This window comes from Cavia porcellus, unplaced genomic scaffold, assembly GCF_034190915.1.
Source record: "Cavia porcellus strain 051 isolate PalLab524CR breed Dunkin Hartley unplaced genomic scaffold, mCavPor4.1 scaffold_13, whole genome shotgun sequence".
Lineage (NCBI taxonomy): Eukaryota > Metazoa > Chordata > Mammalia > Rodentia > Caviidae > Cavia > Cavia porcellus.
The window spans coordinates 4,715,930-4,785,156 of record NW_026947496.1 but is presented as its reverse complement, the minus strand read 5'-3'; the positions used below and the strand labels follow the sequence as shown (position 1 = coordinate 4,785,156).

The window sequence follows — 69,227 nt, the reverse complement described above, 5'->3', positions numbered from 1 at the left end:
ATCTAAAATCCTTAAAACGATTAAGAGCGAGTTGCAAGGGTGACAAAGGGGAAGACGCTGTTTGGCCCATAACAGTAGACGCTTGAAACAAGGGGTGCAGAGGAGCGAACAAGGACAAGATGGCGAGGCCTGCCACACAGACAAAGAGTCACCCAGAGGGCTGAGACTGGAGCAGGTCCTCGATTTTGCAATTAGGAGCTGGTAAAATTATCAGAGGGCTAATCTGCTGTTTGTTGATCGCAGACCTACCCCAGGGATTTTAAAATAACCGACTTTAGCTAGCTGCAGTCTAGCCTAGGGAAGAGCCTGCTTTTCAACTGAGAAACCCAAATAGCCCCACAAAAAATCATCTAATTTAGTTAACTCAAGTTAATCAGCTGATATAAAAAAACGGCTTACATGTGAGGTCCAGCTTAATTGCAAGGATTCTCAGTAATGGATGAATCAGGGAGGAACAAGAAGATGAAGGTATGGGAGAGCTAAGACAAGATCTCCGCGATGTCTTGCCTCAGATGGGAGCAAGCCTGGAAACGTGACTCCCCAAATGGGGTACACCCAGCGGAGGCAATTCCTCCCTCAAAGGGCAGTAAGCTGCCCTAATTTGGTGATGTATCGCCCACTTGGGAGTAAGCCTGAAAACTTGATTCCCCAAGTCATAGTAAGGAGGAAGATCCTGGAGCAAAAACTAATAGGGACTTGCCGGTAGAAGGAAGCCCGTTCACAAAGATCCTGAGGTCATCTGAAGAGTAGGAGCCCGGGGTGGGGGGTAAAACCCCATAAAAGGTAGAATCCTGGATGGAGGAGCCCCCAAATGATATGGGCAGGAAAATGATGGACTCCAAAAAATTTTTAAAAAGCACTTTATTAGTTGAGCTCAGCGGCAGCACTGTCCCCGAAAAGCAGCCAAGGACGTTTGTGCCTGAGCCAGGAGCTGCAGGGAGTTATAAAGTAGCAAGCCGCAAGGGGACGGTCTGGGTCCCAGGAGCAGTTTATCCCCATACAAGGAACCCGGGAGGGGGGAGGGGGTTACATGGTGGGTATGGTACAAGGTTGCAACTTAACTGGAAATTGCCCAAGTTTTACAGGAAGAGAACAAGTTATAGTAAGTACAGCACATTTGGGGTTTTTGAGCTTATAACAGAAAACAGAACTTTGTGATCCTTTACACTTTATCTTATTTACTTATAATATTTATTCAGCCAGGTGGTGGTTTAGGGCTGTAATTCCAGAACTCTGGAGCCTGAGGCAGGAAGATCATCAAAGAGTTGGATGGCAGCCTGGGCTGCATAGTGAGACCTGATTTAAAAAATTTTTTTTATTCAGTACTATTCAAAATATATAGTCTCAAGCCATTTGTACTACATAGAATGTGAACCACTCTGCATTTTCTTCAGTGACATGTTACAAAAAAACAAAACCAAAAACAACCCAGAAGATGGCTGAAGTAAACTCTTCAGCGATGGGTGACCACTGCAAGCCTGTCCTGGGCAGGCTGCCTGTCAGTATTTAAGGTGGAAGATGTGACCTGTGAGTAGTGAGGAGAGAAACTCCAGCACAAGCGTTACTGCTCATGCCACTGCTGTGTCGAAAGGTCTTTGTCATGTTTGTGCCTTTCCTGCTGTCTTGGAACAGGAAATGCTTTTTATTGATAGAAACAGCGGAAAGTACATAACAGCTGACGGTATCCCCTCCTACTGGTGAGCTGGTGTCAGCACCACCCACACCAAGGTGATGAGGCCAGTAGGGGGCTCAGGTAGATGAGGGTGCTAGTATCCTCGTAGGGACACCAGAGGCACCCTGAGTCCCATCTCACGGGTGAAGTGGGGGCAGCCCAGGCTCACGGTGCCTTTAAGGACCTCAGCAAGTCTTGACTTGGTTGGTGCCCTCAACCTGAAGTTCACATTAAGGGTACAATTTTAAAGTTCTGATTTCTCTTGCCTTTCTTATATTATTTTTCCTGTGCTGCCTCAAAGTCATGGCATGGTTGATTGGTACCCAGGCTGGTTCTGTAAGGTGCCCCAGGAGGGCTCAGCGACTGCTCTGCGGAGCCCTGGTTCTGTTGTGTCTGGTTGGGATGTGGCGAGAGAGCCATCTTTACCTGGGTTGCCAGTATGGTTCTGCTTTCCCTGGATCCAAGCTGATCACGGGTTTGTGCAGTAGTGCAAATATTAGGGCATCTCTCTGGGGGGCTGGAGCTGGCTGCGGTCCTGAGAAGCCTTTGGTTACCCTTATGGTTGATACATTGTGTCAACTTGAGATAGGAAGTGTGACAGAGAGACTCAGCAGGGAGCCAAGATCTTTACTGTGTAAACATCCTCAGCTTGTGCAAGAGGAGGGCAACTGCGACACCACCCTAGGCAGGATGGCCTGTGTACCCCATCGGGGAGGAAAAGAGGCTTGCTCTGCCCTCTTTCGCTCTGGCTGTTGTCTTGAAGTGTTGCCCCAGTGCCATGCCATGCTGCCTTGGAGCCAGCTGATTGTGGACTGAAACCTTCACAAACAGTAAGCTAAATAAACCTTTCCTTCCTTCATTTTGTTCATTCAGCAACAAGAAAAAAATTAACCAAGACAGGATTTGGTACTAGAGGAGTGAGGCGGTTGCTGTGACTGTACCTGACAATGTGGATCAACAGCCCTTGGGAATGGCCTGTGGGAGGAGTTTAGAAAGGTTGAGAGATGTCCCCTGAAAGAGTGGTGCTGCAAAGGCTTAGGCTGTTCTGTAACTGAGATTCTGGTCAGAGCTCAGAAGACCAGAAGGCTGATAGAAATCCTGTTGGTAAAGATCAGGCTGGAGTTTTCTGCTAGAAAGGACTGCATTGGTTGTTGGACACCAGCTGATGTGTGTTATAACTTGGCAGAAAGTTTGTCTTCATTTTGTTCATGTCTAGAGAATTTGCCTGAGACTAAGATTAAGGATGGTGGACTAATTAATCTGGCAGAAGGAATTTCAAGGCAGTCAAGTGTTGATGTAGTGGCATGGCTATTGCTGGGGGCTTTTAGGCAGATTTATGTTGTGAATAAAAAGCAAAGAGCCCAGCAGAGTGATTTAAAATATTGTGAATTTGGCCAGAATGGAAGCTCCAGTAAGCAAAGACAGAGCTGATATCTCCATCGCTGAGATGAAACAGAATAGAAAAAGATGGCCTGAAGGCATCACAGAAGGGGGCAAGACTTGAACCTCTGCAGCCTCAAAACTACAAAAATGAGACTTTGCTTTGAGGTGAACGTCAAAGGGCACCATGTTCCAGAATGGCAGTGTGTAGACCTTGGTATCATCCAAGTGGTTCTGGTTTTAGGTGCATACAAAACGCAAGCGTTCTGAGGTTAAGGCAGCTTCCTTCTCAATTTCAAAAGGCCTTGGAGGCCAGGCAGTGTGCCCCTGAGAGGACAATGTGTGTGAAGCTGTGAGTGTGAAGCCAGCGATGCACTGGAGACCCCAGAAGTTTGGAAAATCCAGGAGTGTGGATCGTCTAAGGAAAACTGCAAGGAGGTAGCAAAGCAGGCCTAAGAGAAAAGCCGTGGGAGTTACAATCACTAGAAGTACCACAGGTGTGAAACCACACAGGCCTTTAAAGCTTGCTGCATGTGCAGCTATAGGACTCACATCTGCCCTGTTGGGTTTTGGACTTGCTTTGGTTCCAATGTTTGCAACTTTTGGAATCCGAATGTTTATCTTGTGTCATTGCATGTTGGAAGTGTTTAACTTTGTTTTCATTTGTATAGGAGCTTGCAGTTAAGATTTGCCTTCTATCTCAGAGGAGATTTGGGACTTGAACTTTTCAGCAATGATGAAACTGTTAGGACTTTAGCTCTTACAGATGCACTAAATGCTTTTGGCATAAAAGATGTGTGTGAGCCTTTGGGGGGGTCAAAGAACAAAATGTTATGTTTCTAATGTAATACAATGTTGATAGACTTAATGCTGGTTCTCAAGGATTGTTAAGATGTGTTATATTCAAGTTGCAAAATATTAAGAATAAACATGCCTTTGTATCTGCAGGCTGGTTTAAAGAATTATGTCTTGCTGCATGTGGTGGTGCACTCCTGTAAATCCCAGCACTTGGGAGGCTGAGGTAGGGAGGATCTTTGCAAGTTTAAGACCAGCCTGGGTAAAAGTGAAACGTGAGCCCAAGGCCAGCCTGAACTGCTTAGTGAGACCCTGTCTCAAAAAAAAAAAAAAAAAAAAAAAAGGGAAGAAAAGAAAAGAAAAAGAAAAAGTGGTGTGGTTGATACATTGTTGTCAACTTGAGAAGTTTTAACTGAGAGGCTCAGCAGGGGGCCAGGATTCTTTGTAAATACCCTCATCCTGAGCAAGAAGGAAAGGAGATTTTTTGAGTGCTACACCAGTCCGGACCGGAGGGAGGAGGAGGGTGTTGACGGCCTGAGCACAATATAAGGAAGGAGAAGAGGCTTGTTCCCCCTTTTTGCTCTGGCTGCTGCTTTGCAGCCAGGTGATTATGGACTGAAACTTCCAAAAAACAGTAAGCTAAATAAACCTTTCCTTCCTTCATTTTGGGTGTCAGGTATTTTGTCTCAGCAGTGAAAGAAAGTCACCAAGCCAGTTACCCTTATGTTGGTGTCCTCCTACTTAAGGAGACAGAGTAAGTCTAGTGGCTGACGTTCCTCTGTGCAGAGCCAAGCAGAAATCTGCCCCAGGTTTTGAGCTGATAAATGACACGTAAGAGGAAGGCAGATGGGACTCGCCCCTTTGTTAGCTACCCTTTGGGCTGTGCAGGTCCAGCTTGAGTCTGCGCCCAGTAGTGTGTCACACTGTGGGGGCGTCTGGGGTCCCCTGCGGGAGTTCAGGCCAAAATGATTATCTCTATATGTCTATTAACTTCTACTCAACATCAACCATAGAACCCAAACATCCGCCAGATAGTGGAGTCTTGTTCAGTTTTGAAGTTCAGAGTCACCTCCATCTAAAATTCCATCCGGAAAAATTCTAAGTCTTTAACAGCAACAACAACAACAACAACAAAGAGGTTGCCTTGTGGGAGTGGCTGTCCTTTACTGTACTGTTTTCCGACCAGGGACTGAATCGCACCTACTCACCCGCCCAGCCCCGGGACACAGCTCTAGAGCACTGAGACCCGCTCGCCGGGCCCGAGGTTGGCTTCGATCCCGGGCCTCCCGCCTCGGCCTCCCGCGTCGCCGCCCGTCAGCCTCTGCCGCCACCGTACAGTGACACAGCCGGAGGCCCGGAAGATGCAGGCGGAGGCGGGGAGCCGGCGCAGCGCTGGGCCCCGGGGGCTCGTCTCAGAGCCACAGGCCCCCGCGGGAAGGCAGCCCACGCGCCGTGACGGCGCCCCGCGGGAAGGCAGCCCTCGAGCAGCGCCGGCCACTCCGCGGCTGCCGAGCTCTGCCCAAATTCTCGCGGCTCTTAACGGCATCGCTACGCTTCTGCTTCCGTCTTTTCATGTGGCGGTTCTTAGGACAAAAGTGTGAAAGTTAGTATTTGGGGGTCGGCTTGCTGGCTGCAGGAAGGCTGTTCCCTTTCCTTTGTGTTCCAAAAGTGGGAAGAAAAAGGGATGTGTCAGAAGTGGGATTCGAACCCACGCCTCCATGCGGAGACCAGAACCCCCACGTACGGGAAGCAGAGCTTGAGTCTGGCGCCTTAGACCACTCGGCCATCCTGACACCCTATAGGGGAAGCCCAATCTTACACTAAAAAGGGTTCTCAGAGAGCGTCTGCGCGGCGCACGACGATGACGTCAGAGCAGCTCGGCAACAGCAAGCCCGCGGCGCGCCGCAAGCTGCCGGGAATTTACGGGCGCCGCGAGGGCTTCGCCGGGGGCGGTGCGGCCGGATCGGCGGCGCGCGGGCGGGAGAAGAGCGCCGGGCGGACTCTGCCCCGCGGTGGGGTTTGGGTTTGGGGCTAGGGGAAAGACGAGCACCTTTTTGTTCCTGGCCGCCTTTTACTACCTATCCTGATTCTTTCCTCCTCTCGGTACTGTTGTCCCAGACGTCTCCTTTCTGGAACTGGGCGAGCTGCGGCCGCGGTGGCGGCGTCGGCACCGCGGGCCTGCGGGCTTCACCATGTGCTGGGCCCGGCCCTGGCCGTCAGGAGCCTGAGGAAAACCGCCGCCGCCCGAAGGGCCGGAAGGCCTGGAGTCACAGAGACCCGGGCCCGCATCTGACTGCGAGCTCAGAGACTGCTTTGAATAAATTTATTTTTATTTACAAGTTCATTTAACCCCATTCAAAATGGGTTTGTTTTAGGACTTCACAATTGCCAGGCAGGCTCTGCGCCACTGAGCTAAATCCCCAGCTCCAAAATTGGCTTCTTAAAAGACTTTTAAAAAAGCAACAGCAAAATTTATTTTTAAAAAAGCAGAGAACGAGAGGAAAAAACTACCTCTGCAGAGCGAGTTAGGGCTGAGTAAAAGAGAAAAAAGCAAGTTAAAAGTGCACTCTGAAGGACACAGGCTGGACTACGGTGAGGAAAGGTACACTAGTCTTACTTAGATAACCTGTGAATCCCCCACCCCACCCGGAAGTAATCACTAAAGCACATCGACTTCTCTCCTCCCTCTTCTGCTGCACACCCCATAGAGAACCGTGGTCCTGTTCATATGATCATGCGGGTATCATTAAGAATGGTCTGGGACGTTTTCTGTTGAGCACTATTAATCAGATTTACCCTCATTCACATGGAAAGCAGCATAGCTAGGTGTGACAAGCTTGCTTATCTCTGCTGCAACTGCTTTGAGCCTTAACAGGGAACAGAACAAACAGCGGGTGTGAGATGGCCTGTGGGCATCTAGGGTGTCGACCAAGGTCTCTTCTGTGGATGCACCTCCAGGATCAGCCACACAGATGGTGTCCTCTCCTGGACCTTCACTCTCCTTCCTGCAAGGTGGACTTAAGTGACAATGGGATGTGGTTCTGACATGCTCCCTTTGCCATCCTGCAGGGGCTGTGGACAGGGACCAAAGGCCAGTAGGCTGCTGTGTGTTCTGCCCCTGGCCACACAAAGCAGAGCAGAGGCCACACAGCCACAGGCAGAACTAGAGATGTTATGTCCAGCGCAGTCTGAGTCCTGGCCATGCTGCTCCCTAGCTGGGCACCTGAGAGGTCTCCCACACACTATGTTTCAGTGTCTGTATCTATACAATCAAGGAATAGTGTTTCATAAGGTAGTTACGTGCCTTCAACAATGACAGTGAGTAGAGTCCTTGCTGCTGTGCCAAACGCTGCTTCCCCTTGGCACTTTATGGCACGTATGCATTAGTTTACACATTCGTGTACCGCAATATTCAAAACAAGGTAACTAGTGTTATGGATCCCCCACTGACAGCCTTGGTTGTATTATTTCTATTAAAGGCTGCTGAATAAATTAGGACACTATCCTCAACTCATGGGCCTTGGCCATGGAACCCCAATGTGTAGACCAGGAAAAGTCCAGAGCCATGGACTCTTACCGAACAGCAGCAAAGATCCCAATTCCTGGGAACAGGGCTGTCTCAGCTTGATCATTCCTCCTTAGCACATGACTGCTCCCCCAAGGGCTTAAGATTCTGGTTCTGCACTGGGGAGCATTTTGGACTCTCTGACCTCTTATAAGTGGGTCCATTATCCCACCACCAGTTTAAGAAAACATAGACGTTGACACCACACTTTCCCAGTTAAATCATGGGCTTAAGCAATAGGAGAGTTATTGTGCAGAGCTATCTATTTTTTTTTTTTTTTTGTCTTTTTCGTTTTTACCGGTACCAGGGATCGAACTCACGACTGCCTGCTTGCAAGGCAGGCGCTTATGCCGCTGAGCTAAATCCCCAGCCCCAGAGCTATCTATTACCTTCTCAGGACTCTTAGCAAATGAGCTTTACCACCTAGATGGAAGAAGATACCAGAATGAAACCCAGGATACACACTGGAAATCACAGGATTCCACCCACTCTCAGTCTGCGACCCGAATCTCACCAGGATCTGGGAAATGATGGAAACAAACATCCATCATCCGATTTGTTTCTCATCAAGGGCAGGTCCTCGGGGAGAGCCAGAACTAAGGGCATCCTGGGGACAAGCTGCCCTTGGAGCACACATATCAGGAAGGCCAAGCCCTGTCCCCAATAGGAAGTGGACAAAAATGAGAGGGCTGCAACAGATGCCTGGACACTGGCCGGGACTCTGCAGGGATGGTGTGTGGCTGACCAGGGCACTAGCACCCAACGCCCATTAGCACAAGGGGAGCAGGCAAAGCCCTCTGGGACCACAGAGAGGGACACTGGTGAGAACACCCACTCATGGTGGAGATGCTGTCGTTCTCACCGTTTCCATGAAACAACCGTAACACCAACACATCAGCCTCATTAATGTATCAATGAAACTTTGCAGACAGAAAGTACAGGGTAGAGGTAGTGAGGCACAGGGAGCCATGCTGAAAGGCCTCAAAGCTTCTCAGGAAGGAGCCCTGGCCTGGAATTGACAAGTAGCCTCCAGGACCCAGGCTGAGCCGGGGGAGCAGCCTCAGAGCCCGCTGCACTCTGCACCTGCTCCAGATGTGTGTAAAACCCCAAGCGTGAAAGACAGCGGGTGTCCAGTTTTATTTGTAGGCAACACTGATACTTCTCATTACAGCTCACAACCTGCACAGGAAGAGGACAGGCCCCAGGGAGCATGGACATCCTCTGTGGTGTGGTGAGGGCAAGGACACGTGGACATCCAGTCCTGATGGGCCGAGGTGATACTCAGCAGCCGGCCAGCCTGCGTGCCTGAGTTCTGCCCCTCACGGGGAAGTCTCCATGGAGCGGCCACGACTTCCAACATGGCCCGAAAAACCGTCGATGCCGCTCATGGGACAGATGACGAGAGGTGCCGCGCTCTTTCCACCTGAGTAGCTCAGGCTGAAGTAAGGCCGCACCGGCCCGCAGAAGGTGGCATGGGAGAAGGTGAAGGTGTGGCACCGCTCAGTCACGTTGTAGAAAGACACCTCCCCGGCGTCGTAGTCCAGGAAGATGCCCACACGCTGCAATGGGCTCCGCAGCGGCAGCGCCGTCATCGGGGAGGTGAGTGCCCAGTACTCCTTCCCATACCATAGCGACACAGCCCAGAACCCATTCTGCGGGGCTGAGGTCACGCCGCCCTTCCGGCACACTGAGTCTTCGCAGACGCCGATGGTCCACTTGGCCTTGTCTCCCACCTCGACCTCCCAGTAGTGGCGCCCAGCGATGAAGCAGGGGGAGCCCAGGACACAGGGGAATAGGTTGAAGCGCTCGGGGTTGTCGGGCAGGTCCTGCTGCAGGTAACTGTACCGCACCTGTCGCAGGTTGTCTGACAGGATCAGGCTGGGGTAGGCAGTGTCCGGGTCCAGGGTCACGTCCACTGCAGGACAAAGCAAGATCAGCCAAGATACAGGGATGCCGAGGACACTGCCCCAGCCTAGGGCCAGGGGCCCAGCTGGGATATGCACTGCATTTGGGTCAAAGGGCTCACTCCCAAAGTTATTGCGGCGACTAACAACGTAGGAGAGCACGGAAACCTTACCTTGTTCCCTTCCCTCTGCCTCCTGAGCCACAGTAGCCATTGTATGCTGAGGTGCTTTCCTTGCCTGCCCTCGATCCCTTAATATGAAAGCTTCCGAGGTCCCAGTGAGATTCTGCCTCGCACCCTGTGATCAGCATTAGCAGATCTGCATGCAATGCTTAACGCTCACATCCTGCAGGGTGAAGCTACAACAGCCCTGCATGCAATGTTGCTGCCGTAATTAACCTGCTGTGGAATAATGGAAACAACTCTGCTCTCAGAAACCCAGGAATCTGGACCTCTGGGTGAGGGACTTATATCTGCACTGGTCTGTCCAGCCTTCAAATCACTGTTGGCTTATTCAACGCGACCTACACTCTCTATGTCCAGTGCTATCGCTCTTCTAAGGCCCTGGTTTCCACGTGGTTTTGCTTAACCAGCCCACATTTTTTCTATTGGAGATTAAATCTAGAGCATTGGCCCTGAGCTACATCCCTAGACATTTATCTTTTTAAGAGATGATCTCAAGTTTCCCATTCTGCCTTGGCCTCTCATAGAGTGGGGATGACAGGCATGTGCCACCACAACAGCTTCCACTCTTCTTGGTGTTAAATCCAAAGCTGTATCCCTGCGTCACCTCCCCTGGTGCTCAGACACTACCTCCACAGTCAGTGGTGCCTTTCTGTGCCGGAGCCCTCACCTTCACATGTGCTCAGGAGGGTGAGTCAGGATAAGGAGTCCCCAAATGGCCTAGCCCCACTCCTAGGAGTGCATAAGGATGACCAAGAATCCCAGGATCTTTGGTTTCTGTCTCACAGTCTATCCACAAGAGGCATTGAACCCGGGGCCCTGGACACAAGCTGAGCTCCCAAGCTGTCGGCTCCGCTCCTCTCCCATGCTGTGTGCTCACACAAGTAACCCATCGTCCATGGCAACCACTAGGGCAAGACTCTGTCCCCTGTGGCGCTGGGGCTCAAACCTCGGTCTCGAGCATAGGGCAGTGCTCTTCGACCAGGCCATACCTGTCGGCTTGCACAGTTAGTGCAGGATGCAAGCACAATGCACAATTCCTCTCACTGAGGGGACGAAACACAGGTGGTGGCCAGTGGGGACCGGAGTGACCTCAGTGTGCAGTGGTATCCCCTCATGAAGGGGCTGCATGCAGCACTGGTGGCTGTGGTGCCAGGGTTCACACCACAGGGGCATCTCATGGGGACTCTCAGGTGCTCCCTGCCCTTGGGGTGATCTCGGGGGCAGGCAGGGCCTAGTCCTCCACCTAGGAAGAAGCAGTGTCCTCTCCATGTGCTGTAAGCCCCAACATGTCTTCCCTCATCTGTGCCACCCTGGCACAGGTGACCTGCAGGTCACACAGAGGCAGGGCCCCCAGTCCGTTACTGTGGCGGCGAAGTTCACAAGGCTTTTACTCCTTTCCCCATCACCTACCTGAGTATAACTGCGCTTCTCTCAACTCTGAAAAAAGAGACAAGGTGTTATGAAGGCCACAGATGTTTCTCAAAGTCTGTGACCAAAGGGGCACTTGCTGGCCACTGAAAGCTGGAGTCCCTCCCAGAGACCCTGCCTCCACAGCGCTGACCCTGGCACCGCCCCAAGCCCCAGGTAACAGGATGACAGCCAACCAGCAGGGCCCCATTAGAACTCGACATGCATGTCCATGCCACCCAGAGGATGGGCATCCCCAGAGGCACTGCCCAGGGACCAGGCAGGCGCCGAACCCAGGCAGGCCCAGGGACACAACCAGCTCCTGAGTGGCAGTGGCCTTGGAGCAGGGAATCGGGACTGTGAAAGCCTCCCCCAGATGCCTGGGAGACACTGGTATATCTGGCTTCATCCTGAGATGAACCTCACGACCTCTGTGTGCTAAGAATCATGGTTTCCCTCTCCCTGCACAGATGCAGCAGGACAATGCTGACCCTGCACTGAGGCGCGAGGCTTCCACCTGTGCCTCAGGTGACACACAGTCCATGCTGCACACACACAGACGCCAGCACACGTAGCCAAGCACTGTCTGTTCTGTGCCCTGGGTCAGTCTTTTCACGGCCTCTTGCCCTCCCTCCATTGGGAGCCAGAGGGTAGATGAACTCTTATGGGCTTCTCGAGGGAACAGGGCTGATTGCTGGGAAGTGTATGGGGCCCAGTGGGACAGGACACAGATCTCTGTCCTCCCCAGAAAACCCAATGGTGAAGTGCAGGCGGGAAGGCATTTTACCTTGAATTTTCTCCATATCCGACTGCATTTTTTCTAAGGAGAGAAAAGAAGATACTCAGCTATACCGCACATCTGCATACCAGTACTGGACAATATACACCCCTCAGGCGATCCACAGACATGGAAAGTAAAAGATCTATTGTCCCTCATGACCCCGATTCTCAGAGTTATTACCTGTGAACTGCTTCAGACTCTCTGTCAGGAACAGGCATTTTTGGGCAAAAATATGGATTTTCTCTTGCAGATCTGGAGGCGTGATCCAAGGGTCAGGGATCCTGATTCTTTCAGCCCTAAATTTAAAGAAATCAGATGAATCCTTCCCCAAATTCCAGCATCTTCTGTGGGCCAGAACAGTCCTGGGCTAAGTTCCCCGAAGCTACTGGATATTCTTGGGACCAACTACTGTTAACTGGCAGTTTCTCCTCCTAGATGTCAGCCTCTAACCAGAACAAGGGAGTGTCCTTACACATTTTCATTTCCCCCAAGGCACTACCAGCTCACGGGTTCTCAAACAAGATTTCAAAAAGGTCTGCCGCACTCTGGGACGCTGAATCTGGAGGATTTTACAAGTTCAAGTCCTGCGTGCGCAGTTCAGTGCAACCCTGACTTAAAAAGTACTGGGAACACAATCCAGTGTGGGCTTGCAGGGTAGGAATGGGGGGACTTATTGCACTGAATTATGAGGCTGACCCTGCCAGAGATCACCAGGTTCTAAGATGCAGCCCTTGCTATTTACAATGGGCAACTGCCCATTGTTCAGATTCCCCACAGGGAGAACGATACTTTCAGACAGACAGACAGGCAGGCCGGCCCTCTGTGAGTTCAGCACCAATGCCCTTACCAATCTAAGCGTTTACGCAAAGTTTGTTTCCTGCCCGTCTGGTGTCCTCCCAGCTCTGTGGCTCAGGGGGCCAAGTCCTGTGGGTCTAGATGTGACCACATTTCAGCCCATGAGAGGGCAAGTGCTCCCAAGCAGTCTGCTGGGATTAAGTTCCTTTCTCCTGAGTGGATCCAGCAGCGGTCCAGTGTGGGCCAGACCTCAGGGAGGGTGGAACAGGCCAAGAAACGGAGCCAGGGCCTTCATGAATGATGTCCCTCACCTCTGTTTTATTTTGACACAGAGTCTCACTTACTAAGGCACTACTAAGCTACTCAGGCTGAGCCACCAACCTGAAACCCTCCTGCCTCAGCCTCTCAGAGTGATGGACTTACAGACATGTACCGCTGTGCCTCTAGAAACCAGTCTTTAGGCTGACTAGAGCCACCAGCCCTGCACTAGGGCTGCCTACCTGCACACTTCTTTGATGGTGATCACTTTCTGTTCTGCTCAAGCCCCAAGCCAGTGACAGTTTGGGCCCTGTCTCAGTCACACATTGCTAGGGTCTGCAGCGTCTGCCCCACTATCAGAAATTGCCTGACAATAGGGCAGCAGAACAGTTGTTTCCGTGGAATCATCTGGATGAAACTGGCAAGAATTCCAACTTATCTCCACCCCTGGAATCCTCAAAGCCGCCGTCCCCTCAGCAGATTGCCCACGCAGCCTCCCACCCAGGCCTCCCAGCCCCGAGGCGGCTTCTCTTTCTCACTGATTTTCCCTGCACCTGCGCTGTTCCCCACGGCTGGCTGTGCCCCTGCCTGCTCTCTGCCCTTCAAGCTGTCCCAGCTCCCCTTCCTCGGCACTGAGGACAGAACCCGGGTCTTACCTGGGCCTTGCTTTGCTGTGTGCTGAAGTGCCCCCAACCCTGGCTTTCTGGCTGATGGCAGAGCGGGGAACGGGGTAGGCCCTGGAGCCCATGGCTCTCCTGTAACTGCTAGGCCTCGCTGCCCCTTGGGTAAAGTACATTCTACAGGAAGTGGGGGCCCCCTCTGTCTTCAATGTCTCTACATAAGTGTCCCCACCCTTGGCCACTAGCACCAAACCTGCGGTGAACCACCCCACTGCCACCTGTCCCAAATCCCATGGCCTCCTGGGTGAAGCCCTGTACCCCGGGGCTCCTCGTCAGCAGTGGGGGGGGGGGGAGGGTGACAAAGTTGAGCCAGGTGATGCTCATGTGCCTGATTTTAACACTGGGGAGAGGGGTGGGGATGGGCTCCGCAGTAGGGCTCTTACCTTCTATACACAAGGCCCTGGGTTTGATCCCCAGCACCACACACAAAATAACTAAACACACAAACACACCCAAGGGAGAACCCCTACCTGCTCAGCGTGTCCCCGATGTCCTAGGAGAGAAAGGATGCCGTGAGAAGTCATAAATAACTCCAGCTCCCCCCAGAGAGACAAGAACCAGGGAAATGAAGCAGTCTCCAGGAGTGGGAGACAGACTGGAGGAGCCAGGACTTCCTCACCAACTGCCCATCTGCTTGGCTTTCGATTTTCTTTCTTTTTCTTGCCTGGCTTTCACTGTGAAATACATTCAGACTGCAGGTCAGCTATGCACACGAACAGCTACAACTCTGTGTTACTCTCTCCTGGCCTATCAGCCTTTAATCACTCAGCTGACTTATCACATCTTTAGAACCACAAGAGCCCTGTTCCACGCTGCCCCTCCGTGCTTCCCTGCACTGCTGCCTAGCACAGTGCTCTTCTCAGGCAGGCACAGCTCAGGGATCCAGTCCTGGACACTGAGCAGCTGCACACGTGTGCACCCCACCGCTAGGTCTCGGCTGCTGCTTGAGGATAATTGGTCCTCTCGGCCACCACATCCTGTCCACATGGCAGCCAGGGCCACACATGGGCTCGGTTACCACCAGAACCATTCTTTTGCCTCTACCTCAGTCCCTGTCATGCAGCACTGCTGAGGAGACCTGCACGCCGATCTGGTCACCTTCTGCTCTCAGTGCTGATGCATAAAGAGCACACATCTGGGCCCAGGTTCCCAGCAGCTTAGAAACCCGCTCAACTAGGTCCTCGACATGAGGCCCAGGAACCAGACGCAGCCAGCTCCAAACAACTCACAGGAAGCCTGGTCCCCCTCCCTAACACTGGGCTTGCCCAATCCCCACGGCAGCCTCTCCCCAGGCCACCACCCTGTGAGCCCTGCTGTCCCTTCCTGAACTCTTCCCTCTGGGTCACTGCCTCCCAGGGCAACTCCACACTGGTGTGTGCTGCACTCAGCTCTCCTGTTCTACGAGGGGTCTACACACAACTGCATAGCCAGGCGGCCAGAGTGCAGGCTCCACAACCAGTGGTCACAACACTTGAGACTCACTGCTGTGGGAGAGGTCATGACAGACGTCATGTCCTAACTCAGGCACAATGGGGCCAGTGAGAACCAGACACTGTGTTTGGAGTTTCCAGAATTTCACCCATCATCAAACATTCTGGTTCTCCTCACCTGAGGACCTGCAGAAAGGCTAGTTGGGCTATCCTGGGGTCTGTCCCTTCCTCCGATGTCTGTCACCAGCTGGCTGGGTCTGCTTACTGCCTGCAGCCTCCTGTGAGTCTCCATACCACCCCAGACCAAAGATGTCAAGTGATCACGGGCTCCATGTTCCGAGTGAGCAGAGGACTCAGAGTTGGCCGGCTATTCTGGCCCTAGGGCCCTGTGGTTGGCTGGAGCCCAGCGCAGCACAGGTGGCCACTCCTGCCACGTGAGATTGTGCTATGGTACCGAGACGCAGTAAAGTTATGGGAGACAGAGTCTGGGGGTGTGAGGGGCACAAGGGTAAAGCCGTGCGGTCCTCCCGGCTGCCAGGGCCATTGGAGGTCAAGGCGGCACCTGGGCACAGTCTGCTTACGCAGGCTTCCTCTGGCCTCTCCATGAACCATGCTCGATGGTCCACAGCGTCGGCCTCAACTTCCAGAGCTTCTGTCCAATACACCTGGTGCCGAGTGTGGCCACCCACATCCATGGAGGCCTGGGGACGTCCGTCTCACCTGCAGCAGCTCCCTGGTGGGCTGGCGCTGCTTCTCCTCCAGTTGCGAGATCAGGCCGCTGAGGTGCGAGATGTTGCAGGAGAACTGGGTGATGGCACCATTGATGCTGTTGTAGATGGCCAGGTCTAGCTCCTCGAGCCGCGCCAGGAGCCGGTACTCCTGCTCCTTCAGGGAGTGGTACAGCTGCTCAAACTCCCAAACAATCTTCTCCCGCTCCATCTGCGTGAGGCTCTGCAGGTAGGAGCCCCGGGGGAAGAGGATGGTGTCACCTGGGGGGCCTCGAGGTCCTCCCTGGGAACTAGACACATGTGCACTGCACCCTATGCCAGCCCTCCCCGGGTAAGAATGTTGGGGCCGAGTTCTCCTAGCAGAAGAGCACTGACTGGGGAGTCTGGTGCATGTACCAGCCACTTGTCAGTACTGGGGATGCCCAGCATTCTACACCACAAACAGGATGAATTGGACACTAGGCTCACGCCAATCACGAGTTCAGGGCCAGCTTGGGCAAATGGCGAGACCTGGCTCAGAGTGAGTGGTACATAAGGGCCAAGGTGTGGGCAGGGTCCAGTCTCCCGGGTTGGGGGCAAAGAGACCCCTAAAGGCAAAGATAAGATCATGCCTCCTGACAGGCCACAGGGAAGGATTTTCTGCAACTGAGTTATGCAAGATGGTTGCACTGGAAGCTGTCACACTGAGATGACAGGCCAGGCTGTCCCGTGGACACGGGGACAGCATGGCCCCCACAGCTCTCTGCTGGGCTGTTGGCTGCGGTCCGTCTGTCCTTCCTTCTCACCTCATCCCACTGTCGGACACCAGTAAGTCACATTCTACGTGAGGGATCAGCAAACAGGGAAGGGAAGACTGCGTTGCTGGACTCAGCTGCTTCTGAGACCCAAGACAGTCTGCCACACAGCCCCCAAAGCCTCCCCAGCCCTCGAAGGAAGGTTCGGTGTCCACTGCTCTGAGCCCCTCCGCTGCCCCCTCCCCACCTGCTGAGCACAGGCTCGGTTCAGTCTGCGCCAGTCGGCCTCACAAGCAACCTCAGACATAGAAAGTAAAACTCACAGGGCCCTTAAAGAGAAAGGGTTTCTCCAGAGGAGCGCTGTGCGGACCCGAGTCCAGCCAACCCCACTGCACAGATGAGGAAACCGAGGTGCAGCAGTGACTTCACCTCCTCCACCTGAATGACTGGCAGGTGTGGCCTGTTAGGGACAGCCGAGGGTCCCTCTGGAGTCCTCCAGGCCACTGTGTGGCGGTACTCAGGAGTACTTGGGACAGTGCCCATCAGAGGCTGTTTTTTCTGCCTCAGACGGAAAGCTCTGTACCGTTTCACTATCCAAAATGTTTTAAGGACTTAGGCAGAGAGCATGCAAATACATAACGGTCTCTATTTAAAAACTAAAGCACCAAACTCCTCCCCTAGGCTTGGCACCTCGGGCACCGGAAGAGAGTAGGCGTTGCAGCCTGGAGTAAGACCAGGAGCATGGAGAGGGGCCCAGGGAAAGTCCTCACCAGCAGCTCGGCCCGCGCCTGCTCGCCCTGAGCCCGGCGCCTCTTTTTCAGGTCTTTCACTCTTCTCAGGTGGTCCAGCTGGCTCTGGATTTGCTCCTGGGAAAGCAGAACATGAGAACATGTGTGTAGCCCGAGGCGGGCCCAGGGGCATCCTTATCACAGGACTGCCTGCCCGGAGTCCGGGATCCGAGCCCAGCTTCGGCCCATGGTTGCTCGCGCACCGGGGCCCTCCTCCGGCAGAAGTCACCCTCCAGCTCGCGAAGGGTAACAGAACTGACCTAACTCCTCACTGTGCTCCCGGGGGCACGGGTGGGCGCCCCTTCTAGCCTCCCCCAGGGTAGTTGGGGAGAGGGGCGGGGGAGCCCCCCCCGATCGCGCATGCGCACCTTCGCCCTGCCCCAGGACCAGCGCGGATCTTCTGCGCCCGGGGCCTCGGGCTCGAGCCCGCGTCGCGTACAGCACGCGTGAAGCTCCGTGGCGGCCCTGCCCGGCCTCACCTTGAAGCCGTCCACTGCCTCCTCCAGCGGTAGCACGCTGTGGCCGCGGTGTTCGCGCGAGCGGTCGCACACCACGCAGATGGGCGTGCGGTCCTCCTCGCAGTACAGCTTCAGCGGCTCGCGGTGCTTCTCGCACGCGCCCATCTCGCCGCCCGGGCCCGGCGCGCGCTCGGCGCGCAGCTGCTTCACCAGGCGCGTCACGTTGGCCAGGGGCCGGTTGGGCCGCAAGTGGCGCTGCGGGAAGGCCTCGCGGCACTGCGGGCAGCTCACGTCGGTCTCGGCCGCGCCCCAGCAGCGCGCCAGGCAGGCACCGCACACGTTGTGGCCGCAGTCAAGCATCATTGGCTCCACAAAGTACTGCAGGCACACGGGGCAGGTGGTCTCCTGCTGCAGGCACTCGGCCACGCTGGCCGCCGCCATGGTGCCGCCGGCCCACGCGGGCTCGCGGCGCACAGGACGACGACGTGGCCGGTCTCGCGGGTCCGGCGGGCGTGCAGACCCCGCCCCACAGCGAGCGGAAGAGGCGGCCGGGGGCGGGGCCTGCGGGGCTGCGGGCGGGGTTCGGGGTTCGGAGCTCCGGGCTAGGAGCGCCGACCTTCCTAGCCGGGGCTCGCGTGGACCCTTCTCCCCTCCGCAGGCGCGCGCTCCAGCCTTCGCGCCTGACGTGGGGCTGGTTATGCCCACGCGCGGAGGTGACGTGCGAGGATGTGAACCAGTAGCGCAATAAAACCGGGCCAGAGCGCCGGCACGCTGGGCAGAACTAGGGACCTGCGCCGCCCTCGGCGGTGCAGACCCAGGCCACAGGCTCCACGCGCGCCTCGGCCTACGCGTCCGCCCGGGGGCGGGACTTCCGCCACGCAGGGGGCCGGGACCCGAACCCCGCAGCGCTCCAGGAGGACGCGCGCCGCCTGGGCCAGGAGCTGGAGCGCGGAGGGGTGGCGTGGGGTTAGTGGCACTGCAGGCGAGGCGGTGCCGGGGTGAAGGGTGAAGGCCGCGGTTCCCACCTGGTCTGTCTTTTTCAGACGTTTACATGTCGCTGAGGAAGGACGGGAGAAAGCAGGTAGGAAGCTGTGGGTCTAAGGGAACTGTGGCTTGTTCCTCAATAACAGTACGGAGGGCTCCACCTAGAGCCCTGACATGAACTACGTCCCCAACCCCTTTGACTTTTTGTTTTCTGGCAGAATCTTGCTAAATTGCAGGGTCCACAGTGCTGGGATTCCTAGTCCTAGCCGGGCTAGGATGTTTTAGTTTTGTGGCATAATCAGTCTCCTAAATTACCTATAACTTTCCTTTGTAGGCTTATACTTATCTGGTTAGTAGGGACTCATAACTGGCAAATTCTTCAGAATCTTTTTTGTTTGTTTTTGAGACATGTCTTGCTATGTAGTTCAGGCCGGCCTCGAACTCATGGTGATCCTCCTACCTCATCCGGTACGCAGCGATTAGAGGTCAGTGCTGCCACACCTGCCTTCTCAGAATCTTAAGGCTACTATAGCTCTATACAATCCAAAAATTGGCCCAGTGCAGTGGCCTAGGTTTGTATTCCCAACACCTGATAGGCTGGAGCAGAATTACAAGTTCCAGGCCAGGCTGGACTAGACAGATCTGGTCTCAAAAAATCAAAACAAAAACGAACAAAAATCCCAAAGTTTCACCAAGGCTTCAGTTTTCTAAGGAAACAGTACTCATGCGTCAGGCGCACCGCCTGACAGCAAGCAGTGGGGAACTTCGAGTTTTATGATGTGGTTTTAGCTGTGTTTTCACGACTCCTCTGGAGGACGATCCCCGTGGTGCTGATGTGGAAATTGTGTGGCGGAGTTACAGGTGCATATGCAACTTGGCCAGTGAAACTCAGCACTCCCCAGTGATGTTCAGCTGCCCATATGCATGCGCCTGGGAAAACAGGCTCCGTCACTGAGCAAATAGGTAAGTGTTAATTATTAATACGGGTTTGTGCTGTTTCATAAAATTACTTAGTACCTTAAAGTAGCTTTTTGGCAGCCGAGGCATAGGAAATGCAATGATGTAACAAATCTTTGATAGCCGGGCACAGTGGTGCATGCATGTTATCCCAGCACTTGGGAGACAGGCAGGAGGATCTCTGAATTCGAGACCAGCCGGGGTTACAAAGTGAGCTCAAAGCCAGCCTGAATTGCATAGTGAGACTCTTGTCTCCTAATGACAAAACCAAACAAAAAAACTTTGATATTGTTATATTAAAGATATAAGTAATGTTATATTGTTATAGTTACATATACAGTATTTCATAAAAGACTGCTAATGCATTCATTTTTATGTTCCAGCCAGGAAATTTTGTTACTTAGTATACGAATAACCATTTCATATGCATGAAGCCGGAGACAACTCTTCACTCAGTGCAGTGCAGGGAAGATGTCCTAGTTACTTAGCTGTCCTCCTTACTTTTCTCCTTGCTGAGACAAAATACCTGCTATCCAAAGATAAAAGGGGAAAGTTTGTTTTGCTGACAGCTTTAGAAGGTGTCAGTCCATAGTCTGCTGGCTCCAAGGTAGGTTGGTAGAGAGCAAAGTAGTTCATGGTGGGCAGATGTAGCAAAGCAACAAGGGACCTTACTAGGGTCTCTCTTTTTATCATATCCAGACTACTTATCATTCACACCCTTAATCCTTGAGCCTATCATTGCACCATGAATCAATTCTGGTGCCATACAGTCTATCTAGATCCAGTGTTGTGGTCATGGATTGCAAGGAAAACAATTACATAGTGGACACATAATTTATAGTAGTATTTTTTTTTTTTTTTTTTTACCAAATCCATGTTACTTCAAGGATAAAAAAATTTATAGTATTTATTTATTTGTTGTCTTTTTCCTTTTTATTGGTACCGGGGATCGAACTCACGACTGCCTGCTTGCAAATCAGGCGCTTATGCCACTGAACTAAACCTCCAGCCCCCAAATTTATAGTATTTATAATGTTCACCCAAGGAGTCAAAAGAAAGAAATCTGTCTATATAAAGACCTAGAGAAACCAACCAAGGACCCAAATCTCTTGGCAGTGTTCTACATGAATCCAGTTGGAGACCTAGAGCCCATGGCAATGTCTCATGCAAGTCTGTTTCACAGATCTGCACTGGGAAGACCCCAGTGTCAGTGGTGGAAGCTGGAAAGTCTATGCCAGTGGGATGAAGAATCTGTGTCAGCAGGCTGAAGGTTCTGGTTCTGTACTGGAGCCAGGAAGAGACACCCAGGGTTCCCCCAAAAAGTATCACAGCTACTCAGTGACAAGGTTCCTAGCTTCTCTGATGATAACAGCCAAGTTCATATCAGGGAAGAGAGCATGACAAGTTCCTCCAGGAGAACCAACAGCTCTAAAAGAACTAACAACCTCTGCTCTTTCTCTCTAGGAACCTCTACCCTTTTATGTTGGCAACAACCCTCAGGTGGGCCTTCCACAATCAGCACCATGCTGATGCGGGTCAGCTGGTATTAGAACCTGACCTTGGATTATCAATCCACCACACCCAGCCACCTTTGAAAAGCTCCACCTCTGACTGAATGAGGCTTTGTGGGGACATCTGGACCCAAGCCATAACACAAGCTAAAACCTTGGACACTTGCACCCTGCACAGTCAGTCATTGGGTTGATTCCATACCACTGAACTTCAAACACATGAATTGCTTGTATTTTAAGCCAGTTGAAGTCCGTCTTAGTTTTAATTCATTAAAGAGCAACAATCTGACTTTAAGTGAAAGAGACAGCACATGATTCCAAGACTAGCTTTAGGCAAAGCCTCCCAGATGGTTTGTCTTGAGAACACCCCAGGACCACACAGATCAAGCCCAGCCATGCACCAGTGCTGGTGCCCACACTCGTTGCTCTGAGTGTGCCCTGCCTTTGATCCTAGGGCTGAGCAAGTCCCCCTCCCTCCCCAGCAGCACCCTGATCCCTTCTGGTGACATTTCCTCAGGGAGGTAATGATCTGTTATTCCTCCCTCCTTTTCATTCTGCCCCTTCTTATTCGGAAATCTCGGTTCCTTTTATCTCCAGGACATTGTCTAAACCCTTTAATACACAGGCCTGACAAAAGCATGATACAAATTTTATTGATAAAATGTTTTTGTTTTAAAATAAATTCCTGGCCAAGCATGATGTGCATACCTGTAATTCCAGGCTGAGCTAGGAGGATTGCCATGTTTAGGGCCAACAAGGGTTATATAGTGAGCTTGAGGACAGCCTGGACTACATGGTGAGTCCCTGGTGTCAATAAATAAAATTAAAACAAAATAAATTCCTAACTGGACATAGTGGCACACACCGATAAGTAACCCCAGCACTGGAGACAGACACTGGTCCATCAAGGGATCCTTGGGGTGATAAGCTTTACATGCTCAGGGCAGTGTTGGTTGCATGGGATTTACACTCACAGTGAAACTGCACACAACTGAACGTGCACACACGCGCAGGGAGACACTGCTGCAAATAAAAATGGTAAAATTGAAGTCTGTAGCGTCACCGTCAGTCTCCTGGTTGTGAAGTATGTTTACACCAGATGTTAACGCCAGGAGCTATCCAAGGTCGCTGAGGCAGAGTTATCCCCTGAGTGTACCAGTTCAGCAGCCAACCCGGGCGACACGGTGAGATGGGTCTTACAAAAGCTTTGGGAGCGGCTGGGTCAGAGAAGCATTATGTTTTTATAAAGACGGTCTTTCTGATTCCGATGCTCCGAGCCCGCCGCCTTCCGCCCTCCTCTTCGCAGTCTCGCCGCGGTCGCCCCGCGTGCAGTCCTCGAGGCTCGCTCTCCAGCGCCTCCCCCCTGCCCCGACAGCTGCTGCCCCGTCAGAAAAGATTCTGCCATCAAACACGGCTTCTGGGGCTCCCTGCGCCTGTTTCACGCGGGCGATGTAGTCGCTTCTCGCCCCGGGGCTGAGGTTTCCAGATTCACGCACGGGCTCCGGTCGCGTCCAACCCGATCCCTGCCGGGTCGGCCCGGTCTCCCGCTCTTCCTCCCCCGTCGCGTGCTGCGTCGTCTGCTCTACGGAGGCCGCGCCGGGTCTTCTAGCCCTGAACCCGCCCCCTGTGCTGCTCGTCCCCAAACAGTACAGCGTCTTCTGAGTATTAAGGACAAAACTAGCAGCTTGCCTCCGGGTGTCAGGATGGCCGAGTGGTCTAAGGCGCCAGACTCAAGCTTGGCTTCCCGCATTGGGGGTTTCTGGTCTCCGCATGGAGGCGTGGGTTCGAATCCCACTTCTGACACACTGGTTTTGTAAACACTTATTTTTTTGTGTTCTCTTTTTCCACACTACTCTCTCCTGTTCAGTCGGTCGCCGTGTGCTGCGCCCTCGGCTCGCTTTCTTCCTCAAAGTCGCGGCGCCGCCTGTGGGCTACCCGGGGTAGGAACCAAGGGAGGGGCGGGCCAAAGGATACTTGAGACCCTTGCCCAGGCCAGCACTCTGTCCTCGCTGCCACAATTACTAGAAAAGTGGAAGCCAGGTCTCGCGGTGGCGCAGTTATCCTTGTTCGGGGATGCAAAAAAACGAGGAACAGCACAGGTTCCACCGAGATTTGAACTCGGATCGCTGGATTCAGAGTCCAGAGTGCTAACCATTACACCATGGAACCTCGCTGGCTAAGTCTCTCGTCCACCGGCCCTCGGCCTTAGAGTTGTCGCAGCCCTCCGGGCCGCAGGGCGCAGGCGCAAGCCGGCCTCTCAGGTCCCGGCGCCCTGCGCTCCGGACAGTGCCGGGCGGCTGTGATCCGACGGTTTGGACACGTCGGGACCTTCCCCACGCTTCCTCCGCCACACTCCTCCCTCCTTCCCCTGCACCCTCCAGGGTCTCCCGGTCCCCGCTGTGCGTGTGGAGGGCACACGAGCGCGTTACCAGGCCGGGACGTCGCGGAGCCAGCCTGGGGTCTCCACGGCCGGGTCTTGGTCTTGCGAGGACCGAGGAGGAGGACCATGGAGGATCATGGAGGATCATGGAGGAGGCCGTGGCGTAGGCGGTGGGGGGCGCCCGTGCTGCGCGGGCGCGGGCTCCCGTAGTTCTCTCCCCGCGTGGGTCTTTTGTGACACTGTCACCTGAGCCAGGTGCTGCACCAGACAGCTGCCCCGCGCACAGTGGGCGGCAGGGCCCGGAGGGAGGCTCCTGGCCTGGCAATCGCCGCCGGGCGCCCCGCTCACGCCGCTCTCTTCCCGCCTGGGCCACGCAGACCCCTGCGCGGCTCCCAGGGCCTGAGCCGGGGGCGGCGCCCTCGGTACTTTCCGTGCCGCTGTCTTACTAGGAGAGAAGGAAGGGGGCTGATAGGCGGGCCGAGGCGTGGAGCCGGTCCTGGGGCACTCGGGGCCCTGGAGGCCGCGTCCGCGCCCCACCTTGCGAGGACCATTCCTGCAGCCCGGCTGCTCGGCGTGCCGCGTGCGGGGCAGGACCACTGAAGAAGGCGCACGGACGTGTCCCAGTCGGCGCCCGCGGGGGCTCGCTCGCTCGTCATCTCCGCAAACCAGTTAGACGTTCCTGGTGGAGTTGTGGAGAAAGGCAGAAATGGAGAATTTCCGCAGGCCGGCGGTGCTTGGTGAAGGAGACCTAGCAAGACAGCCAGGGGCTGCGCGCTGTAGGCTGTGATTTCACACTCTCTCACGGGCTGATTAAATCACTTGAGTTGTGATGTAAACATCTTCTCCTGCCAATAGTTCCACCCTCACTGTTTAGTGTGCCTGTGGCCTCCCCTGAAGAGGCTCGCGTGGCGCAGGGCCTCGCTTTTTGCACACGTTCAGGCAGGCGACGATTTGGGTTTCAGTGGCGAGGCATTGCCGAGTTGGGGCCCCAACCCCCGACACCCACGGATAAAGTGATAAAGAGGCTCTGTGGAGCCTGCCTGGGTGATGAAATGTTGCGGAGAGACCTGGGCCAAAAGAACGCTGCGAACCCCTGCATTCGTGGGCTGTTTGCGGGTCCTCGAATTTGGGCCTGGCACGTGTCCTGTGCCGCTCTGGAGGTCGCGCGTGGGAGGAGGAGGGAAGAACACTGTTGGATCACGGGACTTGTGCAAACAGGACATCTACGTTTAGAAGAAAATGATCAGATGGAGGAGGAAAAGCCACTGGCAGCGGTGGGATTCGAACCCACGCCTCCGAAGAGACTGGAGCCTTAATCCAGCGCCTTAGACCGCTCGGCCACACTACCGTCCACGAGAACCCTCATGGCCAATACTTCCTCGGAGTCTCCTGCCCAGCGAGCCGCGGCCTGGCGGTTGTGGCGGGGCAGGATGAGGTGGTGCAGATCGAGCTCCAGGCTGAGGCTGGGGCTCCGGAGGTCCGGAGCTCCGCGTGGGCTTCCGGCGCCCATGCCGACCGGGTCCCGACTCATTGGAAAACTTGTGAGTGGCCCAGCGTGCAGACAATCGCCGCCTCCTTAGCGCAGTAGGCAGCGCGTCAGTCTCATAATCTGAAGGTCCTGAGTTCGAGCCTCAGAGGGGGCAGTGCGCCAGGCTTTTTTGTCTTTTCTATAAGACCAAACGGGTCTTAGCAGGGTACTGACCTGTGATTTTCCACCAACTACTTAGCGAATTTCGCTTTTTAAAAATACCAGCTGGAAACAGCCTGGAGCGCTTCCTTGTGCCTGCCTCTTGCCACCAAACACCGCGGTGCAGAATGAGGGTTTGGGGTGAGGGAGGGCGCAGGGGCAGCGAGGCGTGAGCCGCTTCCGAATCTAGGACTTGGGGGTCGCTGCCCTTCCCCCGGGCTGCCTGCATGGCGAGGGACATCAAGCCTCCCCTGGCGTCGCAGGACGCAGGGAAGGGTGGAGAATCGCGGCAGCAAGGAGAGACCCGGGCTGCGGTCCGCCTGCGTCCCGGCGGCAGGGCGCACGGCAGCTCCCCAACCGGTGCTCCGGCTCATCCTGGGATCGAGGCTGGGGCCTCCAGTCACAATGCTGAGACTTCGTGGTTCGCTGGCTTTCTCTTAAGAGGGACCCCAGAGCCCCCCAGCCGAGGGCCGGGCGCCTAGCTTCCCACGCAGCCCGGGACCTCCAGGCTGGCGGCGTGGCTGCGCGCAGGTCGCCAGCCTCCTCCTCTGGCCCCGGGCCTGAGAGCAGGGCCGGTGCCTGTGCCTGTGCCTGTGGCTGTCACCTCGGGGGCCTGACAGCGCGCCCCATTGGAGCGCTGGTTGCTTCGGGCCCCGCCGGCCCGCAGGGTGGAGGCGGGGAGCTCAGCACAGAAAGGAGGCCGAACAAAGGAGGCGTCGTGTCGGGTTCGGGGTGACGGGGGCCCCTCGGACGCGCAGGCCTCGGAGCACGACCGGTGTGTGTGCGCCGCGCCCCACAGCCGGGACCCGGCGCGTCCACGGTGGTGACGAGTCGGAACTTATAGGACACAAAGTTAGAGGGAATCAGAGAAGGCCTTCACGGATAGTGGGAAGAGCAGCTGCAGGGAATTAAATTAGGACGTTCAGGAGCACGTGTGGAGACTCCAAACCCAAAGGTCCCTCAGCTGTCGCGAGGCTGCGGCTTGTGCCTCCTCGGCGGGCCCGGACTCTTTCGGTGCCTCCTCTAGGAAGCTAAAGGTGTAGCCCAGAGAGGTCTTCTTCTCCCTCTGGTGGTCTCTACTCCCGAATCTTCCTGGAGCGCTGGAGCCAAATTTTTGCCCAGCCAATTTCCGCTAACCCTTCAGCCCCCTATTGAACAGCACTTCCGGCGGGAGCTGCTCTCGTCCCGTGAGAAAGGCCGTCTCCCCAGCGATGCTGCTCCTGAAGACCTGGCCGGTGCCTGATGTGTGGCGTGTGTGTGTAAAGTCTGTGTCTCTTTAGTAGTCTGCCTCTTATGCCCCTTATTCTGACTTGTCTGTTAACAGGTTCCATGTTATTTTGCAACAAGAGTGATAGTGCCCAGACCTACCTAATTGTTCCCCTGTCCCGACGCTGTCCTAAGAGTGTGCTGTCCCAACATTACCCGGTTTAATCTAGAAATCAGGTCCTGAGACTCGTCCTCGTAGCTTCTAGTTTAGCGACTGTGTTTTCCTTCTTCCCGAGCGCAGGGCCCCGCAGAAGCCTGTGTGCTGTGCCATTTGTGAAGGTTTGGGGGCCCGGTACCGTTTTGTGCTGGAGCCCGGGCCAGAGATAGTTGTTTGGGAGGGATGAAATTGGCAAGAAAGAAGAACAGGGACAAGATAAAAGAGCAGCAACATTGGACCTGGGCCCGTGCGACTTCATCTACAATAAGGTAAACAAGGAGCTCTAGGGTAGAAGCCCGGATAGCTCAGTCGGTAGAGCATCAGACTTTTAATCTGAGGGTCCAGGGTTCAAGTCCCTGTTCGGGCGTTAGCTTTTTACTTTTAACTTTTTTTTGGGTAAATGTCCATTTCAGACTCGACATTTGAAAATCGGAAACTTCTGTCATTGTATACTGAACACTGGAAACCTAAGCGCTTCAGGGCCACGTGTGCAAATAACTCACTAGGGAAGTTAGAGGAAATAGGTGCACAGTTGAGACGTCGGCTGGAGGTCGCCTAAACTGAGAAAAATGAACCTTCCAGGAGCACTAGGGGGCGCGGCTGATGTCACGGGGCTGGACTGCGGTGATGGATCTACGCCGTCTTGAGGGCGAGTGCAGCCCAGGGCAGTGTCCGGAAGCGAAGCGGGGACCCGCCCAGGCAGCCCGCACCAGCGAGAGGGGCGCCCCCGGACGAGCGCACGCAGACGCGGGCTGTGACTGAGCGCGCCGGTGACCAAGGCCTGCGGCCCACGCCCCGCGGGCTCCGAGCCGAGAAACCTGCGGTCAGGTGCTGCGCCCAGCGGGCGGATTCAGCGTGACCGTGGGTGCACAGTCGCGGAAGTGCGGGAAGAACGACAGAGGTGTTACACGGAGGCAAAATTCACCAGAGAGGGCAGGCGGACAAAAAGCGAACTGCCCCCTCTGAGGTTCGAACTCAGGACCTTCAGATTATGAGACTGACGCGCTGCCTACTGCGCTAAGGAGGCAGATGTCAGCACTTACTTCCTATAGTCCTTCAGCCTCTGGCCCGGCCTTACCTCTGATCGCCTTTCTTGTAAAATTCTGAAACCTCAAAACCGAGAGCTTCTCTGCAGCTTGGCCGAAGCAGCGATCTCCCGGGCCTCGCTCACGCCCCTGCCGGCAACCGCGGCTACCCCTGGGAGGGACAGGTCCCGCCCTGGGGCGGGGCTGGGCTAGCCCTGGGTTTGGGTTTAGGTTTTGGGGGTGTTAGGATGATTAGGGGTACGAGTGGGATTAGGGTTAGAGGTAGTTATTGTGGTGGCGGTTAGTGTTCAAGTTAGGGTAGGGGCTGGGTTTGGGTTAGAGTTCTGCTTAGCGTTAGCTGGTGCCAGGTTGGTGTGGGCGGGGTTGAGTTAGCTTAGGGTGCAGTGAAGCTTGGCCTGGGATTCGGGGAGCTGGCCCTAGACCCGAGGCTCTGTGCGGGCATCGCAGGCCTCGGTTGAGGGCACTGCAGCGGCGGCGCAGCCGGCGTATTCACCTCTGTCGGGTTCCTGCGAGCGCCATCACCCCTCCGCCTTGGAGGCCTCGCCCGGAGGGCACCGAAGGCAGCTGCTGCTCCCTCCTCCCCGCCTCGGCCCCAGGAAGGCCAGCGGTTTTGGGTGAGAGTGGCAAAGGTGCAGGCCGTCCGACCCCTGCTGGTTTCTGTCTTTTGTCCCTGTTTCCCTGGCCAGGGGCGTGGTCCCGGTGGCTCTAAGCACGGAAAAGGAAGAAAGGAAATTCCAGCCTATGCTCTGGCTTTTTGCTGCCTACAGTGTATCAAGCCAGTAGTGTAGGCAATGAGGCTGACAGCAACAGCAACACCTCCCTCAGTTCTTCCATGCTTCAAGTTGGGACAGGGCCTTGAACGCTGTCTTCCTGATCCACACGAACGTTTGATGAAAGAATCGGAAGTTGAAAATGATTATTGACATGTTGCTTACATTTAATACAGACCTAGATCATTGTGCATTTCGCAGACAGTGCAAATATAAGTTTTGGCAAAGTTTGTGCAAACTGAAAACTTCTTACCACAGAAAATGAAAAGATAACACACGCTGAGTTGTAACAGGTACGTAAAAGTTGCTTGTGCCGAGAGCAGCGGTATCAGGGACCTGGCCAAGGACCCCAACGGCCTGTATGAGGGGAACGGGAAAGGATGAAATAAGGAACAAATTTAATAATACAAAATGGGGGGTGGGTGGGAGGTCAGTGCCTCGGGATGGGATGGGCAGAGACAAAGACTTCCGATCCAGCCACTGCTTATCAGCCAGTGTAGGGAAGAGGGTTGGGCGCTTTTCTTGGAACAGCGCAGGGCAAGGAGAGGATGGGCGAGTTTAGCACTATAAGGGAACAAGCCAAGACCCAACCTTCCCCTGGGTGCTCATCTCACTGACCGAGAGAGGAAGGTGATTTCTAAAAAGCCAGCTCACAAGGAGAGCTAAGACAAACGATGTCAGTTTACAAATCATTGTCCCCAATATGCTGGCCCCTCACCTGCGCCTGTAGACATCCAGTGGGTCACAAACCACAGGCCCAAACCTGGGCCTCTGACTTCATGTCTCCTTTTCTACCTAAACTTTGGGTCTGACTCCCACTCTGTTGGGGCACAATTATAGCGCAGGAACACACTTATAAGATAGCAAACTTACAGATATTTCATGATAAATCCTGTTCTGATGTTTCTGCTGAAATGAATTGACCTTGCTGGTGTCTGCAGCCCAGCTGAGCGCTGAGTCAGAGTAATTCTCTGCACCCTAAGGCGCCCTGGACTAATTCCAGGGCCCCCTCCCTTATGCTAATGCCCTTAACTCTGCTCACTCTGTCAGGGCCCCTGCCCTTGTTCCCAGCCTGTTTCTATATTATGATAAACAATCCCTTGGTTTCAAGACCAGCCTGCCTGTCAGTATAGGACTCAATATGTGTAACTAATTATGTAACATTTAGTCACTTGCTTTGTACCTCCCACTTGTAAATTCTATATGAACTAAACTCTTCCTAAAATCAGAGTTGTCCTCTTTGGAGAATTCTGCGACAGTCCACTGGTGTGAACAGCCAACAGTCCGACTGCTGGTGAAAAGATTTAATGCTGCCTTCTTATCTCCTTGGTGCAGTCTTTCAGTTTGATATGGCTGGAGAATTTTCTGCAACAACTCAGCTCTGCACATAGACGTGGTAATTATCTGAGGAGTGCTCCATTCACCCTAAATTTGCCTAATCTCTGGATTGCCCTTTTGAGGTTGAAGGCACCAAGGTAAGGGCAACAAAGATGTTTTCGAGATACACAGGGACATCATAAGCAATAGATTTTCACCAGCTTTTGCTACTTCCTGTTCCAGATCACATTAACAGCACCTAGAAGTCTCCAGTTTTAGGTAGATAGTTAAAAACCAACAGGCCTGAGAACAGAGGGTCAAAGCAACATGGAGTACTAGACACAGGTAAACTAGGACCTCGGGGTATAATATATTTGAAATTAACTATTAGTCTCAGATTATAAAAAGGGGGAACATACACTATTTCTTTCAGTGTCTACTTTTTAAATCCTGCACAATCAATCGCTGTGTGCCTCTTCTGCATGTGCCTGGAAGTGCTCTGTGATGGAAGCCAGCAAGCCTTGTGCCTATCCCACAGGTGGGGGATTGTTATGGATTAAAACCTGTTGGTCAACTTAGTGCCAGCTGGATTACATCAGCATGGCCCTGAGAGTAGATGTCCCACCTGAGGAAAGTTGCCAGCATAAATAGAGACTGTGGAGAAGGACAAGCTATTGCATTGAAGTGTTGAGGCATTGTGAGTTTTCCTACAAATTGCTGTTTGAGCCATTGCTTCCCCTAGAGGAACTCTGGTCCTCACACGGAGCATTGCTTCCTGGCTCGGAAGGTAAGACATGTGCCTCCAGGATGAACTCCTCATGCTGGCTTCCTGGCTTTTACTCTGAAAGGATTTTGCCCTAAATGTGATGCTCTAGTGGTAGGAGGCGCTGGGAGGTCACCTTCCCCGCCGCTAAGCAATTTACCTGTGGCACAAAATGAATTCCAATGGGCTACCTGTACATCAGTAATGCCCCTTAGGTTCTACTCCAAACTTAAACTACATGTGTGCCTCCACACCACGTGTCGGGCAGAGAGAAAGCCAAACCCCAGAGGTCATGGAGTTTCTCTCTGAATTCTTAAAATAAAGGCCACTTTTATCTCATATTTCTATCTTTTTAGCCATGCCCAAAACTCTTTCATTTAGTTTCCTGCCTGGGAACGGCAGACAAGTGACTCCTGGGACCCTCCCAGTCTGAGTCCCCTGCCGGTTCACAGACTGGACTGCATCCTGGATTAATTTCTCACTTCTCAACATGCAGGAGCTGCTAAACTTGTCGCTGCTGGCTTGCAAACAATACCAGTCTAATTAATTTACCGCAGGTGAGTCAATTCTGTCCAAAGATTACTCTGTAGTGGGCTGGGCCCCATGCCAGATTTTCCTTCCATTCCCTGGACTTGGGTAATGCTCTCATGTCCCTTGGGCAGCCCCAAGGCAGAGCCATTACTAATCTGCGGAAAATCGACTTGTGCCTTTTGGTGATGATCAAAAACATGAGTTTTGGGACCGATTACTGTAGGTCTAAGAGGCCAGGTGACCACCTGACCTGGTTAGATCACGGTCTGTTGGCTCACCTGACTGTGATTGGATCATGGGGATCACTTCCTGTCCCCCAAAAAACATACCTATGGGGTGCCTAGTTCAAAAGGGACCAAAAACCAAAAAGCTGATGTTTTATTTATAGTTTATCACACTGATGACAAGTTTGCAGAAACTCTCCATTTGTTTTAAGAATGTGTCCTTCTCTCCCTCTGCTCCTCCAGGATCCCTCCCACATACACTTAGGAGGTGGCTTCTTCCTTTACAGCTTCACCCCTATATCTCATACACCAAATCTTGCAGCTGTCTCAGCATCCTCCTTTCCTCCCTGCTTCACCCATTTCTCAGTCCCTCCCCACCCCACCTGCCTTTTCCCGTGAGCACCGGGATGAGGGCTGTGTGCCCAGGCAGCATTGGGCTGTGCACAGGTGGGGCAGGCCAGGCCTGCGCACACCAACCGGGCTGTGCAGGCTGCTCTGGGCTCTCATGCCACACCCCCTGCCCCCTGCCCCGTGCTCCCTCTCCTGCCCCCCACCAAGAGTCTCTGGAGCAGTCCCAGCCCCCACCCCGCCCCTGAATGTGAGCTCTGAGCGGCAGCCTGGAGGAGGAGACAATGGGTTGTGGCAGGAGGAAAAGTGGCCAATTCTTATTTCAAGAGATCTCTATTAATCTACAAAAGGGTCCACACCAGCCTTATTTAATATAGTTCAAATTGGCCAAGTATATTTGAGTGCACTCTGATTTTATAACATCTATCTGTTGTTCCTTCAGTCCGTTTACAGATCTTCAGTCCATGTTTGTTCATTTGCCTGCTCTGTGAACAGCTATTCCTTTTTGTTTGAGCTCAGCAATTTTTTTCCTTTTTCATATTCTCAAACCATTTAATCAAGTTTTATTTGTGTTATAGATTTAAAAAAATGTTTCCACCTAATTTGCCAGCTGGTCAAAATGGTGGTAAAACTGGTTAAATAAAATCTCTTGGGGTGAGGAGACATTGGACAAGACTTCAATTAATGAAGAATGGGAAAGTGGCCACCTGGTAATTTTACCAGCCTTGTTTATTGATCAAAGCCTGCAATAATCTCCATAGCCTATGGGTGACACCTCAACTAAAGTTCGTATGAGTAAGACAATTCATTGTTGCTGATCTGATGGTATATTCAACCCTTCAAATATATTGTTTCTGCTGTCTTTTTCTTGTGTTCCAGCCAAAAGATACAAATCAGACCTGTTGGGTCTGATTAGGTCACCAGTCAAATAATAATTTTTAAACAAAAATTTATATAATGTATGATGACAAGTGTTTTCTTTCAGATCCAGACATACACTTAGAGATGCTTCACAAACTTATTCAGTGTTCAAATGTTAAAACACTCATGGTTAATAGCCATTTAATGTTCTATGTTAAGCTTACTGCCTATGCTGTACTGTACTGCTATCAATCTTCTGGATGTTCAGCAACTGAAATTAAGAGATAATTATAAATTCCTTTTGGATTCCTTTTGCTGGGATCCATCAGATATTTTCCAGAAAAAGATTATATGACACATGCAAAACTACAAGACCAGCACTGGGGCAGAGGCCAGATTTGAGCCTTTCCCAGCCTGTCTGCCTGCCCTGGCTCAGCCCTCCACCGAGCCATAATTAACTATACTCAACTGGTGTTAAATGACACCGTAGCTGATCTCTCTCCTAAATAAAAAGGTAAAGTTGACAAAACAGGCCATCCTCCAAAAATCAGATAGCATTAGACATTCTAACAACATAAAGAGATACTTACATATGACAAATAAATGACATGTCAGTTCCTAAAATTCCCTGAACCTTATCCTCCTTATGGGAAGCCATTACTAAAGTTATGATCATAAATACCCTGTTGATTGTATTATTTGACTCCTGCATACTTAATTGACTCTACAGATACCTTCCATTGTGGGCCAGATTCCAAGACAAAAGGCTAAACTTGGCCCTCAAACCCCACAGGGAGATCTTAATATGGCTTTTCACATTTTCAACAATAGAGTTAAAAAAATAACAGTGTGATCTTTTAGCAGTGACACTTGGAGCTCTGAGACAGGTAAACTGACACAAGGTGGAGCTGCCTGCGCCTCTCCTGGACCATGCCTCAAATGCAGCAGAAGGACATTGGGCAAGAGAGTGCCCCATCCTGGTGTTCCTTTGGGGCCTTACCCCAGGGCTACTGGACTGTCCAAGCCTCCAGAGTGGGTAAGGCATCCTAATTTCTAGCCCTCACTGGAAATGCCAACACTGCCAGTTTCATCACTGACAGATCTGCTTGGACTTGCTGCTGAAGACTGACGGGGCTCAGGGTCCACAGCCCCTATTAAGGTGTCCTTCTCGGAGTCCCAAGTCCCACTAGAGGTCTCAGGTAAGACTATACTTTGGGACATAGAGGCCATGTATAGGGTTCTTCCTGAGTTTTCAAGGTGCTATATTAAGTCCTCAGTCTCTATAGGGGGTGTTGATGGCCAACCTATGTGCCTTTACAGACAGGGCCTATTTCATGCAGGTTCCAGACTCGCTTCTTCTCTGGTCAATCCCATAGTTTGAGGTACCTCCAATCCCACCTGTACTTCCCATGCCATGCCTATTTTAATTCATCTCAGAGATCCTTCAATTCTTTCTTGTGTTCCCCAATATCCCGTAGCTTCCAAACATTTACAGGGACTTAAATCTATAATTAAGTACCTTTTAGACAATGGTTTTCTTGAATCTACACATTCACCGTATAATACTCCCATTCTCCTGGTACTCAAGACTGATGCATCTTACCTTCAAATACAAGACCTTAAGATACTCAATAATGCTGTTACCCCAACCCACCCAGGGGTGCCAAACCCTTATACCATGCTCTCTCATTTCCCTCCCTCCACCACTCACTTTAAAGTCCTAGATCTAAAAATGCCTTTTTATTCCTTTGTGTTTATGCAGATGACCCAGACACTCTGAAGTCTCAACAGCTCACACCTGTTATCTCTAGTAAACCCTCTCCTCAGGGACACATAGCACCCCCTTCCTTTCCTATTCACCAATTTCTCAGACACAAACCTGGTCAAGACTGACAGATAAATTTTATACACATGCCCTGCCACAAAACTCTCAAATATGTTCTTAACTTTGTTTGTACTTTTTCAGGATAAATAAAAGCCTTTTCCACAACAGGGAGACTGCTGATATACTTACTAACGTCCTGTTACATAAAATCATTCCAAGGACTACAACCAAGGTGGAGCAGCCCATACTTGGTTTCTCGGCAACCTCAACAGCGGTCAAAGTTGTTAGACTGCCATCCTGGTTTCACATCACTCAGGCTAAGTGGTGCCCTCCCAGCCCTAGATCTAACCATCCCTTTGCTCACTCATCCCCACCTCACCAAGGCCTCACAGCCACAACTCTCTGGCTGTCATGTTTTGTTATCCAATTTGGTTCCTAATTTCTTACATTCTATTAATTATCCTTTTTACAGTAGGACTCTCAACTGTCTTTTGTAAAGACTCCTACATCATGCATACCAGAGACAAGTCTTTCCTACCTACCCTCTTAACTTTTACCCTCTCAGCTGGAGGAATAATCACCTCTCATAACTCCACTGCTCCTAACCCCAATTTATTTTTCAGAATTCTACCTCACCATGGCAATGATTCTACCTCAACATGATCCTGATAAAATGACATATCTGAATCAAAGGCACCTTTTCTTCTACCTCACTTGGGTCCTTAAATATGGTAGTGGCCTGCCTCCTCATAACACCTTATCTCTTTGTTTTTCCATCTAAAGTGCAGGCATTCATTCAGTGATAAAGTTGTCCTGGTTAAAACACCTGGCACCAACTTCTACATGGGCATCAACTACATCCCATTGACCCTCCTAAACCCCAGTACAGTGCCTCCTTTAGCAGGAAGCAGTAAAAGAAAAAAAAAAACTTCGCCCTTTTTCCTAATAATAAAAAGAAGGGAATGAAAGGATTTTGTCCTAAATGAGATGCTGTAGTGGTGGGAGGCGCTGGGAGGCCCTGGGAGATGAAAGGTCACCTTCCCCGCCCCTAAGCTATTTACCTGTGGCACAAAATGAATTCCAGTGGGCTACCTGTGCATCAGTAATGTCCCTTAGGCTCCACCCCAAACCTAAGCTACATGTATGCCCCCATACCACGAGTCGGGCAGAGAAAAAGCCAGACCCTGGAGATCATGGAGTTTTTCTCTGAATTCCTAAAATAAAGGCCTTTTTTAATCTCATATTTCTATCTTTTTAGCCATGCCGAAAACTCTTTCATACTTGACTGTGCTTATCGTCGGAGGAGCTCAGAGCCTCTCTGAGGATAGCTATGGTGCTTTTCCAGACAGCCTTGTTCTTTGTTGTGAGTGTGACTTCTCGGCCTCAGCATAGAACCCTCAAACCACCAGCACAGCTCCTTCACCCTGCTGCCATAGACTTTCTAGCTTCCACCGCTGATCTCTGGGCCTTCCTGGCACAGATCCATAAAAGAGAGTGGCATGAGTCCTTCTTGTGGGCTCTAGACCTCCAGTTGGACTCATGGGAGGCATTATGATGAGCTCTGGGTTTTTATTTGGACTCAAGGGACATTGCTGTGGGATTTAGGCCCTTGACTAAATGTCTTTGGTGTTGTGGATAGATTTCCTGCAGTTTCTTGTGTTAACTCTGGGTGACCATCATAAAAAATATTATGAACTCTATATCTGATTCTAATTGTTCTCTGAACAACCCTTGACTACAACAGGGATGTCACAGTTCCCATGTCTCCACTTGGAGACCTCCTTGGATCCTGTCTGGTGACATTTAAACTTAACGAGACATTCAATATTCAATGTGCCCTGGAATTTCAAAAATTAAACTCTATTTTTAAGAGATGGTCTCCCTGTCTCAGGCAGGCCTTGAACTCACTATCTCAGGCTGACCTGGACCCTACACAAACCTCCCCATAAGCCTCTCACGTGTTGAGGTCACAAGTATGTGCCATCACACCTGGATACATTTCAGACACTTAGACATGTTTATGATGTGATGAATTTTATAGAAAAGATTCAAAGGACCTGGCTGTCAAACAGCATGTCTACCAAAACAGGTTTCTAACTAAACAGGAAGACTACCTCTGGGAGCTGCATACTAATTCACATAGGATTAAAAGCTTGATGTTGTGCATGAGTAAAGGACTTTTTTGAGCATCATCATACTCTATTTGAGTCTGGATGACTTCCCTCCTCATGCCACCTTAGAGACCGTTTTGCCCTCTGCTCTGGCTGCCAGCCTCTGCTCTCTCTTCAGCAGTGGTGAGGTGGATTCCTTTTTCCTAGTGTATTAGTCAGGGTTTTACTAGAGAAAACAGATATAACATGAGATATACAAATGTATAAGAAATGACAAGATTGGCTTACAGTGGTCAGCCACAGGGTCAGATGAGGAAGTATGCAGAGGGTGTCTACATGCTGGAGGCTGAAGGATTCAATCCAAGGTCTGGAGTTCACCCTAGTGTCTCGTACAAGTCCACACCAGCAGGCTGATGGGTCTGTGACAGAAGGCCAGAGGCTCTACGATGGAAGGCTGAAAAATCTACACTGGAAGCCAGGAGATGATGTCCAAACCAGAGCTTCTCCCAAGAATGGAATGCATTCTTCCTTCCTCCTCCCCTTTTATACCTCCAGGTGATGAGTCACCCAGGGTGGTTTTCTACACCCAAGGGTGTGGAGTTGCTAAACCCTTTTAGTTAAGCTTCGAAATGTCTCAAACTGACACAATCATCCACTGCACCTAAGGAAAAGAAATTCATGGCTTGTTGCCTTTGCCAATAACAAAAATATTGGAGAGTGGGTGGCAAAGCTGTTGTCATTGGCATCTTTCACATGAGCCACATCAAAAGAGATGGATTATCTCTCCTTGTGATGATCACACTAATCCTTTCCAAGCTGGCACCTCCAGTCACCATATAACGGTTACCAGTGTCAAACTGGATGAATTCAGTACTCTTAGTACCCAAATCCACCTGCGCCGTGTCACTCCCCAGACTGTGTGAGCACTCTGAGTCACCAGATGTGGGATGCCTTTTGTTCCCACAAAGAGCTTTCTTACTTGGCAGACTTTGTACTTGGCCTCCACAATCCTCATGCAGTGAATGGCAGAGTGACCCTTGGGATCCCCCTCTCTAGTCCTGTCAGTGCTGGTGATACCATAAACTGGCAGGATAGGTTATTCTGCTTGGACTCTGCCTTTGGTCTTCACAATGTCTTGCATGCAAATCTCCCTGACTTCATGGCCTGTCTTGGCACAGTGAAGTCTGTTCCTCTGGACGATGCTGCGAGGCAGACATGCTCTCCGCATAAGGGGATCAGTGGATGGATGAGAAGCAAACGCACTGGTCAATTTACTCAGTATCCAGTGTTTTGAAGCTACCACTCCTTCAGATGCTTCTTGGGACCACGAGCCATGGCTGCACTGGGAATGCAAAGAGCACAACTGTTTTGCTGAGGGGATAGTTAGCTGACTCTTATCATGCTGCGCGGCATGGGAATCCGAATGTTCTCGGCTTGATTGCCTGTCAGCCTAGGACAGCACTGTTTTACCATGACAAAGGCAGATATGGATGTGCTAAATGTTCACATTTCACTTATACAATACTGGAGTAAGAAACAGAAGGAGTAAAAGATATGCTACTCTATTATGGGACAGAACGAATATAAAGCTGTTGTTTTAAGTAAATATAGGTGTCTTGGTTACTTTTCTGTTTTTGAGACAAAACACTTGATGCCCAAAATGAAGGCAAGAAAGGTGTATTTAGCTCACAGTCTGTGGCAGTGTCAGTCCCTAATCAGCTGGCTCCAAGGCAGGATGTGTGGCCCCGAGGAAACAGTTCATGGTGGCACAAGACAGCAAAAGCAACAAGAGCAAAACAGAAGGAGTGTACAGAGGACACTCCTCGTCCTGCTGTAGTCAGGGGCTGCAGAGAGAAGTTACAGTTACATACAGGACACAGAATTTGTAATATTTTATGGTGGTCACCCAGAGTTAAACACAAGGAATTGCAGGAAGTCTGACCACAACACTAAAGACCCAGAATACTCAGCCAAAGGCCTGGATCCCGTAGCAATGAGTCCAGCTGAAGACCGAGAGCTCGTGACAGTGCCTCCAAGTCCACCTGGAGGTCTAGACCCACAACAAGGACTTCAGCAGGTCTATTTTATGGATCTGCGCTGGGAAGGCCCAAGGTCAGCGGTGGAAGCTAGAAAGTTTGTGTCACAGGAATGAAGGATCTGTGCCAGGGGATTGAGGGTTCTATACTGGATCCAAGAAGCAACGCTCAAAATAAGGAACAGGGCTCCCCTGAAAATTATCACAGCCATCCTCAGTCACAGTGAGGTCCTCAGCTCCTCTGATGATGCGAACAGTTGAGAACATGTTAGGAAGCCAGTGTAACAAATTTCTTCTGGAGAATAAACAGCAAATATCTTCGCCTCCAGAGCCAGGAAATGATGCTGAAAGTAAGGACCAGAGCTCTCCTAAAGTGAACCACAGCCACTCAGTGACAAGGTCCCAAACTCCTCAGAGAATAATGGCCATATGGGGAAGGTAGGCATGACAAGTTCCTGCAGGAGAACCAACGGCTCCACACAACAACACTTAGGAGAACTCACAACATCCCGCTCTTCCTCTCCACGTCTCTTTTTGTGCTGGCAGCTTTCCTCAGGTGGGTCATCTACATACAACACCATGCTGAGTTAATCCAGCTGGTGTTATTGACCACCAGTTTAATCCATAGCAGGTCCCTTACATGGTATGTAGGCCTCACCCACCCTACAGTTAGCACTCACACCTATAATTCCAGCTTTGGACCACGTGTCCTCCACAAACTCTAGAAGCCTGCTCCCATGACTGCCTGAGGCTCTGGTGGGGGGCATCCAGACTCCAACCATAACAACAGGTAATGTCTGCTGAGGTACTTTGAGTGTACTTTTTTTTAAATTTTAGATTCGGTCTCACGCTATAATTCAAACTGGTCTCAATCTTGTGGCGATCCGCCGGCCTCAGACTTCCAGCGGCTGGGATTACAAGCGTGCACCACCATTCCTGTTCCACTTCTATTTTATTTATATTCTTTGACATTGCGCTTATATTTTACATTCTTCCCTGTGGAGCGCAGCTGAGCTGGATGGAGATCATTCGACCACTCCTTTGGAGCAAGAGCAAGGCCCGCCTTGAGAACAGGAAACGCCAGAGGGGAGCCAAGTGAACAGGTTGTTGGGACTCCAGCACTGCTGTCCAGCACGTGTCCGCCTTGGAGCTCCTCCCTGTTAATTACAGCATGGACAGCCCCAGAATGTCTCACTGTCACTGTTCTCGGCAGAACACCGAGCCCTTGCACTTTTGACCCCATCGCCTGCTTACCGCCATTTTACTGTGTATAACTAAAGAGGGAGACTGAAGACCGAGCTGGGTTGGCACTGCCCCTCCATCACAGGCCGGGTCCCGCCCAGCCCCAGCTTTCCTCTATGTGTGTCTAGTTCTCTCTTGATCTCCATGGCCCCCCCTCAGGACCCCGCTGGCTGCAGGGGTGGCGGCACTTCTTTATATTTATGTTATGTCTTATATTAAGGTAGCTTAAGAGTGCAAGCAACAGAGGTCCTGGGTTCAATTCCCGGCAGGAAAGAAAGACGAACGGAAGGAAAGAAGGAAGTGTCGCATCCGTCTCTTGGGCGGCCGCTGGGGTCACAGGCTGAGCCCTAGTGGAAAACTGGAGGGACAAGGTTCAGAGACAGGAGGACACTTTATTTGTGAAGAGGAGGGAGACAGGAGGAGGTAGAGGGCTACCCTGATGAGAAGGAATGGGGCTGGGGCTCCGGAAGGATGGGGCCTGGCAGGGCTTTATTCTCTGCAGTGTATGGGGGTGGTGAGTGACCCTCCTCCGCCCGGAACTGGCCATGACTGAGTCGGCTTCCGGGCGCCTCTGCTACCCGCATTTCTCTGGCCGCGTGTGTGCGCCTCCGGTCTGCTTACCTGTCTTCTTCGAAGTACTTTAATTTTTGGGTGGGCAGCTGGCTGGCAAGCAAGTCTCTAATTCTTGGTTATTTTACAGTTAGTAAGGGGCGGGTGGGTGGCTGCTGCACTCTGTGAAGCCCTGAGTGACTACACTGGTGACTCCGGAGTGAACGCACGTGTGCACGCGTGCACACACCAGCGCACAGCTGGGCACACGACACTTGGGTGCGAGCCGGCCCCTTGCTCCCCTGTAGTCTGCTGGAGCAGGCTGCTAGGTCTTGCTGCCCGGCTCTCTCGAGGTGTCCGGCCCCTCAGCTCTTCCTCCGGGGTCTGGATGCAAGTTCCAAGGCCTCTTGGTGCCTCTCTTTATGGGGTTTTTCTCTTTTTCTACCCATCCTTGACTTGCTTCCCAGGCGAATCTCTCTAGTAAGGTGTGTTTTAATCCTAGTCAGGATTAGCTAGAGGACCTCGTGGGGCCTCTGTTTTACTGTCTCCAGTACAGACCACTGTCCTTACAGGAGTTAAGAGGAGGATGGAGGGGAAAAGAGAGGAGGGGAGAGAAGGGGAGGGAAGAAGAGGGGAGGGGAGGGAAGAAGAGGGGAGGGGAGGGGAAGATCATTGGGCCCCACTGTAGACTTGACAGCTTCAGAATCTGCATTTGATTTTGATACACGAATTTGAACTTTACGGAGCCGACTCAGCAGTCCTTCACCTTTTCCTTTAAGTTCAAGGCTATTTTTAAACCAGTCTGGCAAAGATTGCAAGGAGCAGCGGGTTAGGCTCATCGGCTTCTGCAGCTCTTGGGCGGGGCCCCCAAATCACTTCCGGTGGTAGGTGGGGCCTGGCAGGCTGGAGCGCCGGGGAGCCCAGCGATAGTGGGCGGTCCCGACTGGGTTGGCGGACCCATCGCAATGGGCAGGTCCTGGCGGGGTGGGCGGTCCCAGCGTGAGTGGGCGCGTCCCGGCGAAGTGAGAGTCCCGGCGGGATGCGCGGGGTCCGCACTGTCGCCTACTTTTGCTGAGAGCTTGCTGTCACTCTTGGGAAGTTTGGTAGCTTCTTAAAACAGGACGGCATAAGCACCGTCCACCCTCTGCTGGCTTTCTCGGCGTTAATCTTATAGGCGTAAGTAGTACTGAAATGTCGAGGCAGTAACAGAACGGCCAGCTGCCCGTCGGTGAGTGCGCGTACCACGCGTGGTGAATTCAGGGAGGCAGAACACTAAGGGATAGGAAAAGACAGGAAACAACTGTGCACTCAACAAACGGAAGGGGAAAAGAAACCCACGCGGAACGGGTCCAGGGACAACGAGCACGCCCACGTGCGCGCCCTAGCGCTGCGATTCCTGCACTGTCCCCGCGAGCTCCACGCATCGCGCGCGGCCACGGCTGAGGTCGAGGCGAGGCAGCGCGGTTCCTGCAGAGGCGCCCATCTTCTCTGTCGCCTGCTTCCTGAGCTCGATCCTGGCCTTGACTGTCGCGGCAGGGGTGCACGGACACGCGCGGGGGTGCTGAGCATTTGAGTTTTGCGTTTATTACTACGTGATTACACGTGACTACATTCTAGCAGGGAGCTGTCCTGAGTGCGCATGGGTTTCTGCTGCTCTTCATAGAGGCGTGTGAGCCTACGCTTACCCACGAGAAACAAATTGAGTCAAAACCGCTCATCTTTGAGAAGCAGCTGATTCTGAGGTCATGGGAGGGCGTGGGAGAGACCCACGAGGAACACGGATGGAGGTGGGGCCTCAGCTCAGAGGTCCTGTGAATCATCTACGGAAGGCGGTGCCAGGCGAACGCAGAGCCCACGCAGACCCTGCTGCACGGGTGGGTGCTTGGGAGGACGACTCCAGGAAAAGGCGTAACGGATTCAGCGTTGTGCAACCTGAGACCGACCGAGCAGGAGTTCCCCCGGCAGTACCGACGCGGGCTCGAGCCGGAGCCTAGTACCGGGGCTGTGCTGGCAGGACGGCCGTGTCGTCGCGCATTTTGCATCTCTCTTATGAATACGAGGAACGAGGGCCCTTTTCTGTCGGTCATTTGTAGAGTGTGAATGAAAAAATATATATATGAGATATTAAACAAAATAGAAAATGTAACGGGGTTGCCGAAACCCGGGATCGAACCAGGGACCTTTAGATCTTCAGTCTAACGCTCTCCCAACTGAGCTATTTCGGCTCCGCCTCCAGCTTGTCGCAAGGAAACCTAATGGTGTTCTCACCAGATTCCTGCGCGGCTGCGCCTTCATTTAGTGACCAACACGGCTCGTGCTCTGAGGAACCTGAGATAAAGAATGGATTCTGTCCTCGAATGGCTGATTGTTTTGTGAGGAGAAAGGCAAGGAAACGACTCTGAATTAAGTCATAAATTCCGCAGGTTTGGCTTCTTTTTCATTTCTCTAGCTCTGGCGTCCTGAGCACATGTGCGGCTTTCAGTTCATAGTAATTCGGCAGAGACCTCTTAGCACCTTCCCTGGTGGTCTAGTGGTTAGGATTCGGCGCTCTCACCGCCGCGGCCCGGGTTCGATTCCCGGTCAGGGAAAAGCACTTTTTTGCACCATTAAAACCAATCTCTTAACGATTACCCTTCTAATTGTGGGCAAACTAGCTTTTCATTTTCCCATCAGCGCTTTCTATGTAGAAACCGGGGTCCAGATTTGGTATACCAAGTACAGAACGCCAAGCGCTGTACTGTCCAGTGATTTATAAGAATTTTGGACGTATCTGATCCTCTAACCCTGCCACTGTTCTAGGCGTGTTGAGAGGGTTCAGGCACCGCCGAAGCTGGAAGGGACAGGAACTGGGGAAGACTCCAGTGCAACTGAACCGCAGTCTCAGGCCCAGCTTCGGCCACTCAACCCCAGCAAAGAGCGGTGAACCGTCCCTGAGCGCTCGCTCGGCGGCGCTGGGGACGCACGTCAGGGGGCGTGGCCCGCTCACCTCTCCCTGAGCCAGTGCTGCGCGCCCTCTGCTGACGCCGAGGCCCTGGTTTTATTGCGGAGACCGTGGGGCCCAGCGCCCAGGCCTCCCTCCCTCAGGACTTCCCCGAGCCCCTTCTCCATTTGACACGGCAACATAGGGACTGCCCTAGTGATGCGGCCCAGGCAGAACCCTGGGTCCCGATCTGCTGCTTGTTGAAAGCGTGGTTCCAGTTTCCTTCTGGGGCAGCCAGATTTGCTATGAACTGTGACAGTCCTTGGGCCTGTGGGTGCCCAGCGGGGAGCGAGACACCAGCGAGGCCTGACCTTCATCTGCGACCTTTGCGACTGGAAGCTTTGGATCAGCTCTCTTTTTGCTTTGCACAGGGGCATGACGGTCGTTTAGTGCCTGTCTAGGTGGCGGCAGGCACAAGGCTGATTAGCCCTGAATGTGCATAATTTCACCCATTCAAGATGAAGACACAGGATGGGGACCTTCAGGGGCGTCCACCTGCACCCGGAAGTCCCCAGCCGCTGTCCGGATCTGTGCTCGCCTGGACCTCGGGAAAGGCGGGGACCAAGAGCTTAGACCACTGCTGGCAGAGGCCGACTGTCCTGGAAATGTCGCTCTAACCGGTCACTGCCGAAGAGGTGGAGGCAACCAGCTTGGCGCCCCGAAATCTGAGCCCTGGGCGTCCTTTGTTGTTTCTTTATAGAGGGGTTTTAGCTGGGGAAAAAGCAGAAGGGGGCATGGTTCATCAGTTGTTTTGTTTAGCTGGCCACTTTGGTCTTAAATTTCAGCATCCCAAAGTTTTGTTACCATCATGTCCCTCCTCTGAAGGACATACAGTCCTTCCCAGCGGGGGTTGTATCGGTGGATTGTGGTGACCCGGGTAGTGGCCTCCTAGAATCTTTTTTTTTTTCTCCTTGAATCTTATTAGGGTGCTCAGGAGACACTGTCCTGTTATCAAAAGTAACAGATAGAGTGGCTCCGCTAGCACTGTGATGTCCCTTGGGCTGGGATCCAATTCCAGCCTTCTCCTATTTCTTTCTTTCTCCACCGGATCCTGTCCCTCCAGTCCCTGACCTTTGTAGTGACCACTCCTGACTGGTTTACACAATAGGAACGTGTTCTCCTAGGAAGATGCATGTACCTCCCTTCTTGTGGTGACAAGGTCTAGGACTTGCCTCTTTTGTAGAGCTGCCAATGAAATAATCTGGTTTTGGAGGGAGACTAGTGAGCCAGCACTTGTGACCTGCATGGCTCTTGAGGTTTTTGTGATGAGGACCACTAAGGGCCGTGGGGTGAAGAAATGAAGACTGATGGGAGAGAAGGAACTGATCAACCAGTGCAGCATGTTTACTTATACACTCAAGAGGAGGATGTCAAATTTTTTTTTTTTTTTTGTCTTTTTCATTTTTATCAGTACCAGGGATCGGACTCATGACCACAAACTTGCAAGGAAGGCGCTTATACCGCTGAGCTAAATCCCGAGACCCTGAGGAGGGGGTCAATTTTAACCCCACTGCCTAGCAACTCTTCTGCCTCGCTGGTCTGGGCCCCCTGCTTTCTTGGAGCTGGAACAGCTTGTTTATGTAGCTTGTTTAGGGGTCTCTGTGTTTTCAGGGCTGGCCTTGCTTTAGCCCCACATATTCGATCAATCTCCAGTTTCAATGGCTTTCTGCATGTCCCTATTTCTTGTTTTGTTGTAGCATGGGATGGATGGTTAGTTGGAGCTGGCAGAGCTGTGTTTGAAGAACTTTGTGGAAGACCTTTTTATTTTTGAACACTTTAAGTGTGGTCTAATAATTTTAAGTTTTGGTATTTAGTAATTTAACTCCGTATAGTCTATTAATCTGTAACAGTGTAGCTGGCAAGTGTTAGACAATGTTAATGATTTAAGCTTTTTTCATAGCTAACATTTATTTTGTTATATATTTTGTGGGTCTTTTTATAGGATGGTTAAGACCAAGTTAGAATGAGGCATGTTTTAAGTATAATCAGACTTTGTTATCTATTAAGGTCAGTTAAGTCTCCTCAGAAAATGTGTTAGTTTGTTCAATAGTGTTAGTTGTCTGGATGATTTATGAGCTGGATTGAAAAAGAATTACAATAAACAATACTTGCATCCCAATATTACGAGGAATTACTATTTCAGTATTCTCCCCTTTCAGGTCCCTCTGACCTGAGAAGGCTCCCTTGATCATACTTGACCCAAATATTCTCAATCAGAAATTGAATGCATGTCAGTTTGCTCCATTAGGATTGTTACAGTCAGATGATAGTAAATTGTTTCTTTCTGGTGCTAGCTGATGGAGAAAAAAATTTTTTTTTTCTTTTGAGACAGGGTCTCACTATGCAGTTCTTGGCCTTGAGCTGGCCAGTCTTGTGAGCCATTTTGCAAAGAGGTCTTGAAATGGCCTTGAGCTCACTTTGTAGCCCAGACTGGTCCTGTGCAATGATCCTCCAGGTTTACCTTCCAGAGAGCTGAGATTATAGGCTTGTGCCAATATGTCTGGCAATGGAAAATTATTAAGTCTTTACATCATACCTTTCACTTGGGAGAGACAAAACTCACCAGATGGCCTCAAAGTTATTCATAGGAAAGGGAATTTCTGAGACAATACAACAGATAATTAGTACATATGATATCTGTCAAAAGAATAAGCCTCTTAATCAGACGTAGTTCCTCCAAGTATGCAGAGACATGGTAAAGACCCTGGTGAATGGCAGTTAGATTTTAATCATATGCCAAAGATTAAGAGACTTCAATACTTATTAGTTTGGGTAGATACTTTCACAAAGTGGGTTGAGGCCTTTCCTTGTAGAATAGAAGAAGTGCAAATGGTGGTAAAGTCTTTGGTCTCAGGAATCACTCCCAGATTCGGACTTCCTAAGAGCTTACAGGGTGACACTGGACCTTCCTTTAAGCAGCAGTCACACAGAATGCCTCTCAGGCACTGGACATTCTCTATCACCTCCATTGTGCATGGAGGCCATGATCATCAGGAAAGGTAGAGAAAATGAACGAGGCCTTTCAGAGACCTCTTTGCAAAATGGCTCACAAGAACCACCTACAGTGGCCTCATTTACTACTTCTAGCAACATCAAAGTAAGAAATACATCTCAAATTTCGCCTCAGTTCCTTTGAAATGCTTTATAGATGCTCTTTTCTCACTAATGATTTTTTTTTATTTGATAGAGAAAAGGATGCCTTGCTGAAGGATAGCACCTCACTGCTAAATTTCAACAGACTCTTCAGTTAATTGAAGCTCAGCCTAAAGAGAAGGGGAATCTCATATTCCCCAGAGATTTAATATGTAAGGTCTCTTCTCTCATCATGTCCTTCCCTAGGACCAATTTGGGAAGGACCATACACCATGATCCTGTCAACTCCATCATCTCCTATGTAGCAGGCCTGGACTGCTGGATCACACTTGACTCATGCCCTGGGAACCATCCAAATGTAAACAACCATCTGAATACTCCTGTGAACCCACAGAATACTTAAAACTCTTTTTTGGTACCAGAGATTGAATTTACAACCACATGCTTGCAGGGAAGGTGCTTATGCCGCTGAGCTAAACCCCTGGCCCTAAAATTCTTGTTCAAGAAGAAAACAAAGTCTTCAGATAAACAATCTAAGATATGACTTTTAGCTTCTTTACTAATTACCACTTGAAGAAGAGTGCAATTTCTTTCAAGTGTGGGCACAGTAATGTGTAGAATCATTAAAACAAACATCTTGCTGGATATGTGGCCTGCTCCCCTTGTCAAGTACATCAGAACTTGCTTGCTGGGTATTCCCACTTTAAGGAGATGATTGGAATAAGCTACATTGATGAATCACTAAAAAGTTCAGTTTTTAGTTTAGCCCACCATTACGAGGTAACTAGTGACCTAGAAACTACAGCTTTAATGTTTCTGGATGTAATCAAAATTTTTCTAAGGATGCCACTGAAGCCTTTCTATAGGCTTTAGTGAAATCCCTATTAAATGAGTAAGGGTCCTGTCTTGAGGGCCAACAACCTTAGATATTAAGATGGCTATTTTCAGACAAGGGATGATTATCTATGGTTAACCTCCATTATAGAGAGGCCTCCCTTAGTAGAGAGGTTCTCTTATGTTGGGAACAAGGGAATCACTCCTATTCTCATTGGCCTAACTCTACTAAATACATGGGAATGATGTTTTCCAAGCAGTGCATACACACCATCACTTTACAGGTCGAAGACTGGTTTGCAACAGCCTGGTCTAACCACGATGGAATTAGATGGGAAGCCCCGAGTGTGACTCATTGTTCCTGTGGAACTGATCTGTGGTCTGGCTACTTCTTGGATAGTTAGGGAGATGCACATTGGAACTTGTGTGATTACAAGGCAGAAGTATCAAAATATCCACCAACCTGTAAACTTACCCCATCTATGACATCAGTGGTCTAGGAGCATGTTTCACCTGTATGATCAGTGACTTCTATCGTTATCCCTCCCCTAGGATTAGAGGATATCATGAACATATCAAGGCTTTGGCTATTCATACTCAGCAGGCCTTAAATGACACTGCAACTGGACTCTCTTTCCTAAATAAAGAAATAAAATGAATGTGGCAACCCATCCCCCAAATTGGATGACATTAGCCATTTTGACTAATAACAGAAGGAGCACTATTTAGGTGAAAATATAAATGTTACAGGTACAGCTAAATCTCTTGCATACTCCTCTCCAATTTGTTCCTCCTTTCTTCCAGATTAACTGCTCCCTGAAGGTTGATGCTAGCTCTAAGCGTGTTTGTGCACTTTTAGTAGAGATGCGGGCCGCTTCCCTGTGACCACGGCCCGTTAGGCTCAGGGATGGTTCCAGGTCCACACCGGCCAGGCTGCTGGGTTTCCCTGTGAGATTATTCCACGGGAATAATCTCCCGTGGAGGGAAGATCCACCAGCAGGCAGGGGGGTCCTCTGCACACGGTCAGTCTGCTGGCAGGAGCACGGCGGGCCCCTGATGCCTGAGGCTGCTGTGAAGGCGGCGGCATGTCCCGTGTGCTCTGGAGCCCTCCACCCCCCAGCTGGCGTCCTGGGCGTGCACGGACGCGCGAGGGCTCTGCCTGGGTCACTATCCACGCGGAAAGTTAACAAGAGTGGGGTGGAAAAACAGCCCACGTCAAATCCTACGTTAAAACTGACACCTCTGTGAAACACTAAGTACTTTTTACGTGTTGTTTTACTTCCTCATACGGTCAGGCTGCGCGGAGCACAGCGGAGGGTTATTCGCTCCACAGCCTGTGGCTCCGAGGCGGGAGCCTGGCCGAGGCCCGGGGCGGCAACGGGGAGAGAAGGGAGGCCGAGGGAGGAAGGAGAGGGGGGCCCTGCAGGCCCCGCCCGCGGCGGCCGCCTCAGACCAGGCCTCACTTCCCATCAGCACTCAGACTCAGCGGACAACTAGACCGCTTAGGACTGTTACGCTAGGATCCCGCCCGCCTGACGGATTTCCCCTGTGTGCTTCCCAGTTAGCGTGGGCCGCACAGCACCGCCCCTCGGCACTGACTTCCGCGTGCTTCCAGCAAATCCGGAACCTGAATCTCCTGCTCTTCCGCGCAGGCCAATGCTCCCCCAATCAGCTGTCAATACGTCATTCTGCCCGCCCCCTCTACGCCCCGCCCTCTCTCCTGTCAAAACCAAATGAAAGAGCCGGTTTTCTGTCTTCCTTGGCGGGTGCTTGCCTCTCTTCCGCAGCCCTCCTGTGGGGAGTAAAGGCCTTTTTTCTTTCTCTTGTTTTCTCTCCTTTTGTCTCTCTCTCACATCCAAGGACCAAACACTGCCAATTCCCCGGACCCTACTTGTGAGAGCAGTAGGGTTAGGGAGGACATGGTAGATGGGAACCATAACTCCTATCTTCACTGTGTTTAGTATATTTGATAGTTATATATTTGCCTGTTGTTCTTGACTGGTCTTTTTTCCCCCAACAGATTGTGCGTCTCCTTATCATTCCTCTGTATTTCCTATGCATTTAAAGTTAAACATTGCACCTAGTGCAATTTTTGGTGCCCAGTGGGGTATTTAAACAAAAGAGTTGACTCAGCTTCCGTAGATAAGGCTATTTTCCCATTCATTCTCTACACTCTGGTTTAATTTTTTTCTTTTACTCACATTCTTGTAGAACACTTTTTAAGACTCAAAATTCTCTTCATGGCAGCTTTTACATCTTTGTTTCTTAAAGTGTAGATGAGAGGGTTAAGGCTAGGTGTGACGATTGTGTAAAAGAGTGTGAAGAACTTTCCTTCTTCTTGGGATGTGGTATTTTGTGGTTTCATGTACATATAAATGACTGTTCCATAAAACAGAGTTACTACCGTGAGGTGGGAACCACAAGTATTCAGCACTTTCCTCCATCTTGCTGCTGACTTGATCTTCATTACAGTTTGAGTGATAACTCCATATGAAATGAAAATTAGTGACAGAGGTGCTAGAAGAAATGCAACGCCAAGAGCAAAGACAACATATTCAATTACTTTTGAATATACACACGCCATCTTGATCAAGGCTGGCATCTCACAGAAAAAATTATCTACTTCCCAGTGCCCACATCTTGGTAACTTTAGAGTTAAAGAACAAACAATTAAGGCACTGCCAAGGCCACCCAACCAGGATAACAGCACCATCTTCTGGCAAAGCTGAGGGTACATTATCACGGTATAGTGCAGAGGCTGACAGACAGCAGCGTAGCGATCATAGGCCATCACTGCCAGGAGAAGACATTCTGTGGCTCCCAAGTCCAGGGCAAAGAAGAACTGGAGCACACAGCCTCCATATGTGATTGATCTTTTTGGACCCCACATGTTTACCAGCATTTGAGGAACAATGCTAGTTGTGTAACAGAGGTCCAGAAAAGACAGGTTGGATAAGAAAAAATACATAGGAGTATGGAGGTGGGCATCTAGATAAGATATGGCTATGATGGTTGTGTTTCCCACCAGAGTCACAATGTAGAAGATGAAGACAAACGTAGAAATGATGGGCTCTAGTTGGGGTTGATTGGAAAAGCCCAGAAGGATGAAGTCTGTCCCCAGACTTCCATTTTTTGTTTCCATGGCTCCTATGGAAGGCTGAGAAAAAACATTGTAGTAACCAAAAAGTATCAGTCTTAGACACTGCAGTCTCTGTCATTCATAATGGATATCAAAACTCACATCACATGTTTAATTTTTCCTATTTGGAGTGTCTCTTTTAACATTTGCTTGGTTGGTATTCAGTGCCCAGATCTTCTCCATATTTAATTGTATCCAAAGTGATTCTAAAATAAAATGCTTTATGCAACCATGGAGTATTGTAAACCACTGAAAGGAATCAGTGTCTCACATCTGCCAGGATACTATGTATTTTGGTTAATAGTGAAACCATGAAGTTAATAATATAATTTTAAAAGAAGGATATATTTTGAGGACATTTTTCCCTTAAACTATAACATTATTATCTGATACTACTTAATTAAATGTGACAATCTTGTTCCTTATTTAGAGTAGAACTTTAGACAGATAGTTAAATGACATATTTCCTTGGGCTAAGCTTCATTGTTCTATAACAAAATTGCTTTCCAAACTCACTTCCAAATGTCTACATACAAAACATTATAGTGATGATCATAATACAATGAGCATCCATGTACTCCTCATATTTTTATTTTCCCTCAACATGGCTTTAGATATCATAGTTATTGTACCAGTTTTGATGTTTCCTACTATCCTGTCTTTTTTTGTTAGTGGGTTTGTTTTTGGTTGCTAAGAAAGAAAAGTTTCCTTTTCTTATTACTAAACTTACATGTGTAGAAGCCATTTTGGAATACCTTTCATGTCTAATATTACACAGTTTAAGCAACATTATGGAGCTGTTGCAGAATTAAAAGTTGAATTAATTCCAGGAATATTTGTCTGCTATAATGACATAGTAATGATCACTTTCAGCTCCTCCTCGTATGGAAATTGCCCAGAATTTTCCAAGCTTGTACTTTAGACAAGAAAAAGTTAATTAAACAACCAGCAAGTGTTTTCGTTCTCATGGAAATTGTCAGTTTTATGAATGGATCTTCTGGTTGCTTTTCAGCCTTTATGTAAAAGCATCATTTTCTTTTGTTTCTAAAAAGTACAGAGAAGCATAAAATCCAGCAGCATGTCATAACCTCTCCAGGGCCTAGAATTGGAATATCTGGAAAACACCAACTTACCAAACAGTAAAGGGAAAAAACTTCCAGATAGTAAGCAAAAGCCAACAGAAAAGCCAGAAATCACAGAGAAGCAGGAGAACCTGAAGATAATGTAAGGAAAAAGAAGGAAGCAGGCTGGAACACTAATCCTGACACAAAGGGAAGGGATCTGTCTCCGAAGACGGAAGGCAGGTGCAGGGAGACGATGAGGGGACCTGACTGTGTTACCTCAAGAAAAAAATTCACAATTGTTTTAAGCTGCAAGAACACTATGAGTTTTTTTTTTTTTTTTTTTTTTTTTGTCTTTTTGAGACAGGGTCTCACTATACAGTTCAGGCTGAACTTGAGCTTTGTAGCGCAGGCTGGTCTCAAAGTTGCAAAGATCCTCCTGCCTCAGCCTTCAGAGGTCTGGGATTACAGACATGTGCCACCATGCCTGACTCAGCAGGGGCTTTTACTCTGAAAATGACTCCTGGGTGACATGCTAGAGTTGGAGAAGAAATCCACTGTAGCACCCACCATATTAGTCAAGAGCCATTTTTGCATGTAGTTAAGGGTTTAATGCTGAGCTACCTTGGAAATAAGAAGCCACAGAGCCACTGTACTACTTTCTGCATTTGTGGTGGCACGCTTCTGGTTGAGAGGGCCACAAGAAGAGCTCCCAAGAGGGGATAGGTGGAGACGTTTAAGCAGCGGGGAGTTCTGGAAAGAGCATAGTCATTCTGCTCTCTCTGCACAGAAGTGAGACAATTTACATGTAGATTTTGGAGGCAGAGGATTCTGAAAGTGCTAGCTTTAACTCCAGTGGACTGCTTGGTCCTCTTCACTCTGCTGTCCCAGCACAGAGGTCAGTGGTCTGCTTCATTTCTTCACTAGCCGGCTTCATCAGGGCTATGCCTTGGCTTGGACAGAGGCCACACCCTGGGGCACAGGAACTCGAGGTCTCTGGAGCAAGGGGGGCACTGGCTGTAAAGCTGGGTGGACAACAGTCACTTGGCGTGTTTGGAGGGACGCGGTATAGGGAGCAGCGGGAGTGAATACGGCCCTAAGGCAGATACTGCTCCATTCACTGACTCCACTCAGCAAGAGCAGTGGGGTCAGACTCCATATTCACACATAAAATCGTGAGTGTGGAAATTAAAGAAGGCTTCGAAGTGGCTCAGTACCTGCCTTTCATAGCCAGTGGATCCCGGTACTGCAGACCATGGAAAGCAACCTGTTATTCAAGCATGCAGAGGAAGATTTTGGATTTATTTCACTTTTTGAGTTTTCCTTTAGTCTATTTTACCCATTTTTCTTGTCATTTACTTTTTTGTTACTTGCACCTATTAATTTTCTTTTATTTTAAATTTGCTCATTTATCTCAGTTTTCTCTCCTCACCTACCTTTTCTTAATTTTCAAATTTTACTCCTTTCTGTTTCCCTTCCCTGAATTTCATTTAGATGTTTATCTGAAGGGCTCTGGGCCTCATCCTGACCGTAAATGTTCACAACACAGCTCAGTAGTAATCACTTCTTTGCTCTTTCTTTCTTTCTTTTTCTTTTTCTTTTCTTTTTTTTTTTTTTGCTTTGAATTACTTTCATTTAAATCTTACAGAAACCTGATTGGAGTTAAGTATGTAAGTATAAGTCCAGTAACAATTTCTACAAAAATGCACATACAATGCCAGAATTTCTTAAAAGCAACTAATCCCATACTTTAATTTTGTATAAAACATGCATTAATTATCAACTGTCACATGTTGACCAAAATCGGTCTCTATAAGAAGAGATGGTCCTATATATAGTCAATAAGAAAACCTGTGAACAAGAGGGGAAAAAGAGTTTTTTTGGTTAATGTAAATGAAGAAGCAGTACTTTCAGAAACAAGTCCTTCAACACTGGGGCAGTTGGACAATTGTGCTGCACGGTGCCGTGCTGCCCCGGAGATCTGGTCCCGAACTGTCCAGGAAGGAAGGGGCTTTCGGATAGTTAAGTCGGACACTAGAGAAGACACAAACTCAGGAGAGGATGGAATACGAGAGCACCACTTTGCAGGAGAGGTTCAATACATCCTCAGACATCTGGAAGATGTGTTTGCAGATACCCTGTGCTTTTTAACTGAGCCCTCTCCACATGGCCAGCTATGGGTACACAAGAATCTCCCACAGTCAGAGGACCTGCTGGCCCCACACACCGGTCTTTGGGAGTGCCTATAACTAGGAGGTTGAAAACCAACAAACAGGACCTGGACCGTTTCTAAGTGGCCTTGACTTTTCAGAGATCTCATTCACCCTGTCCAGAGGTGACTGGACACTCGTGCACCATGGCTGCTGCTGGGCACAGATGCGTGTGGTCCCAAAGCCACATGCTTTGGCTAAGACACCTCAGAGTGTCATCTATTGTCAGGAAAACCTGGGTTTCATCAGAAGGAACTGAGGGCTCTGTATTTACCAGATGTTTTCCAGGCAGAAAGAGATTTCCTACCAACTGAAGGGATGTTCCCTCAGAAATGAGGTTCTACACAACATTGCGCGAGGATCTTCAGAACAAGACCTCCATCATTGAGAAGTGGCTGTGGACATTACATTTATATACCTACACTCATCATTCATGAGGCCCAGGAATCTCCCAGAAAATCTGTCTTTCAAAGCTGGGAAGTCACAGCTCCTGGTCACTACAAGCAGCTAAGTCAGAAACTATGTGTCTTTAGCACAGATTTGAGGAGAAAGATAATAACTTATTAGGGTTCTAACAACACTTTCGAAACAGAACAGTATCAAATATATGCTTGAAACATACACATAGGAATAACCCTGATAATGTTAGGAAATCTGGAGGACTTTGTAAACCATCAAGATTTCACAGGATCATTCTGATATCCAGTCATTTTGTAGGCAGCAAAAAGGGTACTGGCAGACTTTTCCCAGGAAGTCCTGTGAGTGCTACAGGATTGAATTCTAATATTCGAATGCCAATAGAACTGTGAATGAAAATTTCACTTTACTAGTAGGATTTGTAACAAAGATTTGCTTCTTTAACCTGGGTATCTATATCTCTGCCTGCAATGGACCTCTGGGTCAAAACCAACCAATCAGTCTTGGATACTCCAAGTTCCTAGACCCTTACAAACTGGGACAAACCTCAGTCAGCAGGGAGGCAGAAGGGCAGGCAGCCTGAGGAAGCTGTGACCAAGGCACCGAGATCGGGAGTGGGGACAGAAAGGGGCTCAGGTGGACAGGAAGTGAGCCTTCTGCAATGCATGGGCGGGGGGTGCTGGAAGGCAATAGCTCTTTGCTTTGTCAGGAAACAATTTGCATTCCAAAGTTTTAAACTGGCTGTTTCCACAATCAAAAAGACAATTTCTTTTTGTATATAGCTCAAATAATTTATGGCTTCCATGCCATTCATAACTGCAGGCCAGACAAATTCCTGCTGGTTTTTCTTCCTCTGGGGAGCAGGCACTACAGAGATACCACGAGCTCTAGCTCCGACTGCCGCCCGCGCACCCCTCAGCCTCAGCTTCCTCGGCTGTCACCGGGACCGCAGCTCTGCCCTGGCAGAGGTGGGAAAAGCGACTTTTCTTTGCTTTCTTTGGTTAACTACCTAGGTATACATCCATAGATGATGCTGTAGACTTCTGTTTGTAAGGAGTTAGATCTGTCTTTTAAGTCTCTTTCTCTTACTGTCTGAGACACTGTCTCCCGACTGCCTGGAACTGGTGCTCTTCTTGCCTCAGTCCCTGGGATTTTAGGTGTCTGCCTCCGTTCCTGCCTTCAAATCGATTATAATGTTAGAGTCTATGATCAAATATACATTTGGACTTTTTTTTTTTATAAACAAAGCATCTACATAATGACTTAGAGAAAAAATTAGAAATGTAAAAAATTTAAAACTACCCAAGTATCTTTTTTAAAATAGGACATAACAGATAGGCCATTGATTATCACTGAAACAGGAAGCACACTGATACAGTCATACAATGTCCAAATAAAAAGACAACATCAGAAGAGTCAAGAGCCCTGGATCTAGGTTAAGACAGCCTCAGCCTGCTTCACTCTGTGGCCTGAGCAGCTGGTTGGTTTCTGCAAGCCTTGGTTTTCTCATCTGTGAGGTGTCCGGCTTTGTAGGATGGTAGTGAGGAGGATTAGATGGCATACAAAACATAAAATGTTTGCCACGATGCTTGATGCACGAGGAGCATTTGGGAACTTGAGAATACACTGACGGCTTTGGCTGAACTTTCATCCTCTCCTGAGAGGGCACCAATACATTCGTATTGTTTATAGTGTACACACTTTTTGCAGTTTTACTTTCTGTTCCACTGAGGCCTGTACTATCTTGGATTTATTTCTACCCTGTGTCTTCTGCAGCGTACGGCACAGATACTCACCAGAAGCCAGGAAGATGAGAGGATGCTCTTTGCAGGAGAGGGCTCTCAGACACGGTGCTCCACACAGTGTGGATGTCCCTGTGCTTCCAGGAGCTGAGCCATTCACCTTGGAAGTGAGAAAGGAAAGTTTTCATGGTGCGAGTTATGTAATCCTGAGAAATCTGATCAACTACCAGTAGTTTGTACTGACAACACAGTCCCAGTCACAGTTAAATGCAAGAGGTGAACTAAATTGCATAGAAGTCACTATGTAAATTGAATGTTAGAGAAAAATGACCTGGACTTATGGAAAAGGTGATGTATCAGGTTTTGCTAAATGTATTTTTGATTGGGTACTTGCTGTTTTTTGTTACTTAGGTTTATAGATATAACTTTGCCGAATTAAACAAGGAGCACACTGTGTTGGCTTATGTGTATTTCAAAGTCATTAACCTGCAGCAGGTAAGTATTTATGGAGAGTTCCAAAGGCCACTGTGTTGGCCCTGACTTTCCTCAGGGGACTGGTGTCCCACAGAGGTGATTAGGGAAATGTACTACTGCAAGTCAGAACACAGCCAAACAGCAATTTATAAAAAGTTCCCTTAAGACATTGCTTCTTTGTTTTCTTGACTTTTTTGGCAAGATAATTAATTTCAGAGATGAATTTAACATTGACATATTAAAATTGTATTGAAAATTTAAAATATGACAATTATAAGAATTAATAATTTTCTTAAATTTTACTTTTTACTTTTATTAATAAAGTTTATTGGTATATTTTAAATATACATAATGATCACTTTCATCGTAGAGACTTTGTACATGCCTTAGTGCAGTGCATCTTTTTCTCCCCCACTGCTTTATCCTGACTTCAATCCCTCTTCCCTCCCTCATTTACAAGGCTTGGTTTCCATTCCTACCTTCTCTCCTTTTTTCTTTCCCTTCCTTCTTTTCTTCCTCCCCACGCTTAGTTCCCCTTCCCAATTGAAAACTTTCTTCCTAATTCATAATATCTAGTACTCATTTGGGTCTTTATTCACATCCTCAGTTTTTCTTACCAGAGAAACCATGCAATACTTACATGTGTTTGACTTATTTTGCTTAAGAGGATGGTCCCATCCACTTACCTATATTTATTATATAGGTCTCAAGTTTATCCTTCTTTATGACTGAATAGTAGTATTACATTATACAAAAAATCCATATCTTTGTCCACCCATCAGTTGATGCATTTGGACTGTTTCCAAGATTTAACTATGTTACAAACTGTGCCACTCTGAACACGGTGCACGTATATCAGTGTGGTATGATGTTTCAGTTCTTCAGAAAGATACCAAGAAGGAGAATAGCTAGGTCAAATGGAACCTCTTAGTTTTTTGAGGACTCTCCATACTATTTTTCATAATGGTCGCACCAGTCTACACTCCCACAAACTGTGGAGAAGTGTTCCTTTTTCCCCAAAGCCCCTCTAGCATTTGTTATTGGTTGATTTCTTGATGATTGTTATTTTTCCTGGAGTGAGATAAAGTCTCAGTGTTTTATTTTTCATCTTTCTAAAAACCAGTGACGTTGAACATTTGTCCCATACTTATTTGTCAGCTGTACTTCTTCACCTGAAAAGTGTCTATTCATTTCAAATGCCCAACTTTGGATTGTGTCTTTAAATTTGGAGGGGGAGGTTTTTTGAGTTTTTTATATAGTCTAGACATTATGACCTTGTTTGAGGAATAGTTGGCAAAATTTTTCACACTCAGTGGGTTGTCTCTTTGCCCTGTTAATGATTTATTTTGCAGGGGAAAGGATTTTTTTTTTTGTCTTTTTGAGACAGGGTCTCACTATGCAGTTCAGGCTGGCCGTGAGCTCACTTTGTAGTGCATGCTGGTCTTGAACTTGCAATGGTCCTCCTGCCTCAGCCTCCTGCATGTTGAGATTACAGGTATGTGACATTATGCCTGGATTGTTCAATTTTAAATTATTCTTCTTTACATCATCTAGCAGCAGCTTTGCATCATCTCGCAGCTAGATTTTTCTTGGTTCTTGTTGTTAATAAGTCTTTCCTTTCTCAATTGCTAATAGCAATCTTGTCTTTCATATCTGGTATTCTGTCCTCACATTGGCTCATTCTTCGGCATACACTTTTAGTGGCATTTTTAATCTCATGAATATCTATTTGAGTCTGTTTTGTGGATTCCATTGCTTTCTTTTTTTTATTTTTAAAGTAGTAAAATACATCAGAACAAGACAGAATAAAGCCAACTAAAACCGTGTAGTGAAATTTGTACAGAACTTCACAGCAGTTTACTGGGATAACAGCAATAGGTATCATAGTATATTTCATTATCTTTACAATGGTTGTTCTTTCAATCACATATGTCAAAATAAAATGAAATACAGAATATTATAGAATTTATCAAAACAGAATATTGAATGGGCAGTACCATTAATCAGAATAAAGCAAAAACAGTAATAAAAATATTTGCCTTCAAAGAGATGGTAGAAGGAAGTCCCCCTTATTTGCTATGGTCAACCTCCCAGGAGATGTCAGATTTCTGGTTCCCATTTGCTAACGGAAGGACAGGAGAAGTGGGCTAGGGGTAGTGGGATGTTTGACTCTAGGCCGTGCACAATGAGATTCACTATTGCTTAGCAGGGAGGTAGGCTGGTTGCTTGGTTTCCCAGCATCCTAAGTTCCAACGTGGTGCGGATCTCAGGAGACACTGGTGGTTGTCCCCCTGGAAGAGTCGCAGTTGATTGTATTGCTTTCTTATGTTGGGTGTTCATGATTTCCATTATATTTCTAAGGTCCTCCATTTTAAAAATTTATATGTGCTCTAGAGTCACTAAGCATATCTTTAATTATGATGATCATCTTTGTAGTTATCTGAGAAATTATTTCTTATTTAATTTTTTCTAGAGTCTTGTTCATCTGTTTTGCTGTTTCTACTGTTACCACTCAGGGGAGTCCAGTTCTGTGGGTTTTGAATTGTTCTACCTGTTTGCCCCCTGGGGTTGCCTTTGTGACGTGAAAGTCTGTGGCTGCATCTTGTTTGATATTCTCTCATTTTCTATTTTTTAAAGTTTTTAATCCTTGGTTGATTCTTGTGAATTGGTTGTGTTAAGTAGCTTTATTGATATTTTTTAGAAACCTTAGGAAATGACTATTTCTCAGAGATGCCTTGTAGGTGTGGCTGGCTTTTAGGTTTGGAGACTGTTGCAAAATCCTACCTGTTCAATTTGTTGATGAAAAGTGGCTACTTAGCTCAGGTCCTGCTTCTTTGGCACTGGCCCATAGTATTATTTATGGCTTTTAGGCAATTTCAGTCTTAGTTTAATTGGAAGAATAATTGATTTGTATAATTATGTCATCTTGGCTAACATAGTACAATCAGCAGTAACAATAATATCAAACACAACCTAGAAAATGACAAACTCTGGTAAGTTTTAAGTTGTCACTTTTTTTTTTTTTTGTTGCTGGGAATCAAAGTTAAGATCTCACACTTACTAGGAAGTGCTTGAATCACTGAGTTAAATACCCGGTCCTGCCACTTTTAATAATGTGAACTAGGGCTGGGGATTTAGCTCAGCGGCATAAGCACCTGCTTTGCAGGCAGTTGTGGGTTCGATCCCCGGTACCGATAAAAAAGGAAAAAGACCAAAAAAAAAAAAAAAAAAAAAAAAACAAAAAACAAAAAACAAAAACAAAAAACCGTGAACTAGATTTGTGGTTTTATGACAAAATTTAAAACAATCCAGTAAATTACATACATTAAAAAAGCCCTCACTACAATGGTTATACTCTCAGGAGGAGAAAATTTAAAAGAGGCTGAGGAAAATAGAGAAATAGAAGGGGAGGGAGGACAAAGGAAGAGTGCAGTGCATAAACTTTGGGAACCTCCTTTCCCAGGAGGAAAAGACAAGCAAGAAATGAACAGGAGAGACCAACAATAAAAAAGGAGAAGCCATATTCACACTGTTATAAAACAAGGACAGATAAGAAGAAACAAAATGAAACAATAAGAAAAGAAAGAAAAAAAGAAAATAAGACAAAAAAGTCTACTTCAAGGCCCATCTCTACCGTTACTGCCCTCAAAGTGGATGACAGTGTCCAGGTCCACATTGATGAATCCCAGCAAGACAGCCATAGCTTCGTGGTGGGGTAGTGGGTATTCTTAGCAAGTCACAACTTTTTTCCACTGAAGTTCAGGTTAGTTCCTGGCTGTGAGGCTGGAACCAGGCATAGTCAGCCTGTGACACTTCATGTACCTCCTGCTGGCTTAAACTTGACTCCCTGACCACCTTCCAGCTTGAACTTGGCAGTGTCACCCTGACACTGGCAGCTGCTACATGGAATAATCCTGGAGGTGTTCTGAGTTCTGAGCCCAGTCAGCCCCTCTCAAAGTTGACTACCAGCCAATCACCCTCTCCTGGAAGGTCTGAATCCGAATAACTCACCAGCCACTTCTGTGTGCTGCATCGACTGCTCTGTTCCACTGATGTGCCTCTCTGTGGAGGTCTCTGGGGTTACCTGTAGTCACCATGCTTCTGCAGGTTCAAGGTGTTTTTTCCACACAGTGATCTGGGCTCAGGGAGAAGGCACAGCCTGTTACTTCCTTCTTCATTGGTCTCTCTCTTTACTTTACCCATGGGCTAAATTTTCACTTCAGATCCTTCTTGCATCTCAGGGACCCACTTCACTCCTTCTTCTCTTCCTCACAATGCACAGCATCTGAACAGTAAATCCTGGAGAGTCTTTTTCTTCTGTTCACTACTCTTCTATCTTCCTGGAAGTCCCTTTCCTTTTGAGATAGGGTTTTACTGTATAATTCAGGCTGGCTTTGAACTCACTATGTAGTCCAGCTGGCCTTGAACTCTGCAATCTTGGTATGGAAGCTACATTTCCATCCCTAGAAGGGAAGGTGCTTTTCTAAAGAGCAGGACTATGAGAAGCTTTCTTCACAACTAACATGGTTTCTTATTCAATAAAGTTTCAAACCAGCACAGTTTTGTGCACAGCTCATAAAAAAGCAAATTGCCATTCTCTGTTTTTGAGGTATTTCCAATTCTGGAACATAACTATGTAATAACCTGATATGATAGATAATATGAAATATGAAATACTACTGATATGAAGTGACTAAATTTTTTTTTTTGATTCTGGGAGTCAAACTCAGGACTTTGTGCTTGGCAGGCAGGTGCTGTACACTGAGCTATATTCATGGCCCAATATTTTCTTATATTGATGGAAAAAGGGGGACTTTAAAAAATTCTTAAAATTTTTAATTTTTTCAATTTCTTGTTTTAATTTTTAAAATTTTTTAATTTTGGGGGCTGGGGATTTAGCTCAGTGGCATAAGAGCCTGTCTTGCAAGCAGGCAGTCGTAGATTCAATTCCTGGTACCAATAAATTTTTTTTTAATTTTTAAAATTGAAAAAGGGGGACATTTTTCTATATTTTAACATCCAACCATAAGTATACTGTAGTTTAAGAATATGAAGTATGTTCTGAAACTTCACTGATAATCAAAAATAGGTTTTAAAAGTCTCTTATTAATTTCCATTAGAAAATAAAATACGGATCAGAGAAAAAAGATAAAAATAATAAAATTGCATATAAAATTTACACTTGTAAACTACAAGGGCAATAAAATTACATGTAAAATTTACTCTTGTGTCAATTTACTAGGTGGCTTTAGAGAAATAGCATCTATTTGTTCCTGTCTCCAGACAGTGATCTTGGTGACCTCAATGAACTTGGGTAGACAGGTCTAGCCTTAATTGGGCTCTGCGTGTCTGAGGCTTACCCAGCTATGCTGGTGAGGATGGCAGTAGTGAGAATACACAAACCATTTGATCTTCCTCCACTTGACTGTTCTTCTATAGGGGCCTGCTTTTCAGGTAATTTCAGAAGAGCAAGAGACAACCAGAAATACAGAAGTTTTCCCCTTGAGCTCTGCTGTACTCCAACTGGTAAACTAACCCTAATTTACTGTTATTGTTTGTATGTATTTATCTTCCAAATCCTCATGCATGAGTGATAGATCAGGCTTTTTGGATCTTTCTAGATCCAAAGTGTGTGAATATGGATTAAGTGTATAATAGTAGGATTAAAGGTGTGGATAACAGAAGTCCAATCATTCTTGTGGTTGGCACCAATCAATAATCTTGTAGCCTGGACAGAAAATAAAGGAACAGGAAAAAGGCAAGCATGCTGCTTACTGCTGCCACCTTTTTGCCTGCCATGCCAGTAGGTCTTTATCCTTTCTGATGCCCCTTGCCATGCCACCCTGTTTTGAACTGAGCAGACAGTGGAATGAAACCTCTGCAAATTGTGAGCTAAATACAATTTTCTTTCTTTAACTTGTGGATGTATTTTGTCTTGGTAATAAGAAAAATAAGACATTTACAAAATCAAGTTTCAAGCGCAGGTAGGGTTCAAGGGATAGGGAAGTAGACTCTAGTCTTTGAGTAATAAATGCAAGGTCATATGCCTGTCTGGCTACAAGGAAGACTGGAAAGTGGGGTCATTAATAGCATGAATCACTGCAAGCTTAGATCTCTCAATGGCAATAACCAAAGCAAGAATCAAAATAAATATACCAATTCAAATTTCTTAGAAGTAATTATGTTCAATATGGTAGCATATTATAGGAGAGAAAATAATTTCCCTCTTTATCCATCTCTGGCTTTATGGTTGAAGCCCTTGTAACACAAGAGATATGAACAAGAGAAAAGCATGCACATTCATCTAAAAATAAGTCCTACAGAGTGAGCTGGGAAGATAGTGGAACAGTAAGCAGCAGAGTAAACAGCCTCTCTGGGCAAAGCCAGCCAGATACTGGAATACAGCATTCTGGAGAAGACAAGAAAGAAGGAAGCGGGTCCCCTTGGCCCAGGAAGAAACTAATGTGAGAATTGAAGCCACAGAGAGAATAAAAAAAAGAAAAACTTAAAACATAAGAAGGCAGAGTTGGCAGTGCTTTCAACTGGAACCAGAATCACCATGTGAGAAGTGCTGTTGGAACCTGCAGACCCACGATCACAGTGAAGCTGGTGTATGGCAAGCCTGAAGGCCTCTCTGGGGAGACATGGTGGCAGAGGGGAGCAGCAGACTGGAGAACTGCACTGGCTGGCAGTGAGTGTGGGGGACTCAGTCCTCCTGCTGATGTGGGCAATTAGCTGGGGGCCATTTTGGAGTCAGGCAGGATAAGCCTGGAGCCAAAACTGCAGCCAGCTTCATTCAGTCACTTCTAGCTCTGAGCAGACTGGTGGAAATTGCTTGGACTGAATCCTGCCCCTGTGCCTGGTCCAGTAGCCACCTCTGAGTTTTTCCCTAAAGCTATCCTCAACCAACCCAGCCGGCACAGCACATACTAATGTGGTGAAGACTCCCCACAGTTAACCAGCTCAAAATGGAGGAGCCAGCCTTCCCTGCCCCTGTTTATACTCCAGTAGCCACCAGCAGGCTGAGAAAAGCAGCAAACAGCAGAAATCCCTGGCTAGCATGCTTCAGAGTAATTATAAACAATATAGGAAGTGCAGGGGACCCCACTACCCACTTGTCTGGAAGAAACCAGGATCATGATAGGAGGGAGAAGAAAAAGGCAATCTCTGGCCTCCTCCAAGCAGTACTGGTTCAGGAAATGTAAACATGGAAGAGATCAGGAGTCACACACCTGCAGTTTCTGAAGCAATAGCAACTGAAATAAAGAAACAACTTCATGAAACTATAAAAGAACTTAAAACAGAAGTACTATTACAGATAAAAGAAATGAGAAGCATAAGAAAAGAATTTCTAAGCACCTCTAAAGAAGACACAGATGGAAGAATAAATGAGCATAGAAAAAGGAAGGAAACCATCAATGAAGAATATAAAAAAAAATTTAGAATACATGAAATAGATTCAAAGAGATTACCAGGAAATTAAAAACTTCATTGAAAACTGGCAAAACTGCTTGAAAGAAACTAAAGATAGACTATCAAACCTTGAAGACAAGTTTTCAGCTTGTGATCATGAAAGGAAAGATCTCTTATAATAACAAGGAACCAGGAAGTAAATATACAAAGGCTAGAATATAACAAGAGGAACTATAACTTAAGAATAAAAAATGTCAGTGAAGAAGCAGGGTAAACACAAGTGAAATACAAAGGCTATTTACAGAAATAATTAAAGAAAACTTCCCAAGCATAGGAAAAGGAAATAATATTCAGATAAGTGAGGCATACAGAATTCTGGCCAGCTATAACCAAAATAGATCTATACCTAGACATATAATAATCAAGATCCCAGAAATTCATCACAAGAACAGAATATTAAAAGCACTCAGAGAAAAGAAACAGATTATCTATAAAGGAAAACCCATCACAATCATGACAGACTTCTTGACACAAACCATCAAATCAAGAAGTGCTTGGAGTGAAGTGTTCCAAGTCCTGAAAGAAAATAACCTCCAACCCAGATTGTTGTACCCTGCAAAACTATCTCTCAAAATTAATGGAGAAGCAAGATGTTTCCATGACAAAGAGAAACTGGGGGAGTTTATGACCACCAAGCCAACCCTACAAAAATACTGAAAGGAGAGGGAGAGAGAGAGAGAGAGAGAGAGAGAGAGAGAGAGAGAGAGAGAGACAGAGAGAGAGACAGAGAGAGAGAGAAACAGAGAGAGACAGAGAGAGACACTGAATGGGGCAGACAGTGGAGTGAAGGGGAAAAGTAGACAATCAATGGCAGAAAAGTAGCATGACAAAGATGAGGCAGAGAAGGGTGGCCATAATTGCTAATATAATAGATGGCCTCATTTCACCAATAAAAAGAAACACAGGCAGAATGGATCAGGAGATAGGGTCCATCAATATGCTTTTATAAAAGAAATACATATAACCCTAAAAGGGGTTTATAGACTGATAGTCAAAGGTGAAAAATTATTTATGAGACAGGGAGCCAGAAACAAAGTGGGGGTAGCTTGGCCATCAGTTGTATATAGGTTAGAAAGCCATGGCACATTTATACAATGGAAATCTACTCTGCTATAAAGAAAGAAAACCTTGAGGCTCTTGTAGACAAATGGATATAGTTTGAGATCATGCTCAAGGGTAAAAAGGTTCAGAATCATTTAGGTGAATAGCAGAATGCCTCCTTAATATAAAAACTAAAGGAGTTAGTGGGATTCAAAATGTACAATACATCCCATGAAAGTGAAAGGGGAGGAATTGTATAAAAAGGTGAGACAGTGGCCATTGTTAACCTATTATCATAATTTGAAACCCATATTGTTTTCATCATTTTGTTTAGTTTGGTATTATTTTGTTTCAGTTTGTCTATTGTATTAGATTTGATGGCATGGACAGCTATTTCAAGGATAGCAGGATATATTATGGTAACCATTTTGATTTCCTATTGGATTGATATGAAGCCCTGTTTGGTTTCACTATTTTGTTTTAACTGATTTTTTTCTATTAGGTTTTCTTTGATAGTGTCAAGTCTGATGTTATAGGCAACTATTTTGAAGACAATAAGATACACTATGATACTCATTCTGGTTGGACAATTATCTTCTTTTGAAGTCCTATAATGTCTCCAATGTTTCATTTTCATTGGTTTTGTTTTGTACTGTTTTATTCAATTTCATAATGCTTGATGATATGGGCAATTCTTTTGAAGATAATAAGAGGCATTGTCATGGTTTATGTTGGTGGCCCCAGGCTTCATGTGTTTGCATTATGCATTTGTGATTGGTTCATTGTCTAGAGCTTGGATTGATGATGTCAGTGCTACACCCACATAGGGGTGGAGCCAGGATGTAATGTAATGGCAAGAAGAAGGTCTCTCTCTCTCTCTTGCTGGTTTCTGCCTTACTATTTGCAGCTACCATGAACTGAAGCCTCGTCATATCACCCTGCCTTGGAGCCAACTGAGTATGGACTGCAAGCTTCAAAAACTGTAAGAAATAAACCTTTCTTTTCTCAACTTTGGGCATCAGGTGCTTTGTCTCAGCGACAAGTAAAAAGTAACAAATACAGAATTTGGTACCGAGGAGTGGGGTTGTTGCTGTGACTATACTTCACCATATTTTTCTAGAGGCTTTGGAAATGGCTTGTGGGCAGAGTTTGGAAAGGTTTGGACATGTCACCTGGATGCATAGAGCTGGAGCAGCTTAGGCTGTTCTGTAGAGGAGATTCTGGTCAGAGCTCAGGAGACCAGAAAGCTGATAGAAAGCCTGATGGTAAAAACAGGCTTGGGAGGTTTCTGTTGGGAAGAGGGACTGCATTGGATGTTGGACTCCCTACAATGTGTGTTATGGCTTGGCAGAAAGTTTGTCTGCATTTTGCTCATGCCCAGAGGGCAATGGACTGATTAATCTGGCAAAGGAAATTTCAAGGCAGTCAAATGTTGAGGCTGTGGCATGGCTATTGTTAGGGGCTTTTAGCCAGCTTTATGTTGCAAATGAAGAGCAAAGAGCCCAGCAGGATAACTTTCAATGCTGTGAGTTTGGCCAGAAGGAAAGCACTGGTAAAGCTGTGGATTGTAAAGATACAGTTGAGACTTTGATTGCTGAGAAGAAACAAAGAGATAAGAAAGATGGCTCCAGGGCATCCCAGGTAGCAACGGATCCTCACCCTTTGCAGCCTGAAAACTGCAAAAGTGAAAGAATTTGCTCAGAGGGAAAAGCTGCAGAGCACCATGCTCCAAAATGGTGACAGAGGCCACAGGAGGTTCCAGAATGGTGACAACATAGAAAAACTTTCCCCACATCAGGTAAACAGAGCCCAATGACCCAGGTAACTGACCCCTACAGCTAAGAGAGAAAAAAGCTTGGCTGCTGCTCCAGCTGGCAGCAGACCTTGGCGGCATCTACATGGTGCTGATTTTAGGTGCAAGGAAAATGCATAAATTCTGAGGGTAAGACAGCTTCCACCTCAATTGCAAAGGGCCTGGGAAATCAAGCAGTGTGCCCCTGAGAGGGAAATTTGTAAAGATGTAAGGGTGAAGCCAAAGGTGTAATGGAGATCTCAGAAGTTTGGAAAAGCCAGAAATGTGGATCATCCAAGGAAAGCTGCAAAAAGTGAGCAGAGAAGGTTTAAGAGAGAAGCTGCAGGAGCTGAAATCCCTGGAAGTGCTATGGGGGTGGAATCACCCAAGCCTTTTGGAGCTTGCAACCAGATTGCTTCAGATGTCGAACATGAAACTCTAGGACTTAATGTTCACCCTGCTGGATGTTGGACTTGCTTTATTTCCAGTGCTTTATATTCCCCTGTTTGTAACTTTTGGAATGGTAATGTTTATCTTGTGCCTTCACATTTCAGAAATGTTTATTCTTGTTTCATTTGTACAGGGGGTTACAGTTAAGAGTTTGCCATAGATCTTAGAGGAGACTTGGGGCTTTTCAATAATGCTGAAACTGTTAGGACTTTGGCAACTCTTGGAGATGGACTAAATGTCTTTTGCATAAAAGATGTACATGAGTCCTGGAGGCCAGGGGTGGAATGTCCTGGTTTATGTTGGTGGCCCCTAGGCCTCATGCATTTGCATTATGCATTTGTGATTGGTTCATTGTCTAGAGCTTGGATTGATGATGTCTGTGCTACACCCACATAAGGGTGGAGCCAGGATGTAATGTAATGGCAGGAAGAAAGTATCTCTCTCTCTTGCCAGTTTCTGCCTTGCTATTTGCAGCTGCCATGAACTGCAGCCTCACTATACCACCCTGCCTCTGAGCCAACCGAGTATGGACTGCAAGCTTCAAAAACTGTAAGAAATAAACCTTTTCTTTCTCAACTTTGGGCATCAGGTGTTCTGTCTCAGTGACAAGTACAAAGTAACTAATACAGGCATTATGGTAGCCATTATTGATCTCCCTATATTTTGTTTTTAAGTCATGTACTATGTTGGTCCTTTTTTTATTTAAAGAGAAAGAAAAAAAAGGATACATGGAGATAAAAAGGGTAGAAATAATACAGAATTACAGAAAAATAAATGGTAAGAAATCACCAGTTGATAAGTTATATATTATCATCTTAGAAATAGCTGTTCAGGTTAGAAAATTAAAGCATGTAACATGACATTCAAGTAGTGACACTGCCAACAGTTCTGCTCAATGATCTAACAAAAACTTAGTAATATGGTTATCAGTCCTACACACTTGTTTTTTTATCTTAAAGAGGGTAAGATTAAACATATCAAAACAGAACAAAACCTTCAAAAAATTTTAAAGAAATACAGATTTCAAAGCAAGTCTACTGGAGATCTTCACTGTTTCTCTAATTGTCTCTAGTTTCTTCCAAATAGTTGTCCCCATCTTCACACACAATAAATATGTACTGCATATTATAGAACTAATCAAATCATTACAGGATGATGAAGGCTTTTTAGGTTCTCAAGGTCTGACATTGCGGAAGACAATAATAATTACCATAGTTTCTCTCATTCTCTTCATAGTAGCTGTCCTTATCTTTACATATGCTGAAATTGAACTTAAGAGACTAGACTAATATCACTCTGATCAGTGAATAATAGTATTGCTAGATTTTATATCATAATGATACAGAATTAGCATTGGGTTTCTTAGTGTCTCTTCTTCTTCAGAGTATCTGTTCATTATATCTTGTATTATAGAATCTGTTCCCATAAATAGTTTTAAAAAATATTTTCATGTGTGAATTTCTACTTGTATATCTATCCTCTCTGTATTATAGGGAAAACCAAATCATAAAAAGACAGCAAAACAAATTCCTAGAAATACATGCAATGAAAAAGACACATAAGACCACAATATTAGGTGATCTACCCTAGTAACTATGCTTTCTCTTGGTTTTTTCAAAAGACTTTTCCATATCATCAGGATTAATATAGTTAAGGATAGTATTACACAGATATATTTATGAAAATACAACTTTGAAAACATTGTAGGACTTGAGAGCTGTTAATAATCCATACCAGTATAAATATCTTTTACAACTTGTCATCTTCAGAGTAGTTGCCTCTACTTTTAGGGTTGATACTATCAAGCATACTAAATTCAAATAAAATCAGCCAAGGCAAAACCACGGTCTAAAGAATCAGATTCAAATAAGATCAATCACAGTAAAACAATGTAAGTAATACAGGGTTTCAGTTTAAGTTAATAGGAAATTAAGGATAGTTACCATGGTATAACCTGCTATTTTTGGGTCAGATGTCTGTGCCCTCAAATCTGGTATGAATGGACAGATCAGAACAAATTAAATTCAAACTAAACAGGGCAATAAGACTACTGTGTCTTTTAAATCTTGATACACTATTAACAATGACCTCTGCCTTTTTTATAGTGTATCAAAGCTATCTGTACTAAAGATTATAGCTTACTGACTCTGCCTCATGTCTGCTACTCCACTTTACTGCTATAATTTGTCCACCTTACTCCCTCATTCCATTGTCTGCCCTGTTCATTGAGGCCTCTCTGCCACTGTTGCTGGAATCCTGGTATCCTTTCTTCTGCCTCTCTGGAATGTCATTCAGCACTCTCTGTAGGGTTGGGTTGGTGGCCATGAACTCCCACAGTTCCTCCTTGTCTTGGAAGCATCTTATTTCTCCATTAATTTTGAGGGAGAGTTTTGATGG

The 69,227-nt window shown here is 48.2% G+C and overlaps 2 protein-coding genes, 2 long non-coding RNA genes, 9 other non-coding genes and 1 pseudogene across 14 annotated transcripts; 6 read left to right on the top strand and 8 right to left on the bottom strand.

Annotated features, from left to right (window-relative positions):
• Window positions 1-5,534: 5,534 nt before the first annotated feature.
• Window positions 5,535-5,640, bottom strand: Trnal-caa (transfer RNA leucine (anticodon CAA)). The gene is made up of 2 exons: window positions 5,603-5,640; window positions 5,535-5,580 (listed from the first exon to the last, which is right to left on the bottom strand). It is a non-coding gene; the product is annotated as a tRNA-Leu (tRNA).
• A 2,894-nt stretch (window positions 5,641-8,534) lies between these two features.
• On the bottom strand, window positions 8,535-18,606 carry Trim27 (tripartite motif containing 27). 2 transcript variants are annotated; one of them, XM_063259748.1, is made up of 8 exons: window positions 17,471-18,606; window positions 17,085-17,180; window positions 15,573-15,803; window positions 13,893-13,915; window positions 11,870-11,985; window positions 11,696-11,728; window positions 10,912-10,938; window positions 8,535-9,327 (listed from the first exon to the last, which is right to left on the bottom strand). In XM_063259748.1, the coding sequence occupies exons 1-8, from the start codon at window positions 17,999-18,001 to the stop codon at window positions 8,732-8,734; spliced, it is 1,653 nt and encodes a 550-aa protein (XP_063115818.1). In that variant the 5' UTR covers window positions 18,002-18,606; the 3' UTR covers window positions 8,535-8,731. The 2 variants fall into 2 exon arrangements, with proteins under 2 accessions (XP_063115818.1, XP_005000669.2); XM_005000612.4 differs by having other exon boundaries at window positions 17,582-18,519.
• A 4,103-nt stretch (window positions 18,607-22,709) lies between these two features.
• Window positions 22,710-22,815, top strand: Trnal-caa (transfer RNA leucine (anticodon CAA)). The gene is made up of 2 exons: window positions 22,710-22,747; window positions 22,770-22,815. It is a non-coding gene; the product is annotated as a tRNA-Leu (tRNA).
• A 294-nt stretch (window positions 22,816-23,109) lies between these two features.
• On the bottom strand, window positions 23,110-23,181 carry Trnaq-cug (transfer RNA glutamine (anticodon CUG)). The gene has a single exon. It is a non-coding gene; the product is annotated as a tRNA-Gln (tRNA).
• Window positions 23,182-24,658: 1,477 nt separating this feature from the next.
• Trnal-aag (transfer RNA leucine (anticodon AAG)) lies at window positions 24,659-24,740 on the bottom strand. The gene has a single exon. It is a non-coding gene; the product is annotated as a tRNA-Leu (tRNA).
• A 222-nt stretch (window positions 24,741-24,962) lies between these two features.
• Window positions 24,963-25,035, top strand: Trnam-cau (transfer RNA methionine (anticodon CAU)). The gene has a single exon. It is a non-coding gene; the product is annotated as a tRNA-Met (tRNA).
• A 1,761-nt stretch (window positions 25,036-26,796) lies between these two features.
• Window positions 26,797-26,869, top strand: Trnak-uuu (transfer RNA lysine (anticodon UUU)). Its single transcript has one exon. It is a non-coding gene; the product is annotated as a tRNA-Lys (tRNA).
• Window positions 26,870-27,456: 587 nt separating this feature from the next.
• Trnam-cau (transfer RNA methionine (anticodon CAU)) lies at window positions 27,457-27,529 on the bottom strand. Its single transcript has one exon. It is a non-coding gene; the product is annotated as a tRNA-Met (tRNA).
• Window positions 27,530-27,899: 370 nt separating this feature from the next.
• LOC134478448 (uncharacterized) lies at window positions 27,900-35,428 on the top strand. The gene is made up of 2 exons (XR_010051059.1): window positions 27,900-28,611; window positions 29,654-35,428. It is a non-coding gene; the product is annotated as an uncharacterized LOC134478448 (long non-coding RNA).
• Window positions 35,429-36,959: 1,531 nt separating this feature from the next.
• Window positions 36,960-37,856, bottom strand: LOC111754959 (small ribosomal subunit protein eS4-like; annotated as a pseudogene).
• A 3,302-nt stretch (window positions 37,857-41,158) lies between these two features.
• LOC134478447 (uncharacterized) lies at window positions 41,159-46,842 on the top strand. Its single transcript, XR_010051058.1, has 2 exons — window positions 41,159-46,201; window positions 46,292-46,842. It is a non-coding gene; the product is annotated as an uncharacterized LOC134478447 (long non-coding RNA).
• Window positions 42,277-42,349, bottom strand: Trnaf-gaa (transfer RNA phenylalanine (anticodon GAA)). Its single transcript has one exon. It is a non-coding gene; the product is annotated as a tRNA-Phe (tRNA).
• Trnae-cuc (transfer RNA glutamic acid (anticodon CUC)) lies at window positions 42,641-42,712 on the top strand. The gene has a single exon. It is a non-coding gene; the product is annotated as a tRNA-Glu (tRNA).
• A 2,386-nt stretch (window positions 46,843-49,228) lies between the features above and the next one.
• On the bottom strand, window positions 49,229-50,173 carry LOC100732448 (putative olfactory receptor 2W6). Its single transcript, XM_003463203.1, has one exon. The coding sequence runs from the start codon at window positions 50,171-50,173 to the stop codon at window positions 49,229-49,231; it is 945 nt and encodes a 314-aa protein (XP_003463251.1).
• Between the last annotated feature and the right edge of the window lie 19,054 nt (window positions 50,174-69,227).

What these genes read in the sequence shown, in the direction of transcription:
- Trim27 (XM_063259748.1), bottom strand. Translation starts at nt 18,001, where the DNA reads ATGGCGGCGGCCAGCGTGGCCGAGTGCCTGCAGCAGGAGACCACCTGC. An exon ending in GGTCCTGGGGCAGGGCGAAG is followed by an intron (nt 17,181 to 17,470) that starts GTGCGCATGCGC and finishes CTGCTTTCCCAG; the next exon opens with GAGCAAATCCAGAGCCAGCT. An exon ending in AGAAGCGCAGTTATACTCAG is followed by an intron (nt 9,328 to 10,911) that starts GTAGGTGATGGG and finishes TTTGTCCTGCAG; the next exon opens with TGGACGTGACCCTGGACCCG.
- LOC100732448 (XM_003463203.1), bottom strand. Translation starts at nt 50,173, where the DNA reads ATGGAAACAAAAAATGGAAGTCTGGGGACAGACTTCATCCTTCTGGGC.